At 42.5% G+C, this 72,089-nt stretch overlaps 1 long non-coding RNA gene and 1 pseudogene across 1 annotated transcript; one reads left to right on the top strand and one right to left on the bottom strand.

Moving 5' to 3' along the window:
* Window positions 1–23,546: 23,546 nt before the first annotated feature.
* Window positions 23,547–50,842, bottom strand: LOC104019230 (neuroendocrine convertase 1-like; annotated as a pseudogene).
* Window positions 47,125–50,479, top strand: LOC148055418 (uncharacterized). The gene is made up of 2 exons (XR_015705359.1): window positions 47,125–47,409; window positions 49,884–50,479. It is a non-coding gene; the product is annotated as an uncharacterized LOC148055418 (long non-coding RNA).
* Window positions 50,843–72,089: the final 21,247 nt, after the last annotated feature.

Raw genomic sequence — 72,089 nt, 5'->3', positions numbered from 1 at the left:
ATCCATCTAAATAACTAAAGCCTCAGCTGAAGAAAATACTTTGCATCACTGTGGAAAAACCCTCCAGAGAAGTATTAGATTAGCCCTAACAGGTTGTAATGATTTCTCTCCTCTATACATATTCAAGCTGTCTTCTCCTTCCACATAAGCAGAAACATTATTTGAAGACATATTATTTAATTCAAGTTTTTCTACTAGAGCACTTGTAAGAGATGAATATCAGCTGAGATTAGAAGCTACACAAGGAAACACATTCACTAACCTCTTATATCCTTCCATCGCCTTCACTCCAAGAAGATGATAGACAGGTCAAAGTATCAGTTTCAAAGTCTTCTGCCAATGTTCCACTTCATAATAATGCACTTCAGGCTCTAAAATTGCATAGAGATATGCAACCAATTTCCCTATTTCCTATTAAATCAGATTGGCCTGACATGAAAATACTAAGAAATAAAAGGGGGAAAAAAGAGCAGAAAGTTTTTCAAAAAGCTTGAAAAAAACATCAGAGCATCCTGGTTCACAGATCTTTGGGTTTATTAAACCATAGAAAATCTGCAACATATTACACAGTGTGTTAAAGCTTGATTTTTTTAGCTTTCCATACCTGTACTAGGGGCCCTTGTTCCAGGAAACCAGCCTCAACTGAGTGCTTAATAAAGTATTGTATTAAACTGAATCCACTTGTTTCATACCGAGAAGCAACCAATATTGTAAATGAATAATCAAACACTATATATTCTCCATTTGTGTACAGTATATAATTTAGCTATAATTCCAACACATTTAAGTGTATAATCAGGATCCATGTGATGACTCAGCTTATCCAGGTTATTTTTTTCTATGCATATGAATATGCACAAATGGATAGATATGACTTTCAATTACTAAAAAATCATATTAATTCCTTCTGAAGTCTTGCCACTTTATACATAAATCTACTGTTTTAACTAATCATCTCCGAGGCTTAGCACAGCTTGCTAGCACAGGAAAGGCAAAGAATTTTGATCATATAGCTCTTGGAAATCTCCTGACAGACTTTAAGGGTGTAAAATTTGGCTGTAAATAATGGCACTCTAAGTTAAAGGTGCCTGGGTTTCTAATGCAGTAAAGACAGGTAAGTGCTTGCTTAATCTTTGAGTAGAGAATTTGAATAAGGCAGCACGGACTCCTTGTGCACTTAAAGATGATATATTTTGGACCTCACTGTGCCTGTTAAAACCTTAGAAAGAAAAAGCAGAATAATAGGGTTGAGAGAATGAGCATGTTCTACCTGTGTATTGGGTTTACATGGCAAGATTTTGGTAGCGGGGGGGGTGCCTGCAGCAGTGGCTTCTGTGAGAAGATGACAGAAGCTGCCCCAGGTCAGACAGAGGCAGTTCCAGCTGGCTCCAAGACAGACCTGACGCTAGCCAAACTGAGCCAATCAGTGACCTTGGTAGCGCTTCTGTGATAACATATTTAAGAAAGGGTGAAAAGCAGCAGCCGGAAGAGAGGAGTGAGAACGCGTGAGAGAAGCAACTATGCAGACACCAAGGCCAGTGAAGAAGGAGGGGGAGGTGGTGCTCCAGGCACCAGAGCAGAAATTACCCTGCAGCCCGTGGTGAAGACCATGGTGAGGCAGGCTGTCCCTATGCAGCCCATGGAGGTCCATGGCTGCGCAGATATCCAGCCTGCGGACAACTCCACGCCCGAGCAGGCGGATGTGCCCCAAAAGAAGCTGTGACCCTGTGGAGAGCCCACGCTGGAGCAGGTTTTCTGGCAGGACCTGTGACTCCATCAGGGACCCATGCTGGAGCAGTCTGTTCCTGAAGGACTGCACTCAGTGGAAACGATCCATGCTGGAGCAGTTTGTGAAAAACTGCATCCCGTGGGAAGGACCCGCTTTGGAGAAGGTCATGAAGGACTGTCTCCCTTTGGACAGACAACACACTGGAGCGGGGAAGACTGTGAGGAGGAAGGAGCAGCAGAGACGAAGTGTTATGAACTGACCGCAACCCCCATTATCTGTGCCACTTATGGGGAGGAGGAGGTAGAGAAATCAGGAGTGAAGTTGAGCCTGGGAAGAAGGGAGGGGTGGGGCGAAGGTGTTTCAATATTTCTTCTTATTTCTCATTATCCTACTCTGATTTTGATTGGCAATAAATTAATTTCCCTGAGTCGTGTCTGTTTTGCCTGTGACGGTAATTGCTGAGTGATCGCCCTGTCCTTATCTCGACCCAGGAGTTTTTTCTTGTATTTTCTCCCCCTGTCCGGTTGAAGGATGGGGAGTGATAGTGTGGCTTGGTGGGCACCTGGTGGCTAGCTACGGTGTCCTGGTTTCGGCTGGGATAAAGTTAATTTTCTTCCTAGTAGCTGCTATAGTGCTGTTTTGGATTTAGGATGAGAATAATGTTGATAACACACTGATGTTTTAGTTGTTGCTAAGTAGGGCTTACACTAGTCAAGGACTTTTCAGCTTCCCGTGCTCTGCCAGGTGCACAAGAAGCTGGGAGGGAGCACAGCCAGGACAGCTGACCCAGACTGGCCAAAGAGCTATTTCATACCATATGATGTCATGCTCAGTATATAAACTGGAAGGGAATTGGCTGGGGGGCATCGATCACTGCTCAGGGACGTGCTGGGCATTGGTCAGCAGGTGGTGAGCAATTGTATAGTGTATCACTTGCTTTGTATATTATGATTGCATTATTATTACTACTGCTACTGCTACTGCTACTGCTACTGCTACTACTACTACTACAATTACTACTATTCCATTTAATTTTAATTCAATTATTAAACTGTTCTTATCTCAACCCATGAGTTTTCTCACTTTCACCCTTCCAATTCTCTCCCCCATCCCACCGGGGGGGGGCGGAGTGAGCGAGCGGCTGTGTGGTGCTTAGTTGCTGGATGGGGTTAAACCAAGGCAGTACTTTATGGCACCCAACAAGGGGAACGAAGGGTTTGAGATAATAACAGATTAACCAGAGTGTATTAAGGAATTTATATCTGTTAACAGTTGCCGGTCATAATGTTGATTCATCTGTTCTTGGTATTAGTCTACCTGATCTGCACCATGCTCTTGTTTTTGCAGTACGTGTTAAAGATTGGTGTTGGGTTTTGCAGTTCCCTGTGCTCTGCAGTGATTAGTGATGTTTTGCCTGAGAGATTTGTTATTAAAACACTGACCTTGAGTGTTATCTGGTATTTGGGTTCTGTAGTGAAGCCATTACTGTACTTCGGGTACCACCTCATGGAGAGAATTAGCAATTATACCTCTTCCTCTGAGAGGTATTTTATGGAGGAAATACAGAATGGTACCTTCGCTGCTTCTTCTATGATGTTTCCTCCTTCATTACAACAACTTTTCAGTATCTTGAACAGCCTTGGGTAGTTAAGATATATCTATTGGTAGTTCTTGGGAATATTGTTTCAGTTTTGTCTAAGGTTAATAAGCAGCTTAAGAATATCATCCAGAGATCTGCTCCAAGGCTGGATAGTTATGGGTGGCAGGGTGTATGGGAGAGCATGGGGGAGTACCTAGGACAGTGGGCACCTCCAATGTTTTGGAACTTCACCCCTGAACAAGTGCAGAATCCTGAAAAACTAGTAAAGTATTTGGAAAAAGTATGCTGTCGCCCTGGCAACTCCAGAGAGACACTGATCACTGCAACGTGCTGGGGCCTGGCCCATGCCTACCGAGCCCTATTCAACACTATTCAGAACCCTCAAGGGGAAGAGAAGGTCTCTGGATATGACGACAAAACGACAGGTGCTGCAGCTAAACCAGAGAACCAACCCGTGCCAGTATCAGTTGCCCCTATACACAAGAAAAAATACACAAGAAAATCAGCTCGTTTAGTAAAGGCGGATGATGAACCAGGGCCATCAAGAGAACAGGAGGAGGAAGAGGCAGAACCCACAAATGAGATGGTAACCACCCGATCCCTGTCCCTGAGTGAGCTGTGAGATATGTGAAAAGATTTCGGTCGTCGTCCAGGCGAGCACATCGTCACCTGGCTGCTCCGATGCTGGGATAATGGGGCCAGTAGCCTGGAATTAGAGGGTAGGGAAGCCAAGCAGCTGGGATCCCTTTCTAGGGAAGGGGGCATTGACAAAGCAATTGGAAAAGAGGCACAAGCCCTCAGCCTCTGGAGGCGACTCCTGTCAGGCGTGAAGGAAAGGTATCCCTTCAAGGAAGATGTTATATATGTCACCCAGGCAAGTGGACCACCATGGAGAGAGGTATCCAGTACCTGAGGGAATTAGCCATGCTGGAGGTGATTTATAATGACCTGGACAATGAGCAGTTATCCAAAGATCCAGATGAAGTCCAATGCACACGACCCATGTGGCGGAAGTTTGTATGGAGCGCACCATCATCACATGCAAACTCATTGGCAATAACGACCTGGAAAGATGAAGAGGGGCCAACGGTGGATGAAATGGATGAAACTCGAAGAGGATATGTCCTACTCCTCACCTGTATGGACCAGTACCTCAGCCATTAGGAGTAAGCGTCCCTCTGTTTAAGAGAGATGATATAGTGAATACACACTACGGGCCACCCTGGGGTTTTATCTGCGTGACTACAGAGAGGACATGAGGAAGTGGGATGGAACATCTACCTCAACCCTAGAGGCACGGGTATGTGAGTTGCAAGGAAAAATAATCACAAAAGGGGGTTCTCCCAGGAAAATTGCTGCTCCAGTTTCCAGTGAGCAGTTCCCCAGACAGAGCAGAAGGGCTGATTTTGCTTCCAGTCTTAATAAAGGGATTTTTGACTCGCATTTACAAGAAGTGAGGAACGAATGCTATGAGCAGGACTAGAGGGGCCCTGCCTCCAGCCACGTGGAGGAAAGGGACAACCAGGTGTACTGGACTGTGTGGGTTCGATGGCCTGGCACATCAGACCCAACAGGAGTATAAGGCCTCTAGTGGACACCCATGCACAGGGTACCCTAATGCCATCAAGCTATAAAGGGGCAGAACCCATCTCTGTTTCTGGAGTGACAGAGGGATCCCAAGAGCTGACTGTATTGGAGGCCGAAGTGAGCCTAACCGGGAAGGAGTGGCAGAAGCACCCCATTGTGACTGGCCCAGAGGCCCCGTGCATCCTTGGCATAGACTACCTCAGGAGAGGGCATTTCAAGGACCCAAAAGGGTACCGGTGGGATTTTGGCATAGCCGCATTGGAGACGGAGGAAATTAAACAACTGTCTACCCTGCCCGGTCTTTCGAAGGACCCTTCTGTTGTGGGGTTGCTGAGGGTCAAAGAACAACAGGTACCAATCGCTACCACAACGGTGCACTGGCAGCAATATCGCACCAACAGAGACTCCCTGATTCCCATCCATAAGTTGATTCGTCGACTGGAGAGCCAAGGAGTGATCGGCAAGACTCGCTCACCTTTTAACAGTCCCCTATGGCCAGTGCAAAAGTCTAATGGAGAGTGGAGACTAACAGTAGACTATCGGGGCCTGAACGAAGTCACGCCACCACTGAGCGCTGCCGTGCCAAACATGCTAGAACTTCAATACGAACTGGAGTCAAAGGCAGCCAAGTGGTATGCCACAACTGATATCGCTAATGCGTTTTTCTCAATCCCTTTGGCAGCAGAGTGCAGGCCACAGTTTGCTTTCACTTGGAGGGGTATCCAGTACACCTGGAATCGACTGCCCCAGGGGTGGAAACACAGCCCCACCATTTGCCATGGACTGATCCAGACTGCATTGGAACAGGGTGGGGCTATGGAACACCTGCAATACATTGATGACATCATCATATGGGGCAACACAGCAGAAGAGGTTTTTGAGAAAGGGAAGAAAATAGTCCAAATCCTTCTGGAGTCCGGCTTTGCCATAAAACAAAGTAAGGTCAAGGGACCTGCACAGGAGATCCAGTTCTTAGGAATAAAATGGCAAGATGGACGTCATCAGATCCCAATGGATGTAATCAACAAAATAACAGCCATGTCTCCACCAACCAAAAAGGAAACGCAAGCTTTCTTGGGCGTTGTGGGTTTTTGGAGAATGCATATTTCAAATTACAGTCTCATCGTAAGCCCTCTCTATCAAGTGACCCGGAAGAAGGATTTCAAAAGGGGCCCTGAGCAATGACAAGCCTTTGAACAAATTAAACGGGAGATATAGTTCATGCAGTAGCCCTTGGGCCAGTCCGGGCAGGACAAGATGTAAAAAATGTGCTCTACACCGCAGCCGGGGAGAACTGCCCTACCTGGAGCCTCTGGCAGAAAGCACCAGGGGAGACTCGAGGTCGACCCTTAGGGTTTTGGAGTCAGGGATACAGAGGATCCGAGGCTGGCTATACTCCAACTGAAAAAGAGATATTGGCAGCATATGAAGGGGTTCGAGCTGCTTCGGAAGTGGTTGGTACTGAAGCACAGCTCCTCTTGGCAGCCCGGCTGCCAGTGCTAGGCTGGATGTTCAAAGGGAGGGTCCCCTGTACACATCATGCAACTGATGCTACGTGGAGTAAGTGGGTCGCACTAATCACACAATGGTCTAAAACAGGAAACCCCAATTGCCCAGGAATCTTGGAAGTGATCATGGACTGGCCAGAAGGCAAAGATTTCGGAATATCGCCAGAGGAGGAGGTGACGCATGCTGAAGAGGCCCCACTGTATAATAAACTGCCAGAAAATGAGAAGCAATATGCCCTGTTCACTGATGGGTCCTGTCGTCTTGTGGGGAAGCATCGGAGGTGGAAGGCTGATGTATGGAGTCCTATGCGACAAGTCGCAGAAACTGCTGAAGGAGAAGGTGAATCGAGTCAGTTTGCAGAGGTAAAAGCCATCCAGCTGGCTTTAGATGTTGCTGAACGAGAAAAGTGGCCAGTGCTCTATCTCTGTACTGACTCATGGATGGTGGCAAATGCCCTGTGGGGGTGGTTACAGCAATGGAAGCAGAGCAACTACCAGCGCAGAGGCAAACCCATTTGGGCTGCCGCATTGTGGCAAGATATTGCTGCCCGGATAAGGGTGAATTATTTGTAGCTTGATGGGCCCATGACACCTCAGGCCACCAAGGAAGAGATGCAACATATAGATGGACTCATGACCGAGGAGTGGACTTGACCATTGACGTCATTGCACAGGTTTTCCATGAGTGTGAAATGTGTGCTATAATCAAACAAGCGAAAAGGCTAAAGCCTTTTTGGTGTAGAAGACGATGGTTGAAATATAAATATGGGGAGGCCTGGCAGATTGATTAGATCACACTCCCACAAACCCGCCAAGGCAAGCGCCATGTGCTCACCATGGTGGAAGCAACCACCGGATGGCTGGAAACATATCCTGTGCCTCATGCCACCGCCTGGAACACTATCCTGGGTCTTGAAAAGCAAGTCCTATGGCGACATGGCACCCCAGAAAGAACTGAGTCAGACAACGGGACTCATTTCCGAAACAACCTCATAGACACCTGAGCCAAAGAGCATGGCATTGTCTGAGTGCATCACATCCCCTATCATGCACCAGCCTCTGGGAAAATTGAATGATACAATGTTAAGACTACACTGAGAGCAATGGGTGGTAGGACATTCAAGCATTGGGATACACATTTAGCAGAAGCCACCTGGTTAGTCAACACCAGAGGATCTGCCGATCAAGCTGGCCCTGACCAATCAAAATCCCTGTGCACTTTGGAAGTAGACAAGATCCCCATAGTAGATATAAAGACCTTGTTGGGAAAAACAGTCTGGGTTATTCCTTCCGCAGGAAAGGGTAAACCCATGAGTGGGATCGTTTTTGCTCAAAGACCTGGGTGTACTTGGTGGGTAATGCAGGAGGATGGGGGAGTCCAATGTGTACCTCAAGGTGATTTAATCCTGGGTGAAAATAATGCATGATTTCAGTTGCATGTTATGGGAATTGCTATAACAGGAACCCCTTGTTGCTAGCCAGGCTAGGAGCAAGGGGAGGAGTTCATTGCAATGTTAAACCCTATAACCTGGCCCAAAGGGGCCAGGGGTGGAGATTGTAATGGAAATACCTTTAAATTGTTGTAACCCATGATCTGAGTTGCATGTTATAGGAATTACCATAGCAGGAACCACCTGAACCAATGGAGGAGAAGCCTTACAAGAAGCAGTGCAAGTGCAGCAGTGACCCGACCTGAGCTGGCTTTGGTGCCCAATAACTCCACGCTACACACCACCTCTCCTGTCCTGAGCGACCACCATCACAGATGGAGCCCAAAGTCATGGACTAAATGAACTCAATGGACATTTTGTGGACAGTTCTGGATGTTTATGGACATTTTACAGACATTTCACAGAGGTGGTCCGTAGACTAAGGGAATGATACCTGTGTATTTTATCAAAGGATGGGAAGGGGGGTGGTGGTTAAAGAGGATGTATTGGATAACGTGGGACCAGAGCATGACATAAATGGTATTGAATAAGGGGTGGAAAATGTGCTGGGTTTGGCTGGGATAGACTTAAATTTCTTCATAGTAGATAGTATGGGGCTATGTTTTGGATTTGTGCTGGAAACAGCCTTGATAACAAAGGGATGTTTTAGTTATTGCTGAGCAGTGCTTACACAGAGTCAAGGACTTTTCTGCTTTTCACAACACCCCACCAGCGAGTAGGCTTCGGGTGCACAGGAAATTGGGAGGGGACACAGCTGGGACAGCTGACCCCAACTGACCAAAGGGATATTCCAGACCATATGACGTCATGCTCAGCATATAAAGCTGGGAGAAGAAGAAGGAAGGGGGGACGTTCGGAGTGATATCATTTGTCTTCCCAAGTAACCATTACACGTGATGGAGCCCTGCTTTCCTGGGGATGGCTGCACACCTGCTTGCCGATGGGAAGTAGTGAATGAATTACTTGTTTTCCTTTGTTTGTGTACGTGGCTTTTGCTTTACTTATTAAACTGTCTTTATCTCAACCCACGAGTTTTCTCACTTTTACTCTTCTGATTCTCTCCCCCATCCCACTGGTGGGGGGGAATGAGCGAGCAGCTGTGTGGTGCTTAGTTGTCGGCTGGAGTTAAACCACAACACTAATATAAAACAATAATTTAGTTACAAATCACTAGATAATGTCAACAAACTATACATATTCATTCTTTTGCATCTGAAACTACTCCTAATCAAAATTAGAAGATTTGCTTCAAAGATCATGGCATGATTACATTTGTATACAATTGATTACAGTTGTGGATAATGTCTTTTTGCCAAATAAATTACTGATTAGTTTTCCTGCTTCTTCATCCAAGTCTTGGTTATCTTAGCAACTTCCCATTATCCAATGGAATTTAAAGCATAGCAAAGCTATAGAACTTCTGCTCAAACAAAGGCATGTTATTCTGTATAAAGTAAGTGTTTTATAATAGTTTATATATAGTTTATAATAGCAAGTGTTTTATAATAGATATTGCTGCCTGGATAGAGAACCTCGTTGTAAAAGTATGCCACGTAGATGCTCATGTACCCGAGTCGGGCCACTGAAGAACATCAAAACCACCAGCAGGTGGCTCAGGCTGCTAAGATTCAAGTGGCTCAGGTGGACCTGGACTGGCAACATAAGGGTGAATTATTTCTAGCTCAGTGGGCCCATGACACCTCAGGCCACCAAGGAAGAGATGCAACCTATAGATGGGCTCGCGATCGAGGGGTGGACTTGACCATGGACACTATTGCACAGATTATCCATGAATGCGAAACGTGCTGCAATCAAGCAAGCCAAGTGGTTCAAGCCTCTCTGGTATGGAGGACGATGGCTGAAATATAAATATGGGGAGGCCTGGCAGATTGATTAGATCACACTCCCACAAACCCGCCAAGGCAAGCGCCATGTGCTCACCATGGTGGAAGCAGCCACCGGATGGCTGGAAACATATCCCGTGCCCCATGCCACCGCCCGGAACACTATCCTGGGCCTTGAAAAGCAAGTCCTATGGCGACATGGCACCCCAGAAAGAACTGAGTCAGACAACGGGACTCATTTCCGAAACAACCTCATAGACACCTGGGCCAAAGAGCATGGCATTGTCTGAGTGCATCACATCCCCTATCATGCACCAGCCTCCGGGAAAATAGAACGATACAATGGACTGTTAAAGACTACGCTGAGAGCAATGGGTGGTGGGACATTTAGACACTGGGATACACATTTAGCAAAGGCCACCTGGTTAGTCAACACTAGGGGATCTGCCAATCGAGCTGGCCCTGCCCAATCAAGACTTTTATGCACTCTAGAGGGAGATAAAGTCCCTGTAGTGCACATAAAAAATATGATGGGGAAGACAGTCTGGGTTACTCCTGCCTAGGGCAAAGGCAAACCCATTCGTGGGATTGCTTTTGCTCAAGGACCTCAGTGCACTTGGTGGGTGATGTGAAAGGATGGGGAAGTTCAATGTGTACCTCAAGGGGATTTGATTTTGGGTGAAAATAGCCAATAAACTGAATTGTATAATGTTAGTTGCTATATAATACTGGATGTCATCACTTCTATGGTTACTATGTGCCATATCAATGGTATTGCAGTAAGAATCACACAGATTAATGAAGAATGAACTCTGAGGAAACCGAGCAAAGTGCAGCGGTGATGGAACCCGAACTGGCTTCAGCATGCAACAATCCAACACCACATACCATCTCTCCTGCCCTGAAGGACTGTTATGATGGATGAAGCCCTAAGTCATGGACTAAATGAACTCAACCAACATTTTAGAGGGATAGCCCATAGACTTAGGGAACAGATTAGGACTTCAAATTAGTCAGGTATGATTTGCCCTTGGTGAAGGCATGTTGGCTATCTCTAATCACCTCCCTGTCTTCCATATGTTTCGACGTGTCTTCCAGGAGGATCTGTTGCACGATCTTACTGGTCAGGGAGGTGAGGCTGACTGGTCGGTAGTTCCCAGGATCTTCCTTTTTGTGCTTTTTAAAAATGGGCGTGATGTTTCCCTTTTTCCAGTCACTGGGGACTTCGCCTTACTGCCATGACTCTTCAGATATGATGGAGAGTGGCTTGGCAACTACATCTGCCAGATACCTCAGGACCCTGGGATGCATTTCATCGGGTCCCATGGACTTGTGCATGTTCAGGTTCCTCAGGTGGTCTTGAACCTGATCTTCTCCTACAGTTCCCCCAGTCCCTGCCCTGAGGTTCAGGGGCTTGAGAGATGTGGGAAGAGAGATTACCACTGAAAACTGAGGCAAAAAATTGCTGAGTACCTCAGCCTTTTCCATGTCGGTTGTCACCAGCTCTCCTGTCCGACAGGCCTATAATTACCAGGGTCAGACCCTTCCTTTTCTGGCCAATGTACCTGTAAAAGCCCTTCTTATTATCCTTCGCATCCCTTGCCAAATTGAGCTCCAACTATGCCTTAGCTTTCCTGATCCCATCCATACACTCCGAGGCAGTATCCCTATATTCTTCCCAGGATGCGTGTCCCTGCTTCCACTGCCCGTGCGTTTCCTTCTTACACTTTAGTTTGACTTGGAGATCCTTATTGAGCCATGCGGGTCTCCTGCCTTCCTTGCCTGATTTCTTACACATGGGAATCGAGAGCTCTCGCGCTCTAAGGAAAATGTCCTTAAAGAGCTGCCAGCTCTGTTCAGCTCCTTTGTCTCTGAGGTCAGTTTCCCGGGGGGGGTCCCATCATGAAATGGTTGAGTTTAAAATCTTTGGTGATATGAGAAAAACTGTCAGCAGAGCTACTACCCTGGATTTTGGGAGAGCAGGCTTTAGGCTGCTAGTTTGTACGGTCCCCAGGAATCTGATTTCAAGGGTATTGGGGTCCATAAATGCTGGTCACTTTTTAAGAGCCATCTTTTAAGAGCGCAGGAGCAGGCAATTCCAATGCATCAGAAGTCAAGCGAGCGGGGCAGAAGGCCAGCTTGGCTGAACAGGGATCTCCTATTGGAACTTAGGCGGAAAAAGAAAGCGTATGGACTTTCGAAGCAAGGTCAGGCTACACAGGAGACCTACAGAGATGCTGTTCGCCACTGTAGGGAGAAAATTCGTACGATCAAAGCTCAATCAGAGTTGAAGCTGGCCAGTACTGTGGTGGATAACAAAAAAGGTTTTTTTACATATGTTAACAGCAAAAGGAGGACTGAAGAAAACATCGGTCTGTTACTTGATGAGGTTGGTCACCTCACAAATAGGGATGAAGATAAAGCAGAGACATTTAATGCCTTCTTCGCCTCTCTCTTTAACACCAATGATGGGCCCTGGGACCCCTGGAGCCCTGGGTTGGAGGACCGCAACTGAGGGAGTGATAAGCTCCCAGTTGACTTTGAACTTGTATGGGATTTGCTGCTGCAACTGACTGCACATTAGTCTATCGGGCCCGATGGGATTCATCCCAGGGTACTGAAAGAGTTGGCCGATGTTATTGTGAGACCTCTCTCAGTTATTTATCAATGGTCTTGGGAATCTGGAGAGGTCTCAGTCGACTGAAAGCTAGGAAATGTTATTCCCATTTTCAAAAAGGGCAAGAAAGAAGACCCTGGTAATTATAGGCCTGTCAGTCTCACTTCAGTGCCTGGTAAAATTATGGAGAAGATTATTCTGGGAGTTACTGATAAACACTTGAAAGACAATGTAGTCGTTGGTCAAAGCTAACATGAGTTCATGAAGGGAAAGTCATGCCTTACTAACTTAATATCCTTTTATGACAAGGTTACCCACTTAGTGGACAAAGGAAAGGCAGTGGATGTGGTGTTTGCTTTTTTTTTTATTTTGGCAAAGCTTTTGATACTGTCTCACACAGTAGCCTTCTGGACAAAAAGTCCAGCATACAGCTAGACATGTACACAATATGATGGGTGAACAATTGGCTGAAGGGTCAGGCTCAAAGAGTTTTAGTAAATGGGGTAGCATCTGGCTGGCAGCCAGTCACTGGTGGTATTCCCCAGGACTCAATTTTAGGGCCAGTTCTCTTCAATGTTTTTATCAATGACCTGACACAGGAGTTGAGTGCACACTAAGTAAGTTTGCCGACAATACTAAATTAGGAGGAGCCGTTGATCCCCTCAAGGACAGAGAGACCTTACAGAGCGATCTTGATGATAGATTAGAGCGCTGGGCAATCACCAACCGTATGAAATTTAACAAGGACAAATGCCATATTCTGCACCTGGGATGGTGTAATCCTGGATGTACATACAGATTGGGAGACAAGAGGCTGGAGTGCATCCCTGCAGAAAGGGATCTGGGGGTTTTGGTTGATGATAAGCTCAATATGAGTTAACAATGTGCCCTGGTGGCCAAAAGGGCCAACCATATCCTAGGGTGCATTAAGCACAGTATAGCTAACCGGTTGAAAGAAGTGATTGTCCCACTGTACTCGGCACTGGTGCGGCCTCACCTCGAGTACCGCGTGCAGTTTGGGGCTCCACAGTATGAGAAGGATACAAAAATATTAGAATGTGTCCAAAGGAGGGCACCAAGGATGGTGAAAGGCCTAGAGGGCACGACTTATGAAGAGCGGCTGAGGATACTAGGTTTGTTCAGTTTAGAGAAGAGGAGACCGAGGGGTGACCTCATTGCTGTCTACAACTTCCTCATGAGGGGGAGCGGAGAGGGAGGTGCTGATCTCTTCTCTCTCTGGTGCCCGGTGATAGGACGTGAGGGAATTGCTTAAAGCTGTGTCAGGGGAAGTTCAGATTGCATATTAGGAAAAAGTTCTTCACTGAGAGAGTGGTCAAGCACTAGAACAAGCTCCCCAGGGAAGTGGTGATGGCCCCAAGCCTGTCAGTGTTCAAGAAGTGTTTGGACAACACTCTTAGATATGTGGTTTAACTTTTAGGTTGCCCTGTGTGGAGTCAGGAGTTGAACTCAATGATCCTCGTGGGTCCCTTCCAACTCAGGGTATTCTATGATTCTATGATATGAGAGCATCCTTCTACCTTCACAATGGCCCTAAACATCCTTTAACTAAAGTCAGTGATAAAAATTCCATGTCCTGTATATGAAACTGGAATCAAGATTTGATTTGGTAGCTATTATATGTACTTGGTCTATTCAGAGGTTACTGAACAGAAGTTTTATTAGTACACTGGTCAGATCTTTAGGATATTAGAACATACAGGCTATTATTTTCTATGTGTGCCTGACCTGTGAGATGCAGAATATTTTGAGTTACCAGAAGGACTGGTATTCAATACCTTATTATTTATAGCAACAATGTTGTTATTTTTCTAAATGTCATGCATCCATGCTATTGTGAGAGAAGGAACAAAATTAGCTCAAACACTGTCACTTTTTCAAGGTATGTCGATTTTTTCATCTTTACTCATAGATTATGAGTAATGATAGATAAAGAGTGCTGCTAGAACGCTACAACCTAGTTGCCATCACTGAAACTTGGTGGGATGAATCCCATGACTGGAGTTCAGCTATCGAAGGCTACAGGCTGTTCAGAAGGGACAGGCGTTGCCCTCTACGTCAAGAAATGGATAGAGTGTGAAGAAGTGTCCCTGAAGAATAGCCACAAGCAGGTTGAAAATTTATGGATAAGAATTAGAGACCGAGGCAACAAAGGGAACCTTGTGGTTGGGGTCTACTACAGGCCGCCTGATCAAGGGGAGCCTATTGACGAAGCCTTTTTTCTCCAACTACAGGAAGCTTCGCACTCACAGGCTCTTGTCCTGATGGGGGATTTCAACCACCCTGACGTCTGCTGGGAAAGTAACACGGTGGGCGGTAGGCAATCTAGGAGACTCCTGGAGTGCATAGATGACAATTTCCTAAGCCAGGTAATAGACAGCCCTGCCAGAGGGGACGCAGTACTAGACCTGGTGGTCACCAATGTAAGTGAGCTCATTGGTGATGTCAGGATTGGAGGCAGCCTCGGCTGCAGTGATCACACACTGGCAGAGTTCACAATCCGGAGAGGTAAGGGTCGGGTGAAGAGTATAGTCAGGACCCTGAATTTTAGGAAAGCAAACTTCCAGCTCTTCAAGGAGTTAATTAATAGGACTCCCTGGGAAATGGCCCTCAGGGACAAGGGAGCAGAGCAGAGCTGGCAGGTCTTCAAGGACGCCTTCCATAGAGCACAAGAGCTCTCGATCCCCAGGTGCAGGAAATCAGGCAAGGAAGGGAAGAGGCCGGCATGGCTGAGCCATGACCTGTGGGTCAAACTAAAGGGCAAGAAGAGAATGCACAGGCAGTGGAAGAAGGGACTGGCATCTTGGGAAGAGTACAGGGACACTGCTCGGTTGTGTAAGGATGGGATCAGGAAGGCCAAGGCTCGGCTGGAGCTGAACCTGGCGAGGGACGCAAAGAATAATACGAAGGGCTTCTATAGGTACGTCAACCAGAAAAGGAAGGTTAAGGAAAGCGTACCCCCTCTGATGAGCAGAAGTGGCAAGCTGGTAGCAACAGATGAGGAGAAGGCTGAGATACTCAACAACTTTTTTGCCTCAGTCTTCACTGGCAACCTCTCTCCTCACACCTCCCGAGTCAATGGGCCATTTGACGGGGATCAGGGGGGCAGAGGTCCTCCCACTGTAAGAGAAGATCAGGTTCGTGATCACCTGAGGAACCTGAACATACATAAGTCTATGGGCCCCGATGAGATGTATCCCAGAGTCCTGAGGGAATGGGCTGATGAGGTTGCCAAGCCACTCTCCATGATATTTGAAAAGTCATGGCAGTCAGGTGAAGTCCCTGGGGACTGGAAAAAGGGAAATGTTGCAGCCATTTTTAAAAAGGGTAGAAAGGAGGACCCTGGGAAATACCGACCTGTCAGCCTCACCTCTGTGCCTGGGAAGATCATGGAACAGATCCTCCTAGAAGCTATGCTAAGGCACATGGAGGACAGGGAGGTGATTCGAGACAGCCAGCATGGCTTCACCAAGGGCAAGTCCTGCCTGACCAACCTAGTGGCCTTCTATGATGGAGTGACTGCATCAGTGGACGAGGGAAGAGCTACGCATGTCATCTATCTGGACTTCTGTAAGGCCTTTGACACAGTCCCCCACAATATCCTCCTCTCTAAATTGGAAGGATATGGATTTGATGGGCAGACTGTTCGGTGGATAAGGAATTGGCTGGATGGTTGCATCCAGAGGGTAGTGGTCAATGGCTCCATGTCCAGATGGAGAACAGTGACGAGTGGTGTCCCTCAGGGGTCCGTACTGGGGCCAGCACTGTTCAATATCTTCATCAATGACATAGACAGCGGGATCAAGTGCACCCTCAGCAAGTCTGCAGATGACACCAAGCTGAGTGGTGTAGTTGACACGCCTGAGGGACGGGATGCCATCCAGAGGGACCTGGACAGGCTGGAGAGGTGGGCCTGTGTGAACCTCATGAGGTTCAACAAGGCCAAGTGCAGGGTCCTGCACTTGGGTCGGGGCAATCCCCGGTATCAATACAGGCTGGGGGATGAAGGGATTGAGTGCAGCCCTGCCGAGAAGGACTTGGGGGTACTGATAGACGAAAAGCTGGACATGAGCCAGCAATGTGCTCTCGCAGCCCAGAAAGCCAACCGTATCCTGGGCTGCATCAAAAGAAGCCTGGCCAGCAGGTCGAGGGAGGTGATTCTGCCCCTCTACTCTGCTCTGGTGAGACCCCACCTGGAGTACTGCGTCGAGCTCTGGGGTCCTCAGTACAGGAAGGACATGGACCTGTTGGAGCAGGTCCAGAGGAGGGCCACAAAAATGATCAGAGGGATGGAACACCTCTCTTATGAGGAAAGGCTGAGAGAGTTGGGGTTGTTCAGCCTGGAGAAGAGAAGGCTGCGGGGAGACCTTATTGCGGCCTTTCAATACTTAAAGGGGGCTTACGTTTAAGACTCAGCTGGACATGGTGCTGGGCTGTCTCATCTAGATTGTGCTAGAAAGGTTGGACCAGATGATCCTCGAGGTCCCTTCCAACCTGGTATTCTATGATTCTATGATTGTGGCCTTTCAGTACTTAAAGGGGGCTTACAAGAAAGATGGGGATGGAGTTTTTAGCAGGGCCAATAGCAATAGGACAAGGGGTAATGGTTTTAAACTAAAAGAGGGTAGATTCAGACTGGATATAAGGAATAAATTTTTTACTGTGAGGGTAGTGAAACACTGGAACAGGTTGCCCAGAGAGGTGGTAGATGCCCCATCCCTGGAAACATTCAAGGACAGGCTGGATGGGGCTCTGAGCAACCTGATCTAGTTGTAGATGTCCCTGCCAATTGCAGGGGGGATGGACTAGATGACCTTTAAAGTTTCCTTCCATCCCAAAGCATTCTATGATTCTATGTTTCTATGATTCTGTGTTTTCTGTCATGACATAAGGACGTCTGCACCCCTGGACCAGCCAACAAGAGCTACCCTGAGTTAGCATTGGGGCACCTTATTTATGGGATTGCGCCTTCTCTGTATGATTGACAGGTTGACATAGACATGTCCTTTACATACAAAGCTGGACGTGTCTCAAAAAGGTTGGTGATCCACAAGTAGTTATATGCGGTTGATCACAGGTTTCTTTGTGTGAGTTAGTCCATGCAGCCGTGCAAGCAGTGCAAGTATGTTATGTAAACACTTTCCATTTTCCCATGCCATACCTGAGGTCAGGAGGATCTTGCCACACATATCTTGTCAGGCAAATGACTGTTTAAATTGTTTTTCCATCTTAACACACAGGAAGCCACAGCCACTGAAATGTACAGCTCAATAGGTAAAATATGCAACTGGCCTAGAAAAATAGTACATCTATTTTCAGATGCCACAAAACACATGTTCATCAAGAAGACTATTAAAATATTCATTTCCTAAGAATATCAGCATTAGATTATTTAGGAGATCAAGTAGTGGATAATGAATTGCACAGGCAGAAAAGTGTGTACTATAAAAGGTAAGCTACAAGGCAATGTCATTTCTTCAGGAAAAAGGCAAATGTTCCATCAGTTGGTGTATGATAACTGAATTCTACCCTATCTTCACAGTTTGATATGTAAAGTATGTATTTTTAAAAGGCCACATCCTTCATATATTTATAAAACAGTCCACTGCTGCTTTTGGCTACTTCTTTGGAAAGGTGCTGTAGCATAGGAGTTAATTTTAAAAAATATCCACAATCTAAAGGTGAAGTCCCACTTTTTTTCCATTCCGGATATTTTAGCCGCTGGAGCTGGTCAGCAGGAACTTTATCAGCAATTAAATAGACTCAGAATTTATGATGAAGATGATTAAGCAAGGCTTACTGAGTCATGCAGTGAGCTGAGCCAGGAGGAAGGTGAATGGAAGAAATTACACAACCTGATTAACAAATGAGTTAGCCAAGAAAGTAACCACTGAGGTGTCAGCTCAAAAAATAGAACAGAATATAGACTAGACTAGACTAGACTAGACTAGGTCTGATCAGAAACTCTGTGCTCAAAAAGTCTAAAGCTAGAAAGTTCAAACACAATATGACATGTAAATATCAAGCTGATTTGAGAGAAAATTCATTGTTTAGTGTGAAAGTCAGTTACTTGAATGTAGACTTGGATTTTTTTACACTATTTTAGAAATCTTTAGAAATGTATTTTCTACACACATTTATTAAAAGCATTTCTGCTATGGAAATGTAGCTTATTTAAAGCAGAAAAATGTTTTAACTATCAAAACAGCATTTGATAAAAGAGGTTTGTTAATTGAGCAGTAGATATTTGAGACCTAAGAAGGAAACTAAATCTAAATATATAAATGATTCGTACATCTTCAAGCTACAGAAGTTAAAACTTTGGAAAGCTCAGACTTGTTCATCTCAGCTCAGTGAACATGATATCCTCTCAGTGTAACAGTGAGAAAAGGGGGAGTTTCATGTAAAAAGTTACATCTTTCTGATCTTGTCTGGGCGTAAGTGTAAGTTAGAGCAGCCCACATAACACCCCAAATTCTACACAATTGCTGTATGGTGTCTGTGGAGTTGTATGCCAAACATTCCTCTGCCTGCTTCTGGCCTACAAACACAGGCTTTTCCTTTTCTTATGCTATAGGGTGCTGAAAGACAGCCAGAACAGGAGGCGTTCCTCAGTACAGATCAGTATATTTCCCTAAAAAGACAGTTCCCCGCTGTACTACTTTTGGCTGGGATAGAGTTAATTTTCTTCATATGGGGCTATGTTTTGGATTTGTGATGTAGCAGTGACCTGACCTGAGGTGGCTTTCGTGCCCAGTAACTCCACCTAACACACCACCTCTCCTGTCCTGAGTGACCACCATAAGAGATGGAGCCCAAAATCATGGACTAAATGAACTCAATGGACATTTCGTGGACATTTTATGGACATTTTACAGCGGTGATCCATAGGCTAAGGGAATGATATTTGTATATATATCAAAGGACAGGAAGAGGGGTGGTGGTTAATGAGGATCTATTGGATAGTGGGGGACCTGAGCATGATGTAAATGGTATAGAATAAGGGGCGGAGAATGTACTGGGTTTGGCTGGGATAGAGTTAAATTTCTTCATAGTAGCTTGTATGATGCTACGTTTTGGATTTGTGATTAAAACAGCGTTGATAATACAGGGATATTTTAGTTATTGCTTAGAAGTGCTTACACAGCGTCAAGGCCTTTTCTGCTTCTCACACTGCCCCGCCAGCGAGTAGGCTGGGGATGCACAAGAAGTTGGGAGGGGACACGGCTGGGACAGCTAACCCCAACTGACCAAAGGGATATTCCAGACCATATGACGTCATGCTCAGTATATAAGCTGGGGGAAGAAGAAGGAAGGGGGGGACGTTCGGAGTTATGGTATTTGTCTTCCCAAGTAACCATTACACGTGATGGAGCCCTGCTTTCCTGGGGATGGCTGCACACCTGCCTGCCGATGGGAAGTAGTGAATGAATTCCTTGTTTTGCTTTGCTTGCGTGCACGGCTTTTGCTTTACCTATTAAACTGTCTTTATTTCTACCCATAAGTTTTCACACTTTTACCCTTCTAATTCTCTCCCCCATCCTGCTGGGAGGGGAGTGAGCAAATGGCTGTGGTGCTTAGCTGCCTACCGGGATTAAACCACGACACCCACAACTATTTCCAGTAAGGGTATATAAGGGCTTGTTTCTTTACTGGAGAAGTTGGAAAAAAACATTTTAACTAGTACTGCTTTGACATAAGGAAATGAGGATCTGTATATTTAATTTGATCTTCTTGACTTATTCTTCTGTATTAATTCATTATAGTGCTTCTAACACATATGCCTATATGTGAAATAAGCAGAAGAGTTGTGTATTTCAGACCCACAATAACAAATACTGCTGTCACTGATGTTATCAGCTACACTTTTTACTTCAGTCATGAAAGGTAAGCACTCTAGGGTTCTTTCTCATGAAAAAATCCTCTGTGATTTGTTGTTTTCAATAAATTTTCCTTTTTGTCCACCCAACCCCTTATTACTTTCTCAGCCCATTACTTTTAATTCTAAACTATATTGCCTGGTCAGTTTAAGTCAGTGGATTGACTTGATCTTATCGTTTTCTTTACAGATGTTAAGACCACACATTCTGAGCTCTGCTAACACACTGTATTTCGCTACTAGTAGACAAATTTAGACAAATTTTAACATCACATCACATACATGTTGCAGATACTGTTGGAACATGCCTTTTAAAAAATACCTTTATTGGATGAAATTCTCTCTTTCCCAAGAAAAATCTGATTCTTTAATATAATTTATTATGCTTTTTAAAATTCAATCCGTTCAATAAAATCCTTGCTATATTATAAATTCCTGTAAAGAATATATAATTTAAAATTCTGCAAGAAAACTGTATTTTTTTTCTTCCTTTTACATTTTTTCACAAAACCCACAAAGGCACCAAGGAAAGACTAACAATAAAAATAATTTACTCCTTTACAATCTACTCTGGGTTGGAAATATTCAAAAGAGAGACTTTAAAGTTGTCCGCTGATGAAACTTTGGCTAGAACATGGGAACTGATCTTAAAACAAAGGAGGTTCCTATGTTTTCCACCTGTTTAATCCGAGTACTTCTTCAAGGGCTGATTGATTGTTGCTAGTACTTTCCTCACTTTAACATACCTAACTGAAGAGTGGCTAAAATTGCTGTTATCTGGGGGAAGCAGCCTCTAAGCTTCATTGCATAGGACTAAAGATGGTCCTAACTCACCATACAGGAATATGTATTGTAGAGATTAACTCCCAGTTCTGAAAATTAAACATTAGTGGAAATAAGTTAGTGCTCTCACTGTCCAATAGCAGCAATTAGAAATTTTAACATTTTGCTTGTTCAGTAGTTAGGAATTGCCAGAAACCTTGTGTGTTGAAGGGATAAGCATAAGAAAAATTTCTGATTTGGACCACTTATGTATTTTTCTATCACTTCTATCACGCAAATTATTTAGTAGAGAAGGAGTGTTTTATTATACGAGATAGTCAATCTAGGAGTTTTTATCTCTGAAGTATGATAACATGGAGTAGAAATATGGAAGAATTCTTGAAATCAACTAAGCTAAATTTATCTAAATGTGGCAAAAATGCAGACAAAGCCCAAGACAGACATGAAACCATTAAAGTGAATGAATAAGCAGAGATTTTTCAAATCTTAAATTTGGTAAGACATATTTCAAAGTTGTCTTTAGGCAGTCCCATTTTTCCATAAAAGAAGATTTAAGTACTGCTACATTAAATAGATTTTGCCTTAAATTAAAAAGGTTAGTGTGAAGTTTGAAAAATCTGTCCAAACTGATCAATTATCAGCAAAATGTTAAATTTCTGTTTTAGAGACACTTGCATCATTTTATGGAACAGATAGTGAAAGAGTAACAAATATTTGTAGAATGTTTGGAAAATACGTTTCAATAGATAGGAGAGAGAGAGAGAGAGAAGTGAAAACTAGTCAGCACTTATTGGAATTATTTTTAGCATGGCAATGAAATACTGTGGTTTTCCTTCCACTGAGAATCTTCATTTCCTTGCCCTAGATCCCTTCCAATTTCTGACCATCCAATACTGCACTGTTTTTTAATTATGAACAACAAAATAAAGTCAATCTTGATTTTTACTTTGAAGAGGCAAGTGTGGAAAACCATTTGTCTAATATACTAACATTCATACCATTCTGCTCCAGATATCATTTTTTTCACCCGATAGGTTGATAGACCTTTCTGACTAGCCTCCTTCTCCCTTCATTACCTTTTTTCTTATTATTATTCTAAAGGATTTTCACTGTGTTTATCACTACTCTGGTTTTTTTAAATCTATTATTTCTCTTTTTATTTTTTTTTCCTACAACTGTTCATGTTAGGGAGCAGTCTGCCCTTGCTGCTCCCTGACAGCTTCCTCTATTACCTCCTCTTTCACCTTCTCCTTCCTTCTTTTCCTCTCCTTCCTCCACATCCCATGCAGTCTTTCCCTCTATTTCTAAATCCTTTCTCTTGATATTTTTTATCTCATCCCTCCCCCCATGAATTTTCCCTTAATTTCCTAAATATTTAGGAAATGTTACAAGCTACCACAGACACTCAAAGATCCAGTCTTTAAGTGGACTTTGCTGATACAGTTTCCCTTTCTATACCATTTTGGCCATAGACAAAGGAAAGGACAAAATGACCGCAGCTTTGTTGTCCTGACTGCTGGGGATGTAGACATCTCAAGAGACATTTATATTACTTAACTTTAGAAACTTAACTGGGGCTCCAAAGGTAGGCGGTTGATCCCCCAAAACTCATATAGTCAATAAAAATACTGGTACTCCATCAGGTAATTCAGAACCAACGTAAAAACCAGTCAAGTGCTTTGAAGTGCTGCCTATAGGAGACTCTATCTTCATTAACTATATACAGCCTAGAAAGACTAGGCTCATAATTCAGGCACTTCATTTAGGTAAAGTTATGTGGTGAGAATGCCATCCCATGGTCTGGATGTCTCATTTAGGGCTTGTTTATGTTAGCGTATAACTATCTGTAGTCTAAATCATTAATAACTTCCTTAGTGTGTGCTTAGAATAAAGTCCCATGCCTCTTTTCAGGCATGGATCGTGAATGACTGGTTGGCACTTTCCTGCAATGCTCCAACCCAAGTCCAGCTTCCCAGCTGCTCCTTTCCTAGAGAACAGGAGGGTGCACTGTTGTTTGGAAAAGGAACAAAAACCTGTGACAGAAGCAGTACTGGCTGCCAGTGTTAAATGTTGAATAAATGCCACATATAAGACAGACTGCAATATTCATCCAGGGATGAGAGTATCTTCCCATAGCTTTGGCAGTTCAGTTCAAAACTGCGTGGTAATTCAGGTTTTGAATCCTGCTGCATGCTAAGGGAATAGACTGGAAGAATAAGTAATGTGAAAATTGTTTAAAATAGAGCATTAGGGTTTTTAGGGGAATACTGTTGCATTTCATGCCCAAGGGGACAAATCTACTCTGATGTTAATGAAGAAAGGCTTTGAAAAAAGCTATTACTAAAAATCATCAGTTTACTGCCTTATCCTTCCACATCCGTTTTTTCCCCCTTACTTGATATTTATGTTAAATATGAAGCAATCAAAGCAGCAATCACACAACTAGAGCATACAATAGGCTTTCAAAAAAAACCTATAGAGGTGGGATGAGGAGCATGAATATTTCCAACTCAGCAACATATACTATAGTTTAGTTTCCTTCATACATAATATCAACCAAGGCTTGCAGCAGTTTATCATCTCTATGCTTGTATGGCTTGGCATTGTAAAAAAGATCAATGTAGTCACTGTACAGACTTTCTTCTGAGTCTTTTAACTGGGATGGCTTCTTTAATTTTTCAAGGGCTTGATAGAAGTGTTCATGTGGAATATTAACTTCTCACTTGCAGTCGTCTTTGCCAGTCGCTTCTTAGCCATCTGTCTCCTAAAAGCACTTTGCAATAATTGTAGGATAGCCTCTGATGGGATTTTATCTTCTGCTTTGTCACTGCTACTACTGATATCTTCTGTGACCTTGGGTTTTTCATTCAGGTACCCCTGTGCGGTATGGTGCTAGAATATGGAATAGCATAAAAGAGGTTAGCTGTCAATGAAAAATTGACTGGAGTAAGATTTGTTCTGAATAGCGATTTACATGTGTGTGTGTATAGATGCTACTTTTTCATTTAGGAGCCACTAGCATCTAGAAAAGAACTAGATCATTATACACCAAAAATAACTATCAAAAGGACTATATTGTCTGAATACTGAATCTCTCCCCAAATTAGGAAGTTATAAATTCAGGTTCCATATTGGCAAGATACAACATGTCATTTTAGAGTATGATCTGTTGCAGTCTTGGAGAGAGAGAATCATAGAATCATAGAATGTTTTGGTTTGGGAGGGACCTTCAAAGATCATCTAGTCCAAACCCCCTGCCATGGGCAGGGACATCTTTCACTAGATCAGGTTGCTCAAAGCCCTGTCCAACCTGACCTTGAATGTTTCCAGGGATGGGGCATTCACAAGTTCTCTGGGCAACCTGTTCCAGTGTCTCACCACCTTCATCGTAAAAAAATTCTTCCTTATGTCCAATCTAAATTGACTCTCTTTCACTTTAAAACTGTTGCCCCTTGTCTTGTCACTACATGCCTGTGACCAGTACCCCCTGCTCCCAACCCCTAGTAATGTGGTTAGCATAACTAATGCCATTTTATAAGGCAAGCAGCCATTCTCTGTGACTAAGCAGGTCACGTATTCATTCCCTTCCTCGTTATCAGGCCCTGAAGGTCCTGTGAACCAAGTAGACAAACCAAACAGATTTCTTCTTCCCCTCCCTACCAGCCTCAAGATTCCTGGGCACCAGGCCAATTACTCCCTTCCTTGCCAGCCTTGAAGGTCCCAGGCACCCAGCCAACCAGGTGTTGTTGATGACCCCGTCACAGAACAGGGAAGCGTAACAGCACACAGAGCACTGTCTATAAAATCAAGCAGTTACAAGTCCTAAGTGGGGATCTTGGACTGGAACTGCTGCTGGACAGTGAGACCTGTGACCCCCCCCGGTGGCCAGGGACGCCTTCACTATCGTCTGCTTCCTCCGAGGATTGAGTGACTCATTCTTTTATATGATTTTCGAGTCTAGATTATGATTGTTATATTGATACAGCAAGCCATGTATTAAGATTTGACCCGATCTGCAGAGGGTCAAGGTGATTAGAAACCATAAGTTAAGTTAGGACCTAGGTGATTAGAAATCATAAGTTGTATTATAAATTCTGTATTATGCTACTTATAGATTGTACTATATTGATTCTGCTTGTAGAAATCCTGTCCCATTCTAATCATAAATTCTGTGCTATACTAATCATAATATCTTGTTAAGAAAATAAAGCTTTAATTGTAACTACAATTTAGTGCTGTCATCATTCTGCCAAGGAACCCTAAAAGAACCTGTCTGTCCCCTTAGTGTCAGGTGACAATGCCTTGGTAAAAAGTCTCTCTCTGTCTTTTTTATAAGCTCCCTTTAAGTACTGAAAGGTGTCCCTGGAGCCTTCTCTTCTCCAGGCTGAACAACCCCAACTCTCAGCCTGTCCTCATAGGAGAGGTGTTCCAGCCCTCTGATCATTTTCTTGGCCCTCCTCTGGACCTGCTCTAACAGGTCCATGTCTTCTGCTGGGGGCCCCAGAGCTGAACACAGTACTCCAGGTGGGGTCTCACGAGAGTGGAGTAGAGGGGCAGAATCACTTCCCTTGACCTGCTGGTCATGCTTCTTTTTATGCAGCCCAGGATATGATTGGCTTTCTGGACTGCAAGCGCACATTGCCGGATCATGTCCAATTTTTCATCTATCAGTATCCCCAAGTCCTTCTCCACAGGGCTGCTCTCAATCCATTCATTCCCCCAGTCCGTATTGATAATGGGGATTGCCCCAACCCAGGTGCAGGACCTTGCACTTGGCCTTGTTGAACTTCAGGATGCTCCCACGGGCCCACCTCTCTAGCCTGTCAAGGTCCCTCTGGATGGTGTCCCTTCCCTCAAGTGAATAAACTGCACCACTCAGCTTGGTGTCATTTGCAAACTTGCTGAGGGTGCACTCAATCCCACTATGTCGTTGATGAAGTTATTAAATAGTATTGGTCCCAGTATGGACCCTTGAGGAACACCACTCCTTACTGGTTTCCACTTGGACACTGAGCCATTGACTGTAACTCTTTGGACGCGGCCATCCAGCCAATTCCTTATACATCGACTAGTCCATCTGTCAAACCCATATCTCTCCATTTTAGCGGCAAGAATGTTGTGGGGGACCATATCAAAGGCCTTACAGCAGTCCAGGTAGGTGACATCCGTAGCTCCCTTGTCCATCAACGCAGTCACTCCATCGTAGAAGGCCACCAGATTAGTCAGGCATGATTTGCCCTTGTTGAAGCCATGTTGGCTGTCTCTAATCACCTCCCTGTGTTCCATATACTTCAACGTGTCTTCCAGGAGTACCTGTTCCATGATCTTACTGGTCAGGGAGGTGAGGCTGACTGGTTGATAATTCTCAGGATCCTCCTTTTTACCCTTTTTAAAAATGGGTGTGATGTTTCCCTTTTCTCCAGTCCCTGGGGACAACTTCCGACTGCCATGACTTTTCAAATATCATGGAGAGTGGCTTGGCAACTACATCTGCCAATTCCCTCAGGACCCTGGGATACATCTCGTCGGGTCCCATGGACTTGTGCATGTTCAGGTTCCTCAGGTGGTCTTGAACCTGATCTCCTATGATGGGAGGATCTTCGTTCCCCCAGTCCCTGCCTTGAGGTTCAGGGGCTTGAGAGATGTGGGAAGAGCATTTGCCAGTGAAAACTGAGGCAAAAAAGTTGTTGAGTACCTCAGCATTCTTCATGTAGGTTGTCACCAGTTCTCCTGTCTTATGTACCAGAGGAGGTACATTTTCTTTAGTCTTCCTTTTCTGACCAACATACCTGTAGAAGCTCTTCGTATTATTCTTCACATTCCTTGCCAAATTCAGGTCCAGCTGTGCCTTAGCTTTCCTGATCCCATTCCTACACTCCCAGGCAGCATCCCTGTATTCTTTCCAGGATGCACATCCCTGGTTCCACTGCCTTCTTACACTTTAGTTTGACCAGGAGGTCCTTACTCAGCCATATCGGTCTCCTGCCTTCCTTGCCTGATTTCTTACACATGGGAATTGCTCTAAGAAAGGTGTCTTTAAAGAGCTGCCAGCTCTGTTCTGCTCCTTTATCCCTGAGGGCAGTTTTCCAGGAGGTCCCATCCACTAATTCCTTAAACAACTGAGAGTTCGCTCACCTAAAATTCCTGGTTGGACTGCAGGAGAACAGCTCCTCAGCTGTCTAACTGGAGGAAGTATATGAAGTGGCGAAAGCACCTCTGAATGTGGTACACACACTTGCGAAAAGGACTGAACTAGTGCTTCCATATAATCTGCTCTGGAGATGCTCTTACCTGACACAAGATAGTGAAGTATGGCTAACTGGTGGTCATGACATATATCTTAGTAAACCTCAGAAGATTAATGCTAAATACAGATTTACAGAGAAGTCTGTGAGAGGCATGATCTCATCTCAACACTGTCTGTTATGCCTCCCATGTTGACACATTAGTATGTGGCCACATAGCTTCCTCATTTACACTGGGATCATCTTTCTAACTGAATACTAATTTTATCTTGAGCTGTTTTACTATGTCCACCAAGCTTCTCCTACAGTACCTCCTGAATCCAGTTTTACTTTATTTCAGTCTTATGCTCATGCACATGGTTGCCACACTTCTGGACACATACTTTTAATGTATATGAAGACCATAATCATGTCTGTCTCAATCTTCTCCTTCCTAAACTGGTTGAGGATGGGACATCCCTCTGTATTTTATGGACATCCTAATTACTTAACAGGGAGAGGAATAGATGTGATGTGATTAATAATGTTTTCTGAAGACATTCAGATAACCGAGCATTGTGAAAATGTACAATATTACTGTCATGCACATCCAGAAACCCACTGCCAATCCCAAAAGCCAAAAATGTTTGTTTTCCATAAAGCACTCTACCTCAAAGGTGAAGAAGGGGTGAAAAAGGAGCTGGAAGCAACAGATCCAATTAACCAAACCCTCTGAATCAGTGAGTCTGAGTTTTGTGTTGGCATTTGTTACAAACTTCATTCCAAACTCCCTGGAAGCACTCCAACAGGTCAGGCTCCTTTGGGATCTGACACTTGTACTCACTGGAATTGCTATCAATTTAGTGTGTCTGTCAGAAGGGTGTTCCTCCCTCCTTGTACCACTCAACTGCATTAGATGTTGAGTTAATATCTTTAGTATCAATATCCTCTTGTCATCCTAAAACCCTTAGATGTTGGCATATGAAAACAGAGACTAAAGTAATACCAGTTGTTGACGTGGACAGAATTACAATATTCACACAACTCACAAGTGGTTATGGGCTGGAGGAAATTAATACAGAATGAGTATGTGTCTTCTTACTAGGAAAAATACCATTTTCTTGTAAATTGAAAAATACACAAGGGAAAAATTAATGTGACATTACCTTTACAATGTCTGTCATCTTTTCCACTGGTCTTCTGTCATTTTGCACAGCACTGTAGGATGTGTATACATGTGGTTGCTTCATATGTTCAGGTTGGGTAGCAGTGCTGTGCAAAATCAATTTCCAGTTTATAATCCTCCCCTCATTTTGTATTCTTCTGGACTAAAGGACAAGCATGGCATTAGGATAGGTTCTCAGGATGTAACAAGAAGAAACAGAGGACACTTGATCGTAAAATACACAGAAGTTACCAAAACATATTATAAGCCTTTCAATATCTAAATTTAGACAATGATTTATAGGCACCAAGACTGATACATTAGAGACAGAATATATCAGAAGATGGGATTTAGTACAATGACTTGACTACTCCAAATATTCATATTTTAATCAACATAATTATTAAGTAATCATGTGAGCGTCAGTGTAATTTCACCATAACACACCAAAAATTACTGAACTAGTATTTTGTGTTATTAGTAGTCGTTCACCAAGCCAGTCCATGGCAATTTCCCCACAAAAGCTGCCACTGAAATAGTCATTTGGAATAATATTCTGTAGTAGTGTACAGTAATAATCTGAAACACAGCTTGTGGAAGTGAGCAACAAATGCTTTGTCCATTACTTTTGGTGACAGTATTTAAATGCTAGAAAGTGGGAGAAACATGTATGGAGAATGTTGAAATTTTATTTTACCAAAGCTTCTTTTCAGAATTTTTGCTCAGTCATTTAGTGACTGAAGATAGCTATTGATGCTCTTCTTTTCTAATAAAACCTTCCACTGAAGTTTAAGTATGCAACTTTTGACAACTAAATTATCAGTAACTCTGCATGGGGATCTGTGATTTCAGTTAGGGTCATTCATGAGAAAATTTATTTCTGGAATCACAGAACCTTACAAACTGAGGAAACAGTGCATTATCTCTTGAGGAGGAAAAGCTTGGTTTATTGCAGGTTTCAGAAAATGAAAATGGAAAATGAGAGATAACTACAAAAAATGTTTTTCTTAAATATGTTCCAAAAATGTGTTATATTAGATCTTTCTTTTATACATATATGTATTTCTTAGATATATCAGAACTTTATTCTGGTGTCTCACTGTTGTAATCCATATGCCCAGGTGGTTTTACTAAACATATTAATTTTATATCTGTAGATTTCTTGGCTTTAATCGTTAAAAGGTTGTTCAACAGTAATTACTCTGAGAAAGAAGGTAGGGAAAGATACACATCAGAATAGCTCTCTGACATCACCAGAAATTCATTAATTCAAAAGGTTCTGAGTTAATGAATATTATGCACATCTACCAAGAAGAGACTAGATCTATCATGTGCTCTTTTCTGCAGAAAAAAATTATTTTCAATTAATCATATGTAAATTCTATTACATATTCCACTCCATAAATCACAGAAAAATATATTAAGTGATTTCTTTCAGTGACATATAATGTGAGAAATACATAGAGGCTTGAAATTTTGATGCTAAGTACAGATCAGTGAAATGAGGCTGTCTTTGCATTTATGTGAAGAACAAGAAACTCTGATCCTATCATTTTTTGTGTTTCAGAGGAGTAGTCTTTAATTTTTAATCTAGATGGATGTTTAGTTTAAATAAACTCTTGTTGTAGTTTGTTTAATGAGAAAACTCACTCTTCAACATGCTTGATAGTGGTTAGCGATCATTTTATTTATGGTAGTTTCCAAAATTAGCTATTTAACATACAAATATACTTACCACATCAGTAATTCTTAAAACCCAGGTGCCTCTTGGATTCTGTCCCCATGTGTGAACAGACATGAAGTCCCAGTTCTTAAAGCCATTGGGAGACTTATCTCTCTCTCTCTCAGCCAGTAAGATAGTGCTGGTCCCTGTGTTAGTGCAATAGACCAACAGTAGTGATTGTTCATCCATGTCTGCTTTTATTTTTCAGATTACTTAACTTGCAGACTATATCTAGTGCACACATAGGTAACCTGGAATATATACTATTTAACAGTGGCTTGTGGAATGGGAAAAATGCTATTTCTGATCAGTGGCTACTTTAATTATTTTCATAGCAGTATTTAAGAGCATTTAAACTGTCATATTAGGCCACAATAAAAAGGCACATCTTGCTTTGTATTCAGTGTCTAACAGGAGCCAGTAGTGGATGCTCATAAAGAAGCATAAGAAACAGAGATCATACACAGCCAGTCTTTTCCAGCAATGAGCAGTTCTGGGAATTTCTGCGCTGGAAGTTTCTAAGGCAAACCAGCTCACACCGTATTATGAAACTGCAACCTTATAAAGAATTCATCATTGGGGTTTTTTTGGTTGGGGGTTTTTTTGTGCATGAGTAAATGTAAGTCGTTACAGCCTGGAACTCAAACAGGGTGAAAAGCATTATGATTATGATTATTACAAAAATACTGCAGTTCAGAAAATATTTCTGCAGCAGAAGAGAATCTGCTGCACAGTAAAAAACTTGTTGTGCTTGTTTGCATATAAGGAGAGAGCAAGGGAGCTATATTTACATAATATAGAGCAGAAAAGCCCCAGGGAGCCTGATCACAAGCTATAAATACATTTAAAGGTAACACCATAAATATAAAAAAGAAACAACATACATTTGGTAGGAATGTTTTAAAGAAAAGTGGATAGTGGAGGCAGTAACACTGACTATTACTACCTCAACTAAACTCACAGAAATAGATATGAAGAAGAAGAAATTACTGTCATCAGTCTTTCAAATGGGGGTGTCTTACTGAGATGAAGCCATACTTCCTAGACATTAGCAGCAGAACAGTGTCTTGGAGTGGAAATACCTCTATATAAGTGAAATGAGAGCTACTGTTCCCATTAGATGCCCCATCCCTGGAAACATTCAAGGTCAGGTTGGATGGGGCTCTGAGCAACCTGATCTAGTTGAAGATGTCCCTGCTCATTGAAGGGGGGTTGGACTAGATGACCTTTAAAGGTCCCTTCCAACCCAAACTATTCTATAATTCTATGATTATCTCCATGACATGCCTGAAGACAGTCCATGTATTTACTCCCAAGCTAAAACTTATCTAAGATTGAATTAAATTTGAAAATACACACCAATAGTCAAGGGTAAAACACATCACAGCAACACCGCAGTCATCTCACATAACAAAAAAGGTAAACTTACTTAGAAAAGAAAGAATTAAGGTTAGGCTTGAAAGGAATCCCAGACATGGTAGAGTATAGAAATATACCTTATGTACAGCACCTTAACTTTGCTCTCTAGTGAGGTCCTGCAATAATGACATGAACAAGGCTTTAGCGGTTTATTATCTGTGAATTACTAGATTAGCCTTTAATATTAGTAGATTTGATTGATGTTTAATATTTGAAATCTTGTCTGTTTTTTTCTAATAATATCAGTTGATCTGATAGAAAATCTTACTCTACAAAGTTGTTTATACTCTATCAACTCTTTCTTTTTCTTCTCTGCATGGTGTTATTTCAGGACACTGTCAACATAACTTGCCATATTCTATCACATTTAGTATAGTGATAATAAGGTCCCTAACAGACATTGTGTTTTTAAATACACCACAGTTACATGAAATCTAGGGAGCTGGATTTCTTCAGTTTTCCATTAGTTCATTAAGTCACAGTAAGGCTGATAAGCACTATTAAACTATGATTTGTTGTCTGCCAGGAATTCTCAGTTTTTGCAGTGTTCAGGTCCTGTCTCTAGAAATGATGCCCTCATTTTTGAAGTATGATTTTCAAATCTCTGCTTACATAAATAGCCCAGAACACATGAAGGCAGAGCAAGGGATTCAGAGAATCAGTTCTCTAGTTCCCTGGATGCTTTGTCCTCACACTGTTAGACATGACTAGATTTATCTAACAATATATTTACCTATTTTTCATCAAGTGAAGAGCACAGAGGTAGTTTTTAATGAAATAAATCTTACACACTAAACCAACAGAAACAAAACATTTATTTGCCTCCTGTACCTGATAGAGATAACAGAGTGACATGAAGATCACCTCTACGGGAATATTCAATTGTTGCCTCAAGTTGCACATGCTCCAGAGATGCAATGGAGTTTTCTTGACCGTTGCAGGCTTTTGTGGGAATTTCAATGATGACCTCCTCATTTGCTCTTAATAATCTGGCAAAACTACAGGAGTTCTTTGATTACTTACAGAAACTGTTTGATTCTGGATCATTATGTGAAATGCAGCTGACACATTTGATACCCATATCAGAATGATGAGAAAGGAATAAATAATGACAAATTTTGCATTTTTTATTTATTTTGAATGCCCCAGTAAAAACCCTGACAGTTCTGGGAGCACAAATAATACTGAAGTGGAGCAATTTATAGGTGCTGCATAAGCTACATTTGTGTAATGCACCCTGGAAACAAGTAAGCAAGTTTGATAACTGGGGGTTTCTGTCATCACATCCTTGTCCCACAGACTACAAAAAACAGTCTTTGCAATCAATCATCAGCTGTGTCACATGACCATATCAGATTTATACCTTAGTTGCCTCAATGAAATCACCAGAAGAGCTGTTATCATGGAGTTAAAATACTGCAGCGGGCATACCCTTTTAATCCTTGGTAGTCAATGCCAATGTAGTCAACGTAGTCAATATAGTCAAAAAAATTCACATCTTCTGTACATTCTCAGAGCACTGTGCATAGCTCTGCACAACTTCCATTAATTTTAATAAGAATTGACTATCTACACTTCCACATAAATTCACATAAATAATTCAAAACTTAGGATCCAGGAACCATTATTTTTATAATGTAACATAGAAGATGATTGCAATAATAATACATAAAAAATAAGAATTATATACATCAGTACTATACCAACACATCGTGGAAAGGAGATGGAGCATAAAAACAGACTGATAATAAAATAGCATAAATAGTAATGTTACCAAGCAGTGACACTCCATAATACTGCAATATCTTTCTACAGACAGATTTTTGGTGCATTTACACAATATAATTTGTAGCTTTGATATAGCTATTTATTCTAGAGAACAAATCCATAAGTGAACAAGTGGAGACAAAAAAGGTCTAAAGATCCTTACTGATTAACCAGGTTAATGATTAATTATAACTTACCTGTATTTTGAATACAGGATCACTATGCTGAGAGGATTTGTTAGTGTGGCTGGTAGGTCTTCTCAGTAAGCCTTTGAGACACTTGTGTTTCACAAGAGCAGTGCTATGAATATGACTAAAGCCCAATATATCACCCTGATTTCAACATGTCACAGGAAAAAAATTGCTGAGAGAAGTTACAGATGTTTTTTTAAAAAATCCGTGGGAGACACTGTGATGTGAGCAGCCATAAAGGTGGCCTGGTTAGAAAGGGGAAAATTACTCAACAGAAGAAAATGTCTGCTGGAAAATACTGACAGAGAAAGGCCTGCCAACCTGGAACTGTGAGCCTGGGAACTAGGCCTGTGAACCATAAGTATCCTTGAAAAGTGCAGCTGGCCTTTTTGAAGTACAGCTGGGTAGGTACATCCTGAGATACCATCAATAAGCACAAAAACACGAAACTGTAACAGTAACTTATCATCTGAAAAAGTTGAAACAGTCTGGGAAAATAAAAAATGCTCTGAAAGAACAGAAAATGTCATCATCTATTGGCTGTTCCAGGTGAAAAATAGAAATTAACAGTATCTATTGGCTGCTTGAAGTGATGATCTCCTCTGCCCACTTTGTCTCTATGATATAAAAAGGGACTTAATTTTAATCCAAAATGGAGCCTCTCTCTGAGAACTTCCCGTGCTGCATGTACTTTTCCTTTCCTGAACAGGTTGAATTCTCTACACGAACTTTCTACGAGATCTTGGACTCTCACCGGGAACGCCTGGCTGACTCCAGACTCTGTGACACAGATCATCTTTGAAGTGAGACTATCTATTATCTTATTGGTCCCCCTTTGGGCCCAGTTTTGGGGTCAGTTCAGTGTGTCCTCCCACCTCTGGGATGGTTGGGTCCCCCTCTGGGATTGGTTTGTCCTCCCCTTTGGGATGGTCTGGCTCCTTCTGAAATCTAATTCACTTGATGCCGGTATTATATATCCATATAAGTAATCTATTATATCTGCTGCTATATTGTTGATGAGTTGCTTCACTAATGATAAGTTTGTAGCAACCTGTAATAGTATATACCTGCTTAGTTGTTGCTGTTATTGGTTATTGCTATACGATTAATCACTGCCATACTACTGATTGATGCTATATTATTGATTGTTGATAGCAATTTGTAATAGCTTGAGATATATACATATATTTGCTTTATTAATCATAGTTATACTTGCTAGTGGTGATTTGTGTGGTATTTGTGGTAATATGTAATAGAGAAATTTAGAGGATAAAGCCTCCATGTCTTTGTGTATTACAGAATCCTACGAACCCACAATCGCAATCTCTACACACCTGCAGGCCGGGTAACTCTTTAGATCATGACACTTTGGTATCTTTTTCTTCATCTGCTGATAGCAATGTAAACTTTCATATCTTATCTGTTCAGGTTCAATCTCACAGCATCATCCATCCATACATTGGCTGCACAAGCAAACGTAATGATCTTATTCTTTGTTAAGGCTTTCATGGTAGTAATTTCCATCAGTCTTACACTAAATGGTAAAAAACAAGAAGAAAAATGCTGCTTGCCTGCCCCTGAGGAATACAGTAAAGCAAAACCCAAAGAATCAAAAAGAAATCTCTAAGTCTGTCTTGGAGCAATCTGTGCAAAATACTATCCTTCAGGCTTTACTAAGATGATTGATAGGTGCAATCTGAGATAAGCTTAGCTACTGCTGTGGTGGTGTGCTCCCCCCCACACACACTTGACCTTTTCCCGTAACCCTGCTCAAGCGGTAATCACCAGTGGTGATGCATCCAGCTCAAAGTGGATTCGGGGGAGACAGACAACAACACAACAGCCAAGGGCTAATTTATGGCAATGTGTCCACCTAACCACAGTGCTGGTCAGTGTCCAGCTCAAGCTAGATTTGAAAGAAACTAACATATGAAGTTGGTATGCAAATATGACTATGAGTCAATCATCTTACCCCCATAAATAGTGAGCAGCCCAAGAGCCCTTTGAGCTCTCCTGCACGGCAGCAGGCTATACGCCAGGATCTCCCCTTGAGTAGGGACACCTCTCAAGGTTACTCCTCGAGGTTGAGAGATTCCTTGCCGCAACAGATCCTCAGTAAGTGACTAATAGCATGATAAACTTTGAAATCTTAGCTAGGTGATATAAAGGATTAATTGCACATATATAATCCTTTAGACATAAACCGTTGACCAAGTCTGGGACTAGGATTGGATCCAGCCACACCTAGACTCCTCTCTGAGAAGGAGTTTAGAAAGCAATGGGGTTCTCTCTGAACCTCATGACTCAGCAGGAGGGTCTCCCTGATGGTCTTGTCTGACCCTGTCCTCTATGCAGTAAATAATCAAGTGTACCTTGCCATGGAATCTTGTTAAACCACTGTCGCATTCATCATTGAACTTTGTTAACTCACTGGTTTATATCAATGAAGTTTATTTTTTTTGCTTCTCTCTTACGAGTGAAGTGCACTCTCACTCCCTCCGTGACAACTGCTAATGCAAATTCTTACCTTGGTTCAAAGTTTCTATCTTTGACAATACACTCTTTCTTTTCTGGTACTCCTTTCCATGTTTTAGGATCAGCTAAATCCACCAGTGCATTGGCATTGAGTAATCCAAACCCAAATCGACTGTTTACCATCAGTCCTGCTCCATTATTTTTCCATCCTGGATTGCTAGCCAGTGGATCATATTCTGAAGTCCAGACTACCAAGTGCTGCATATCCTTCCAGGTTAGATTTGGGCTGTTGAGAAAATGTTCCTGGTTAATTGTTTCAGGACTATCTATCAATTTTCTCTCAGTTATTAGTGTGCAACAGAACACGTTTAGGAATGTATATGACCCCATTGTTTTAAAATGTAGAGCATGTCACATCCTTATCTTCATAATACTTCTGTAGGTAGACAAAACCTCTGTGTAAATGAAGAACTGATACCTAGCAAGATTAGAGCTCAATTGTTCAAAATTATTTAGGCATTTAAAGACATCCAGCAAAATTGACATCTCTTACCAGTCTTTTTGGGATACAGACTTTGAAAATTCACTGGGCATTTGATTATATCTGTGGTTAACTATACCCTTTACAATATGGCCCTAAGTATCTTGGCTTATGTAATCAAATAGTATGCGATAAAATAGGGTGCTGAACCTACATCTTTCAAGTAATATGCCTAAGCCCTAATGCCTGAAGCGTTTTCTGTGAAAAGACCATTGTCCTGTCCTCTCCTCTCCTCTTTTCCCCTCCAAGTCATATATTCTGACTACCAGCTCTACAGGATTTGCACCTGCCTGCTCTGACATTCGAGCATGGATATTTTGCATTTTATGTCCCATCACCAGCAGCAAAGGTTCTGCAAACTGAATAAAGACTTCACTTGAACTTCTGCAACTTACTGTCTTCAAATTACATTCTCCTGATACATATGCAGCCTCACTGCCTTTAAGTGCAATTGACTGGAACTCAGTAAACAATTGTTGCCAGTGCACAAAAAGGTCTAAAATTCCTTGGTCATCATCTTATTTATGTTGGCTCTGCTTCACTAGGTAGGTGTTGATGCAAGTAGCTGCTCATTTTTGTCATCAGACTGAGGAAGTTTGACTGACATAAAGTGGAGCTGCAGCATGAAATGGTGCCACTTTTAAATAGACAATGTTTGAGGGAAAATAGTGGGATGGCTGAGAGTGAGGAGTTTCAATGGTAATTTTAGGACATCTTTGCTTCCAGAGCTAGAGCAAAAATTTCTGCTGCAAGCGGTGCAGATGCAGAGGTCCCAGTGTGAATCTCTGTACATTCATTGTGAACATCAGCACTTTTCTGATATAAAAACAACAAAACCCAAATTGCATGAAAAAAACAGTTGTAAATACAGTCATATCCACACTCACAAACATAACCATGTATCCTTTAATACATTCCTCACCAGCAGACAGTGATGGATGTTTAAATCCATTCATATTTCAATCCACTCTTTTTACTTCAACTATAATTTTTGTATCAAAATGCTTTGTGTTGGAACAAAATACTGCCACATCATTGAATATCTTACTTTAAGGTTTCACAATAAGTGTTTTGGGCTTAGTGATGAATCATAAAAACAGATCACTGTGTTGGGTCTAGAACATTTAAAATTACTGCCTGCTTGAATATTACTCATAAGATTAGTATTAGTGTTCTGCTCCCTCTTCAGCAGAACTATAATTTTCAATGAAACATGTGCCTTATTTGGAAATTAAATACCAAATTCATCTGCCCAGGTATCCAAAGATATGGAAAGGGGGTACACTGAGACCTTTACATCTCAGCTATGAAGTGAATCCACTTAGGAAGGACTGATCTCTTGACTAACCAGCACTGACATTATTTTAATCCCCATCCATGTAGTTTATTGTAAAATAAGCATCAACCAGAGCAGAACAGGGATTATAGGTCCTTGAATATTATTTTATCACAGCAAATTTATTTAGGACAAATTTTTTCTTACACAGTTAATGATGTCACAGAGACTGATTTGTCTGCTTCCTGAGTACCTTTTACAAGCTTGGAAGTACCATTTTTGCTGTCATCAGTGGGAAGGGAGGGGCTGAAAATCTTACAGAAGGTAAGTGGTAGAATGGCAACATATACCAGAGGTACTGACTCATATGGGTACACGAACTCCATAAGTTCCTTTTCTTTATATTCTAAATCTCTCTTGATTTTTTATTGTTACAATCCCATTAATTCTGTATCAGATCCTAACCCAACAGACGAGATCTGCCCTTTTTGAAGAATGGGTCCATATCAAACTTCATGTAGAGACCTCTGTCATACACAAGCACCAGAACATTTCAGCATGCTGATATAACTGTCTTGATACAGTGATATTGTTTAGCCATTGCTTTACAGTAGACGATGTTCTGGAAATATAATCACTTTTCGGATTACTAATCCCTCAGTGTTTCAAGATGAAAGTATTAAGCATGTAAAACATAAGTAAAGCAGGCACTTGAAATGAGGCATTTAAAAGCCCTTGTTATTTTCATATATAATACATTTCTATGTTTTTTCTGAATCTGGTAAAAACAACCTACAATTCTTTGGTCAGTATAATCCCCACTGCTTTATGCTATGGCCAGAGTTGAAGAGCACTTCTCTGCATACCAGGGAGAAAGGCCTTGCTGAGAAGCACTGCTAATGGAGATAGTGTAGATACTATCAGTGTAACCATCACAGTCACAATTGTCACCCTAATGACCTCCATTGCCAGAAGCCCATACAAAAATGGAGCCTTTTCCATTTTGGCTCTAGAAGAAATGAGTGATTATCAAAGAGAAAATAAAGTTTTTGGTCTCTGCAATATATTCTTAACAACCCCCTTTCCACAATGATAGCACAATATCCCAAACATTTTCATATGGAAAAGACAATTTTCCATATGTACCATAGAAGTTAGAGAGAGAAGAAACCAGCTAGATGATATAACCTACTTCACACCCTATAGTACATTTTTTTAGTTTATCTACATCTTTTATTTTGTCTAGTCTAGATTTAGTGTCCCAGGTACAGCAACTTTCCTCAAAATAGATTTTAGAGTTAAAAGAAGGGTCTGTGATGAACAGGTTTTTCCATATGCTGCTGCATGGTGCTGAGCATTTCTCGGAAAAAATCCCTATTTTTTTAAAGAAATGGCAAGTTCCTCAGGAGTTATTTCACTTGCATTTCTTGTAATCAGAGAGATATGGGTAAGTGGTATGAATGATGTATGATATGAGTTTTCCACACAATTCCTTTTTGTAATGAAGCCTTTCACTGTTTGGCATTCACTTGCTGAAAAACAGTGAACCAGTAAGCACATCTGATTGGAAAGCCTTCCTTCTCTTACAAATTTGTGGGCCAGCACCATCAGTCTCTCAGGACACAACCACTTTCATTCCCTGCTCTGTTCTCCAGTGTATACTGAGGTAGCAGCAGCTAATAATATTGATGCTGACAGCTGACAGTGGATTGCTGCAGCAGCATGTAAACCACCACAGCTATCACAGAGGAAACAATCAGCTATTCTGTCTTAAACTGTGCTAGTCCTTCAGAGGAAAGAATCTATTTCATGCAAAGAGCAAAACTTTATATTTTCATATGGTATTAATACATGTCTATTCACTGCAAACAGCAGTTGGAGATACAGATTTTTATCATCCCCTCTCAGACGAGATTTGAAGTTACTCGTGTAAGGGCTAAGAGACATTTGCAGCACTTAAAACATTAAAAATAAAGAAACAGAAAAATAAGATGTACTCTTTGTAATATAATTGCTAAAATGGGAACAACAAGCTACGTCAGTCACAGTAAAAGGGATATCTTCTTCTGAGAATAAAGGCTGCAGTCCAGTAAATCACTGGTATATGTGAGCACCTGTTTTGATTTCACTTGAAGTGCTACTAATGTCTCTCAGATGCTTAAGGCTAAGCATTCAAGTGCTTTACTGGGCCAGCGACGAAGGGCTCAGGGATGAAACTGGTTGGCAACTCCATCTTTGACTGACTTTAATGGGAATGGAGAGCATCCAGATCCTTGCAAAAGGAAGCCTGGCAAATTAATAGGTAAATTTAGTTCCCCTAATAAATAAAACAAGCTGTAAAAAAGATTTATATTCTTCACCAAATAACTTGCTTTTTCAGAGTAAGACCACTGAACACTGGCTCCCTAATTCTTGTCTTCAGTTCTTCCTCTTCTCTTGCTGCCTACTTATGGGCTTAGGTCTCTGTTTATCACCAGCCCACTCATCTCAGTCCCCATTCTTTCCTCAGAGTATGCCTGTCAGTTGTAAGACTATTATTTTTTCTTCTTCTCTCCTTCTGTCTGCTAAGTTAATGTTAACTGACTTTTTTTTCCCAAAATCCTCTTTTTCTTTGTTTCTGGCCTTAAAGCACTCCTCCATTTCTCTCCTTTCTCATCTCTGATTCAGTCTCCCTCTCTGTATTACTACCTGGCCATCTTTAGATGTCTTTTCACCTCACTGGCAAGAACACTTTATGTATATATATCTCCAATAGCTCTGTCTGCACCCTACTTATCATCCAACCAGATCAAAAGAGGACAGAAAAAAGATTTGTAAAAGCACTGTTTTCTGTACTCTCCATCATGCATTTTTACTATCTTCATTTTAATTGGATCACGATATCCACCAACTTATAAACTAATGTAATTAACACAATACAAGCCCATCCACAGGGTGCTAAAACGCATCATTATTTCACAAAGTAAAATATTCACAAATCAGAATTTTTGTATAAAATTTTTATAGGCTTTCAGTGCAGAAATCCAATTACTCTTCAGAGCAAAACAAGCAGGCAGAAAAGGGTCGGGGTAGGGCAAGACAAAGGCAGCAAAAGTAAGGATGGAAAAAGAAAGCTTATCTGTGGAGAATACCAGCTTAAAACCAGCTTTAAAAGCTCTAATGGTGCTTTTTTAAAAGTTATGTTTTGGCTGGTATTTTCTCTACCTGTACTATTAAAATCACTTTCCCCCTTTTCAAATGTGTTTGAGCAAACAGAGCACAAACCATTTTCATTTCCTCCCTGATAAGAACTGTTTTAAAATTCTGTTCCCTGCCATATTTCACTGTAGCTTTCTCTTAGGTGTCATACCTGTTTTATCCCATACTCAAAAGCCTTCTGTGCCAGTCTGCCAGGTCCCTCTACAGTTTTACCATCATCATTAGGGCCCCAGCTTGCGCTGTAAATATCCACATGTTCTGGATTGAAACCAATTGAACTGGCTTCAATGGCATCAGTGACTATTCCATCCAGCATACGTATACCTTAACAGAAAAAAACAAGACTGCATTTATTTTGTTCCCTCTCTTTTGTCTTTGTTAACTGTAAAATTTTCAGCAAAATTAATACATAATTATTGCACCATGGCCTACTGCTTTTCATTTAAATAATACTCTGCACAGTTATAATGCCAGGGTAAAACAGTATACCTACCCTTTATTTACAGAGCTCAGTGCTCTTTACAAATATTAAAAACAAACTTGTAAAATCTTGGTTGCACTCCTTTCTCTTTTTGCAAAGAGCCAAAAAGATTATGTTTTATTTACTGTTCCTGCTTTTTCTCATTGCATTGAGTTCTTACTTGACTTCTCTTTCTTCCTTCCTCTCTGTTAGATCTATATCAAAGACTTCTTTTCTGAAATAGCTAGTAAGTCATTGAAATTAAATAGGTTTTATCAAAATTTCTTTTATCTTTAAGAGTTCTAAGAGTTTTAGGTCAAAGAAGTAGTTCTGAATGTTCTGACTAAAACACTTTGTCCTCACAGTCATTAAGGAAAAAAAAGGAAAAAAAGACTGTAAGCATAATTCTTTTCCCAAATGGCTGGCCTCTAAGACACTCCTAATTACTCTGAGAGAAAGCTAGGTTTTATTATTTCATGTTAATTAGTGGCACTGCTATCCCACTATCACTGGTAAAGCTGGAAAAAGAATCAAGGTATATACTGTGCTTCAGGAACTAAAAAACACCACTTATCATGGGTAGGCATAAACTTGTAAGCTATTGAAAAATCATTTTTCAGTTGGCTCAGAATCATGAGATTCTCTCATACCATTGTACTATGAGCAAAGATTTGTCTGTGTGGAAATGACTGCAAGCTCCAGATGATAGATTGTAACATATAATGAGATACTGGGAATGCAGAGACTAGTACACTTCTCAAAGTGTACTAGTACATTTCTCAAACAAGAAGACAAAGCCAACTCTGCATATAAATAACATAATAAGGAAGAAAACAAGAACACTGACAACACACTGATGAAAACTGTTCACAAAAAACTTGCTGTCTTAGCTTTATAATCTCCAAAAATACTGCTTGTTTAAGTCAACTCAGGGATTTGATGACTACAGTGATATTTCCCTAAGAAGATTCCAATTATTTGCTCTTGCATAAACTGTTTCCTGTTCTTCCACATGCTTGTTTCCTTTATCAGTCCCACAAATTCAAAAGCAGGCAAAGCCCAACATAATTTGAGATACATGTATCTGCCTGGCAGAAGGTTATTTTTATCAACATGTCACTCTGTTGGAACTCTAAGACCAGTCCTGTGTTAAATGGAGCTTCTTAATCATGTGATTTCCATGGCAGTACCAGAGAAATATCGTAGTATGGTGCTATGATTAGATGTGTGTGAATATATATACTCTGCTTTACTCCAAAGGGGATCGATACGCACACATTCCTTAGCTCTATATAAAACAACAAGTGAATGTTAAATGAAACTGAAAGGTATCACTTTTAAAACAGACATTATGAAGTATTTTGTTCACACAGTGCACAGAAAAGCCTGTGGGATTCACAGCCACAAGGTATTGAACAGAATTATCAAGTAAAAGATTTCAGAATAGGGCCAGATATTAATGTGACTAATGAGCACATCCAAGTTTATTACAGTTAGTATTTTTAAGGAAAATGAAAAATTTTTAATGTTTTGTTTTATCTCTCAAGGCAAAGTTAAACGAACCTCTAATGTTGAAGGTTAGAGAACAGGCTATTCCGAATGTCAGGGTTTCTTTCTCTAAAGCAGCTACTGCTGACTGTCAGAGAAGGCATTGCCTGTGGACCAATGGATTTTTCCAGTATGGCAGTTGCTACAAGCAAGCAACCACTTAAAGTAGTCATCCTAAACTAATGTAAAATAGAACTGCATAATGCATCCTTTAATGGATTTTAAAAAATGCCTGTGAAGAAACAGATCCTGTATAGCTTAGAACATCAAAAAAGCCTTCCAATGTTTAGCCAGTCCAAATTTATCTGAATCTTTTGAAAACTTCTCCTATCTTCCATTGTTCTTCAAATGTGTTTTTGTTACATCCCTATCTCTGTCAGGCTGGTCATATATGCCAGTTTACAGTTTCTTTCAACTTTTTCATTCCCTCTCCTCCCCCACCCAGATGTAAGCAGATTTCTTGGTAATTTGGATTGCTGGATTGCTTTTCGTCCCATTATTTTCCTTTTCTAGACAAATCACCCAGCACAGATTTGTAGTTTGCATTTGCAAATGAAGACAAGAGGAGTACATACAAATAACTGTGAAAGGATCTTCTCTGTAGATGCAAGTGCCTTAAAATATGGGCACAGCGGGAATTCAAACATCTTTGCAGCTTCATCCATTTTGCCCTGCTTTGAAAATTTAGCATCTTCATCTTATGAGTGAGATATCTTATTTAAACAGAGTATGACAGTGTCATGTATTATGGCAAAGGCAGACTGCAAAGCAGACATCCATGACAGCTCAGTAGAGTAAATGGGAACCTACAAACATAAGACTGAAATGGTGGGAACAGCAGTTATAGTTGTCAATCACCACTTATTATCTCTTTTTTTAAAAGTTAAAAAGGGAGTAATGGAAAAACTAGGATTTTGCAAGTATCTTCCTCTGAACTAAATATCCATTTGCAACTGATATTTTGATTGTCTGTTTCATGAACCTGGAATGGATTAAACTTTTAGTCATCTCTTAAAACAATGGCAATATTGACTGAAGGGTAAGCAAGACTTTACCTATTTTCAAAATTAACTTATGATTGTAGCATGAAGTAAACTGTTGAAACAAAAGCCACAGCAGTAGGAATATATTGACTGACATGACCTTTCAAATGTAATTGTGTAGATGGAAACAATATGCTGCAAACAAGGGTGGCTATAAATTAGGGTATTCTTAATTTTACTCTACTCAGTCCCTTCTCCTCCCTCATGCCACCTCCTTCCAGGAAAAGCAGTTGTAAGAAGTAGACCCATCATTCCTTTAAAGATACAGTCTTATCTCTGGGTTCAATCTACTTGTTGTTGTTATCTGTAGTCAAGATATAAACCAAATTCCAGAGAATGTTGGCACTTAAGAAATGATGTCATATAGATGTAACACTTTGCACAGATTATCCTGCCAGACAGGATTTTGTAGCCTAATATTGCAAGAGTGATGTATTTCAGACTTCATCTGTATTTCAGATTAATGGTAACTGAGAATACTCAGCACTTCCAGGATCCATCTCATTTCCGTTCACAACAGACATCTAGCTATTTTTGTTTTCTTACCTCTAACTCTGGAATTGTAGGCTACTCCAACTCCACATTTTCTATTGTTGGCTTGCATGGCAATTTCTCCTGCACACCGTGTGCCATGTCTGAATAAATATAGTAAGAAAAAACAACATCTCATAACCCATACACTTCTGTGTAAAATACACAGACTCACCAGTGATGATCTTGATTTGATGGAAGTCTTCCTTTACCTGAATGTAATGCAGCTATTGAATAGCTTTTGAATTATGTCTACTTGATACAAAAATACTTGTTTCCCTTAGGCTTCAATCAACATAACTTAGTTTGTTTAATCAACAACCCATTTAATGATCAAAGTATCATCATGATGAGATGATAAATACCTAATCCAAAACACACTGAGATCGAAAGACCTATGAGCTATCAGTATTTTAGCAGACTGCAAGAGTAAGGTAAAATTTTGGGGCTAAGAAGCTGCTAAACTCCTTCAGAAAGAAATACGAACAAGTCACTTCTAATCACACATTTAGATACTCTTTTTTAATGACTGCATTTATTTAGGATTTCAGAAAGTTAGCCTTTAAAGTATCTTCACGATTGCTAAATTTTTCTTGTAACCAAGTATTTTCTATGCATTTTTTTGCCATAGGTGATTATTACTGCTCAATACATAAAGTCTTCAAATAAATGTAATTGCAAAAGAGCTATATTATTTAATACTACAGATTGTTATTCAATGAAGTGTTTGAATGCTTCTGGGCTGAATTCCACTTACTTACTAGTAAACATTAGAGATAATAGAGGTAGATTTAAGAGATAATGTCATTGGAACCAGAGGATAATGTCCTCCCACTCTTAAATAATGCTATAACAAAGTAGAAATGTCTTTTTTTAAATGTCTCATTCATGGGATGTTTATTCTTTCATTGATTGGGTTTTTTTCTATGCACTTACTGATGTATGTTGTAGATGCTATCATATTGACTGATAGACAATAGGGAACCAGAACATCAGTTTCTTACTGTATCTTTATTGAGTAATGGCATCCTAATTGGTTTAGAAAAATGACTTGTTCTGTGCACCAGCTTTTAAAGAGGTCTACTCTCTTTTCTTTCTGATGGACAAAATCCCTCCCTGAACTACCATGGATAAGCCTAGGTGTGACAGTCCCATCACCACCAGAGAGGTGGTAGAAAGGGTACCAGAAGAAGTACCATTAATTAGTACTGGTGGTAGAAGAGGTACCAGAAAGGGCATAGGAGAAAACTCCTCATTCCTTCCAAGCCACACAGTTCCACTAAGTGAACTGGCTGTTTGTCTGTGTTCAAGCCTTCTGAAACTTCCTAATTTATTACTGTCTCCCTGGGGACATTTAGTCCAAATCTGGTCTACAGAAGACTTCCATCTGCCTTTTTCTTCAGAAGAGACAGAAAGATTATCCAGGAAGTGCATGTAACCTCTTTCAGTGTCTGACCATGAGTCACACCCATATGAGAGGAAGAAGTTAGAAGCATGACTTGACCTGTGCATGTATGCACAGAGCTAGAAGCTATTCTACCTGTCCAAAAGGTAATGCCAGTACCGGAAAACAGCATCCTTAGCTACAAGAGCTGACCTGAAGGGATGGAGGTTTTGGTAGGTTGGCAAGTTTCTCTGAGAAACAATTTCCTCCAGAGCAATTCACAGGAGATATGTATTCTCTTAACATTCTTATTGCAAGTCAGCAAACTGAAGGCAAAATCTGCTTAGGTAGATGTCATTCTACAAACAGACATGGTGAATTTCAGGACATTAAAGGAAGATTAAAATTGAAAAGCTCTTCACCTTGGAATTTAATTTCCTTAATTTCCAGTGTTTGTGCAAATGTTATAAGGATTTTTCCTTTCATATATAACTGTCATACAAGATATAGATATTTCTATATTTGCATGTCCTAAGACACAAAGTAATAGTGTACAGCTTTGTTCTCTTTACACAACTGGGAGATTACTCATTTGTTTTTGGTTTTTGTGTCATATCTAGGAAAGGGATCGTGATCGTTGTCATTGAAATCATAACTTGCCTTTGGATCCTATGTTTAAAAAAATAGAAATAATTGTGATGACTAAAAAATACTGGATAAAGAAATAATAATGGAAATAATAATACTGGATAAAGAAATAATAATGGATAAAGAAAGGGGTTCTAGTGTCTGTATTTATTTATTTGGTGTGCCTCACATTGACAGCAATCAAGTTGGTAGAATTTGATAAGCATTAACAATTCCATAAACTTTTCATGGTGCTAGAAACAGTTTAATAATTCATCATTAAATCATTGCATACAAACATGCCTGGGATCTAAAACAACTGAGAAAAAAATAAAGCTATCTTTATGAAGTAACATTTAGCTTCCTGTGACACAGACCAGGTTACAAATTATGCCTGAGGCAAATATTTCCATCATCTCTGTCATGTAGAAGCTGCCTTACAGAACAGAGAGCAAGCTGGAGAAGAATGTCTGTATATCAAATTTACAATTGATTAATTTATTCCATAACATTCTTGTAGTAAAGATAAGGGCTGGCGACCGGAAGATCACGCGCTGTACGGAAAGAGTTAAGGGTTGACCCTCCCTTGTCTCCGCCCCTTATAACATGACACGCCTACTGCTGGGAGTATAAAGGTAAACTACTGCGCAATAAACGTTGAAGCTGAACACCCACACTGTGTGTGCTGACTGTTCCTTCCCCAGCCCGGGTCGGCTGGAGATCCGTCGGTATAGCCTTGATATGTAACGAACGCTACATAGTGGTGACCCCGATGTGATCGGCTGCAGATAGCAGCGATGGAGCTCGCGGAACTCGTAAAGGTATTAAAGTTGGTAGCAATGGAGGTGGGCGAGGATAGGATGATAAGGAAAAGGCCCACGGGCGACTGCATCCAATGGATGCTACGCCGGGGAGTGCTCGGCACTCCCACAGAAGTTTTCGACACCTCAAATTGGGGAAAAATACGCAATGAGCTGACAGAAGCGATCATAAATAATGTTGGAGGAGCCAGTGACTGGCTTCGCGCCTGGGGAACAGTAGAAAGGGTGCTTAAGAAGGGGTTTGCAGCAAAGCGGTGCTGGCTTGCCGCACGTAGCGCGCTGATGGGGCATGAAGTTCCTGGGAACAAAAAGCCAACGGGTTTAGTCTCGGAGGGGACACAGGCTGGCTGGGAGGGAGCACAGCCAGGGGGGGCTGACCCAGACTGGCCAAAGGGCTATTCCATACCATATGACATCATGCTCAGCATATAAAGCTGGGGGAAGAAAAAGGAAGGGGGGGACGTTTGGAGTGATGGCGTTTGTCTTCCCAAGTAACCGTTACGCATGATGGAGCCCTGCTTTCCTGAGGATAGCTGAACACCTGCTTGCCTATGGGAAGTAGTGAATGAATTCCTTGCTTTGCTTTGCTTGCATGCACAGCTTTTGCTTTACCTATTAAACTGTTTTTATCTCAACCCATGAGTTTTCTCACTTTTACTCTTCCGATTCTCTCCCCCATCCCACCAAGGGGGAGTGAGCAAGTGGCTGTGTGGTGCTTATTTGCTAGCTGGGGTTAAACCACGACAGTTTTTTTTGGCGCCCAATATAGGGTACAAAGCGTTCGAGATAACGACAGATTTAATTGGAATGTGCTAGATCGAAGTTATAGCAGGTATTGCTGTTTAGCTATTAATCGGCAGGTTTCTGTGCTTGCCACGGGGCTTGCTTGCCTTACTGTATATTAGAGTCTACTGCTCGTTAGTGGCTGCTTTTTGCTTTCGCTGCTTGCTGTACTGCTGAACTGCTTATCATCTTACTCCGCTGTGCCTGGGAACATTTTGATAACAGCAATGGCTATGTGCCTGGGCTGGCAGATGGCCAGGGCATCTCTGCTGTTTTTCTGTACTGCTGTGCTGGACAGGCTGGAACTCCAGTGTGAACTCGAGTTGAAGGGGTGGCCTGTGGGGCACAGACAGGGCCGTCATTACTGGGGACTGAGCCAACGGAGGAAGGGGAGGTGCAGGGAGGCTATGGCACAGCGGGAACAAAGGAGTCGGGAAAGGTGTTCCCGTTACGAGTGGGAAGTCTGGAGCAGCCACCCACGGAACCTTCAGCACCTTCTGCACCAGCGGATCTGCCACCTACTCAATTCCCCGTGGGGCGAGTTGCAACAATGTGTGGAAAGGGAGCTGACTGATAGGTTGCTGGATTGGGTCCCGGGGGCCGATGTGGGATCCCAGCGGTATTGCGAACTACGTGAAGGAAGATGGCGGGAAGGAGAAAAGGAGGGCAAGACACCATCACCTTCTGAGGACGCCCCGTTGCATCCCAGTGATCGACGGGTGCTGGACACACAGAGAGCAGAGCGCAGGAAAAGATCTGAGGAACAAGGAGAACCAGCGTCACGGCTGACGACATCTAGGGGGGGTGGTAGGGCTCCCCCGGCACTGCCAGTGATACTTGAGCTACCAGAGGGACCCCTTACCCCTAGGGCAGTGGGAAAGCGAACTGGTATTACTTTGCAAGGTGCTCGCTCTGTGATTGCTGCTTATCCTGTGTGTTCCAAAGGTCCCCTCTGGGAGGCAGGGGTAAACCCTCGAGGGTTGCAGCCCAACCAAATATGGCAGTCTGATGTTACAATTTATGAACCCTTTAATCCACATAAGTATCTGCATGTCACAGTTGATACCTGCAGTGGAGTTATTTTAGCCACTATGCATGCTAAACAAAATGCTCTCGTAGTTATTTTACATCGGCAGGACTGTATGGCGCAACTTGGCATCCCACAAAAAATTAAAACAGATAATGGAGCGGCATATGTCAGCAAGAAGACAAAGGACTTTTGCGCACGCTGGGATATTCAGTTGAGTCATGGCATTCCCTACAACAGTACGGGCCAAAGCATTGTAGAACGCGCGCACCGCACATTAAAAGGGTTACTCGACCGACTTAGGGAGGGGGAAAAGATAAGCCCAGGAACAGGGGTTCCCCCTCCCCTTGACCCTCCCTTATTTCGGGCACAGCGTCTGTTAGCAACGGCACTAATTACCTTAAATCATACCATTTGAGGGAACACCTATAAAACCCAGACTGCAACCCAGGCACATTTCCGGCTCGATGAGAACGAAGGGCCTTACCCTTTGGTTCAAGTACGGGACCTGCAAACCCGTGAATGGAGGGGCCCGTATTCCCTCCGTTGCCTGGGACGTGGGTATGCGTGTGTGCAAACCGAGAAAGGGATGCTAGAATGGGTACCCAGTCGAAATATTCGACCGTATAAACGTTAATCAATTTATTGAGTCTTATCTTGACAGGTTACCATTTCCCTATGCATCCTGATGGTGTGGGGGAGCAATGAGGGAGCCGCGATGAACTACTGGCTGGACTGGGCAAAATCCATGAATGTAACGGATGCGTGTCTGTATATGCCGGCTATTGGACAAGCCTCTACCTGTCTATTGTTCACCCCCTACTTCACTAGAGATAAGGAGGACAGTTGCTGCCACAAGTCAAACCAGAGCTCCACTATCCCAGGCTTACAAAACTGGAATGTTAATAACGCCCAAACTTTTAATAACCGGGCTCATAGTCTTGTTACTTGTTCTTGACCTTGTTGTGCTATTACCCTGTCTGTTACGCTTAATTATGCGTTCTATGAGTCGTATATTAAGAAGTCTTACCACATATCGATTATTTTACATGCAGCTTCCCCAGCAAGATCCAGAACTACTGGAGCTAAGGGAGGGGGAAATGTAGTAAAGATAAGGGCTGGCGACCGGAAGATCACGCGCTGTACGGAAAGAGTTAAGGGTTGACCCTCCCTTGTCTCCGCCCCTTATAACATGACACGCCTACTGCTGGGAGTATAAAGGTAGACTACTGCGCAATAAACGTTGAAGCTGAACACCCACACTGTGTGTGCTGACTGTTCCTTCCCCAGCCCGGGTCGGCTGGAGATCCGTCGGTATAGCCTTGATATGTAACGAACGCTACACATTCTAATGCCCAAAATTACATAGTTAGCATAGATGGAAGAGTTCCACTCCAACCCATCATCTAGTACTGTAATGACAACACCTTTGCCTGTAATTCCTTTTTCCCAAATAGGAATAACATGGAGATCCAGTTTGGGAAGGGATAGTTATTCATGTATATTGCTGGAGAACAGAAAAGGATTACAAATATGTCAACATTTTTATCCATGTATATTACACAGGTCCAAAGTTATATTTTAATTACTTGAATACATTACCTGAAGCTCCTTGAGGACCATGCCTGAAAAAAAGAGAATCTTGTATTTATTAGAGGTGGGCAACAGAAACACAGAATGGTAGGGATGTACTGACGATCCTTCGAAAGTTGAGTTAATAATCAGACCTACTAATGTTTTCACCTGATGAGAAGCCAAGACAGTACAACGAGTTATGTTTTCTCTAAATGTGTTTTCTCCTTTGAAGTCCAAGTTAGCCAGAGCAAAATAATGAATGGATAAAAGAATTCAGGTAGTCGCTTGGTTATGAACAACTGTGCTGAATCACAGTTTTCTGTTTACTATTTTCATTACTACTCGGAGTACCCAGCCCCCTGAGCTGGAAGACAGGGACGGGAAGCAGAATGAAGCCCCCATAATCCAAGGGGAAATGGTCAGCGACCTGCTACACCACATAGACACACACACAAGTCTATGGGACTAGATGGGATCCACCCAAGGGGACTGAGGGAGCTGGCGGAAGTGCTCACCAAGCCACTTTCCATCATCTATCAGCAGTCCTGGCTAACCGGGGAGATCCTAGTTGACTGGAGGTTAGCAAACATGATGCCCATCTACAAGAAGGGCCAGAAGTAGGATCCGGGGAATTACAGGCCTGTCAGCCTGACCTCGGTGCTGGGGAAGGTTATGGAACAGATCATCCTGAGTACCATCACACGGCATGTACAGGACAACCAGGGGATCAGGCCCAGTCAGCATGGGTTTATGAGGGGAGACCTTATCGCTCTCTACAGCTACCTGAAAGGAGGTTGTAGTGAGGTGGGGGTCAGTCTCTTCTCCCTAGTAACAAGCGATAGGACAAGAGGAAATGGCCTCAAGTTGCGCCAGGGGAGGTTTAGGTTGGATATTAGGAAAAAGTTCTTCACCAGAAGGGTTGTCAGGCACTGGAACAGGCTGCCCAGGGAAGTGGTTGAGTCTCCATCCCTGGAGGTATTTAAAAGACTGGTAGACGTGGTGCTTAGGGACATGGTTTAGTGGTGGACTTGGCAGTGCTAGGTTAACAGATGGACTTGATGATCTTAAAGGTCTTTTCCAACCTAAACAATTCTATGATTCTATGTATATGACAAGCACCTTCACCCTCTCTGGAGTATGATTTAAACTGAAGAGGTTCTCTACTGTTCACATGTTCAAAACCTCAAGGAAAAAGAAGTTTCTTGACTTCTATAGTTTCTGTCTGAGTGACAACTCAGAAATACAGTTGATCATTTGTGGTTTATATGATTTCTTTAGAAAATGCGCATTTCCACTATGCATCTAGCTGGACCTTTAGTCTAGGCTTCATTGCTTTCACTCAGAAAAGGGATGGGATTAAAGATGGTTATAACAAATAAAGAAAAATAATCAAGCAAAAACATGGCCCAAGTGGCTTCTCCAGTTCAGCTTAGAGGAAGCAGACCAAACTCTAGGCTGTTTCTATAATGCTTTTCATTCTCTTTTTTTTGAGTTAGAAAAAAAAATATTAAAAACGTAGCATAAAATATTTCCATGAAGATTCCTGCAAACTTCCTCTTAACACAAAAATGGATATCTGTAAAAATTTTACATTTGTTTGAAGCTGAATCTGTATTGGCTTCTCTGCCTATTTCCAACAAGAAGCAGGGAATTTCCAAGATGTTTGTATTGGACAAATACACACAGAGTAAGAAAAAAAGCAGCTTTGTGAAAAAAGCAATGTACTGCTCTCTAGCAGACAAAGTTCCTCTTTCTAGCTTTGCATGGTTTTCACTTGTTTCCCCTCAAGTTTTCCCACATGAGAAACAGATAACACGATGCTTACCCTTGTTTGCAGTTGTCGTGGTTTAACCCCAGCCAGCAACTAAGCACCACACAGCCACTCGCTCACTCCCCCACAACGGGATGGGGGAGAGAATCAGAAGAGTAAAAGCGAGAAAACTCGTGGGTTGAGATAAAGACAGTTTAATAGGTAAAGCAAAAGCTGTGCATGCAAGCAAAGCAAAGCAAGGAATTCATTCACTACTTCCCATAGGCAGGCAGGTGTTCAGCCATCCTCAGGAAAGCAGGGCTCCATCACGCATAACGGTTACCTGGGAAGACAAATGCCATCACGCCCAATGTCCCCCCCTTCCTTCTTCTTCCCCCAGCTTATATACTGAGCATGATGTCATATGGTATGGAATAGCCCTTTGGCCAGTCTGGGTCAGCTGTCCTGGCTGTGCTCCCTCCCAGCTTCTTGGGCACCTGGCAGAGCACAAGAAGCTGAAAAGTCCTTGACTAGTGTAAACTCTGCTCAGCAAGAACCAAAACATCAGTGTGTTATCAACATTATTCTCATCCTAAATCCAAAACACAGTGCTCTACCAGCTAGTAAGAAGAAAACCATCTCTATCCCAGCTGAAACCAGGACAGTATCCACCCCTTATTCCATGCCATTTACTTCATGCTCAGGTCCCACATTATCCAATACATCCTCATTAACCACCACCCCACTTATTCTATGGACCACCCCTGTGAAATGTCTGTGAAATGTCTGTGAAATGTCTGTAAAATGTCCATAAACATCCACAAATGTCCACATAATGTCCATTGAGTTCATTTAGTCCGTGACTTTGGGCTCCATCTGTGATGGTGGTCACTCAGGACAGGAGAGGTGGTGTGTTGCGTGGAGTTATTGGGCACCAAAGCCAGCTCAGGTCGGGGCACTGCTGCACTTGCACTGCTTCTTGTAAGGCTTCTCCTCCATTGGTTCAGGTGGTTCCTGCTATGGTAATTCCCATAACATGCAACTCAGATCATGGGTTGCAACAATTTAAAGGTATTTCCATTACAATCTCCACCCCTGGCCCCTTTGGGCCAGGATTAACATTGCAATGAACTCCTCCCCTTGCTCCTAGCCTGGCTAGCAACAAGGGGTTCCTGCTATAGTAATTCCCATAACATGCAACTCAAATCCCGGGTTACAACAATTTAAAGGTATTTCCATTACAGTCTCCACCCCTGGCCCCTTTGGACCAGACCATTGGGTTTAACACTGCAATGGACTCCTCCCCTTGCCCCTGCTCCGGCTTGGACTTATCCACAGACTGCAGTCCCTTAGGGGTTTACCTGCTCCAAGTGGAGCCTTATCTATGAGCCACAGTGTCTCCAGGGGTATACCTGCTGCGGCATGGATTTATCCACAGCCACAGTCACTTAGAGGTGCACCTGTTCCCGCATGGCCTTCTCCATGGGCCACAATGCCTTCAGAGATATACCTGCTCCAGCATGGCCTTGCCCGCAGCCACAGTCTCTTCAGAAGTAAACTTGCTCCACCACGGCCTTACCCATGGCCACACGCTTTGAGGTGCTCCAGCATGACCTCATGCGCAGCCACTGATGCTTCAAGGTGTACCTGCTGCAGCACGGACTTATCCACAGCCACAGATGCTTCGAGGTGTACCTTCTCCAGCGTGGACTTATCCTTGGGCCACAATCCCTTCAAGAGGTATACCTGCTGCGGCACAGACATAACCATGGCCACAGACGCTTCAGACATACCTGCTCTGGCATGGGCTTATCCACATCCACAGATGCTTCGGGGTGTCCTGCTCCCACATGGACTCATCCACAGGTCACAGTCCCTTTGACTTGAGTTTACACTGGAGTTCCAGTCTGTCCAGTACAGCAGCACAGAAACAGCAGCGATGCCCTGGCCATCTGCCAGCCCAGGCGCATGGCTGTTGTTGTTATCAAAATGTTCCCAGGCACAGCAGAGTAGGATGATAAGCAGTTCAGCAAGCAGCAAAAGCAAAAAGCAGCCACTAACGAGCACTAGATTCTAATATACAGTAAGGCAAGCAAGCCCTGTGGCAAGCACAGAAGCCTGCCGATGAATACCTAAACAGCACTAACAGCTATAAATTCGATCTAGCACATTCCAAATAAATCTGTCATTATCTTGAATCCTTCGAGGCCCCACGTTGGGCGACAAAAAGGACTGTCGTGGTTTAACCCCAGCCAGCAACTAAGCACCACACAGCCGCTCGCTCACTCCCCCCCGGTGGGATGGGGGAGAGAATCGGAAGAGTAAAAGGGAGAAAACTCATGGGTTGAGATAAAGAGAGTTTAATGGGTAAAGCAAAAGCCGCGTGTGCAAGCAAAGCAAAGCAAGGAATTCATTCACTACTTCCCATCGGCAGGCAGGTGTTCAGCCATCCTCGGGAAACCAGGGCTCCATCACGCGTAACGGTTACCTGGGAAGACAAACGCCATCACTCTGAACGTCCCCCCCCTTCCTTCTTCTTCCCCCAGCTTATATACTGAGCATGATGTCATATGGTATGGAATAGCCCTTTGGCCAGTCTGGGTCAGCTCTCCTGGCTATGCTCCCTCCCAGCTTCTTATGCACCTGGCAGAGCACAAGAAGCTGAAAAGTCCTTGACTAGTGTAAACTCTGCTCAGCAAGAACCAAAACATCAGTGTGTTATCAACATTATTCTCATCCTAAATCCAAAACACAGTGCTCTACCAGCTAGTAAGAAGAAAACCATCTCTATCCCAGCTGAAACCAGGACAGTTTCTCATTTAGTGCCTTTGAATGTGCCGTTGCCAGTCATATCTTTCCCCTACATTCTTCTGCTTGTTCCATACCTTGCAGTGACTTCTCTGTGCTAAAGCAAGAAAGGAGCATACACTGCAAGCGGAAATCAGGCATGGGGGTTCTTATGTTGTTTACAGACACTTTACTTGCAGTGATGCCCAAGGGTACTGCCATGTATGTTTTCAAATTGAAATAACCAATTCTGATTTATGCAATAACTTAATGAGATCTCTCATATAATTTTATTGACTCCTTTTGTAGTTATTTTCATGTGAAGAAACTCTGTTTGGACAAGTAATACTTTTGCTTGGACTCTTGATATATTTTCATACATTTAGTTAGATAGCAAATTTCCATCCAGGTCCCATCAGAATGCAGTATATATCTCAAAAGCCTATCCTAAGGAGAATTATGAAGATTTCCCCTCTCTATATTTTTTCTTTTCCTGAATTGTTTATTGTCACTAATTTCTCAGAAAAAAAAAAAATGGAGACATGCTCTCCCCATCACCTACAAAGTCCTCTCAAACTGAGCACTTTGTCTTCTCTTCTTCTGCTGACGTATGTTACTATCAAATAAAGTAATAAAGCAATCTACATTCCTGCCAAGTATTTCCTGACAGCATTCACCTGGTCTGCTAGAAAGGTATGAAGATAATACCTCTTTCAGGTTACCTGAGTCTTTGTGCAATAAGCCCTGTGCTTCCTATTACGGAACTGAACCCAGTGCTACATGGTGCAAGAAGAGAAAATGATGCAAAAAAAACCCCAAAACCTTACTGGCCATAATAATTGTTTCTGTTCTGGCATAATTTCTTCCTTTTGCTGTCTTGTTTTTCCTTATCTTATGTAAATTATGCCTCCTCCTAATCCCTATAAAGCAAGTGACAAAGCTTTTACAGACTTTGATGAACTCAGAAATGGAGCAATTTTAAATATAGGAGCATTAACCCATTATTCAAACGAGCCAGGAATCCTTCTACAGCAGTTTGGAGTTGACTGGCACTCCTAGGTTCCACTAGGAGCATAGTTTACTGCCTCATTCCCTGAAAGCTTAGACAGAAAGTGTTGGGGCTGCAGCAGGCAGAGCTGGTGTGCCCCCAGCCCAGACACCTGAGAGCAGGTCTGGGCCCCACTCAGCCCTGTCAGCACCAGGAGCCCTGCCATGGCCACTGCTATTCCCTCTCCAGAGAGAGTCAAGAAGAAGAAAGAAGTCCCTGATAGTTTGTGTTTGCTACTGAAGCACAAAATCAAGAAAATTAGTTATTGTAAAATGATTCAGTCATTTCTATCTAGGTTTTCCAAAATGCTGCAGTTATATCTTCACAGAGCATACAGAAAATAAATCATCTTTTGTAAAAGAAAAACTTTCTTAAACTACTTTTTTATAAGCATTTTTATAAAACACTAAAAATTGTCTTTCAGTACCATGCCTCAAAGATGCGCAGAGAAAATATTACAGGAAATGCAGCAATCATTCCCGTTGGGAAAGATAAAGCAAAAAGCATGGAATTAAATCCTGGTCCTCCTAAAGACAATGGGATATTTGCTATGGATTTGAGAGAGACAATTTTACTTAAGGTTTCCAATCCAGCATTGAGAATGGATGTCCTTTTTATAGAATAAATGTAATTTTACTGAGGCTCAGTACTCTGTAGGATTGTATAGCTTTGTCTCAACAGTGCATGGAAAAGATAGAAAAGGGCACATGTTTTTTAGCTGTTTGCAGCTTGACAGAACAGAGAATAGGGTTGTACAAGCAGGCAGACATCTGACTGCTACTTTGTCAAAGATCATGGGAGACTGAAGACAGTATAAATCAAACAGGCATGGAAGGGATTAAGAAATAGGATTACTGTGCAGAAACAAATCTTAAATGCAATTGGGGCAAAAGGCATATTAACAGAACAGCAACAGAGGCTTTAGGCAGTGCTGGAAGTAATATCTCAGCGGCCTAACATATTGTCCAGGTTTCAGCTGGGATAGAGTTAATTTTCTTCCTAGTAGCTGGCATAGTGCTGTGTTTTGGATTTAGGATGAGAATAATGTTGATAACACATTGATGTTTGAGTTGTTGCTACGTAGTGCTTACACTAGGCAAGGACTTTTCAGCTTCCCATGCTCTGCCAGGTGCACAAGAAGCTGGGAGGGGGCACAGCCAGGAGAGCTGACCCAGACTGGCCAAAGGGCTATTCCATACCATATGACATCATGCTCAGTATATAAATTGGGGGGGAGTTGGCCGGAAGGGGGGGACTGCTGCACAGGGACATGCTGGGCATCAGTCGGCGGTTGGTGATCAATCACATTGTGCATCAATTGCTTTGCATATTATTATTGTATATTTTTTATTATTATTATTACTACTGCTACTATTCTATTTTATTTTATTTTAATTATTAAACTGTTATTATCTCAACCCACGAGGTTTTTTTTTCACTTTTACTCTTCCAATTCTCTTCCCCATCCCACCGGGGGTAGGGGGATGAGCGAGCGGCTGTGTGGTGCTTAGTTGCTGGCTGGGGTTAAACCATGACAGTCCTTTATGGCACCCAACGTGGGGCTCGAAGGGTTTGAGATAATAACAGATTAACCAGAGTGTATTAAGGAATTTATATCTGTTAACAGTTGCCAGTCACAATATTGATTCATCTGTTCTTGGTATTAGTCTACCTGATCTGCACCATGCTCTTGTTTTTGCAGTATGTGTTAAAGATTGGTGTTGGGTTTTGCAGTTTGCTGTGCTCTAGAGTGATTAGTGATGTTTTGTCTGGGAGATTTGTTATTAAAACACTGACCTTGAGTGTTATCTGGTATTTGGGTTCTGTAGTGAAGCCATTACTGTACTTCGGGTACCACCTCATGGAGACAATTAGCAATTATACCTCTTCCTCTGAGAGGTTTTTTATGGAGGAAATACAGAATGGCACCTTCGCTGCTTCTTCTATGATGTTTCCTCCTTCATTACAATAACTTTTCAGTATCTTGAACAGCCTTGGATAGTTAAGATATATCCATTGGTAGTTCTTGGGAATATTGTTTCAGTTTTGTCTAGATATGGTGCTTAGGGACATGGTTTAGTGGTGGAGCTGGCAGTGTTAGATTTATGCTTGGACTTGATGATCTTAAAGGTATTTTCCAACCTAAGTGATTCTATGATTCTATAAGGTTAATAAGCAGTTTAAGAATATCATCCAGAGATCTGCCCCAAGGCTAGATAGTTATGGGTGGCAGGGTGTGTGGGAGAGCATGGGCAAATGCCTAGGACGGTGGGCCCCTCCAGTGTTTTGGAGTTTCACCCCTGAACAAGTGCAGAATCCTGAAAAACTAGTACAGTATTTGGAAAAAGTATGCTGTCGCCCTGGCAACTCCAGAGAGACACAAATCACTGCAATGTGCTGGGGCCTGCCCATGCCTACCAAGCCCTATGCAACACTATTCAGAACCCGCAAGGGGAAGAGAAGGTCTCTGGATACGAGAACAAAATGACAGGCGCTGCGGCTACTCCAACCCCAGCAACAGGCACTGCAGCTGAACCAGAGAACCAACCCGTGCCAGTATCAGTTGCCCCTATACACAAGAAAAAATACACAAGAAAATCAGCTCGTTTAGTAAAGGCGGATGATGAACCAGGGCCATCAAGAGAACAGGAGGAGGAAGAGGCAGAACCCACAAATGAGATGGTAACCACCCGATCCCTGTCCCTGAGTGAGCTGCGAGATATGTGAAAAGATTTCGGTCGTCGTCCAGGCGAGCACATCGTCACCTGGCTGCTCCGATGCTGGGATAATGGGGCCAGTAGCCTGGAATTAGAGGGTAGGGAAGCCAAGCAGCTGGGATCCCTTTCTAGGGAAGGGGGCATTGACAAAGCGATTGGAAAAGAGGCACAAGCCCTCAGCCTCTGGAGGCGACTCCTGTCAGGCATGAAGGAAAGGTATCCCTTCAAGGAAGATGTTATATATGTCACCCAGGCAAGTGGACCACCATGGAGAGAGGTATCCAGTACCTGAGGGAATTAGCTGTGCTGGAGGTGATTTATAATGACCTGGACAATGAGCAGTTATCCAAAGATCCAGATGAAGTCCAATGCACACGACCCATGTGGCGGAAGTTTGTATGGAGCGCACCATCATCGCACGCAAAATCACTGGCAATAATGACATGGAAAGATGAAGAGGGACCAACGGTGGATGAAATGGCCAGCCAACTCCGACATATGAAGAAAGTCTCTTTTCCTCCCTACGGGCCTGCATCTTGGCTGTGGAGAAACTGCCTGACATGCTAGCTGAGAAACTATCCCGGGAGTTCCAGCGATTCAAAGAGGACATGTCCTACTCCTCACCTGTATGGACCAGTAACTCAGCCATTAGGAGTAAACGTCCCTCTGTTTAAGAGAGAAGATATAGTGAATACACACCACGGGCCACCTTGTGGTTTTATCTGCGTGACCACAGAGAGGACATGAGGAAGTGGGATGGAACATCTACCTCAACCCTAGAGGCACGGGTATGTGAGTTGCAAGGAAAAACAACTACAAAAGGTGGTTCTCCCAGGAAAATTGCTGTTCCAGTTTCCAGTGAGCAGGTCCCCAGACAGAGCAGAAGGGCTGATTTTGCTTCCGATCTTAATAAAGGGACTTTTGATTTGCATTTACAAGAAGTGAGGAATGAATGCTATGAGCAGGACTAGAGGGGCCCTGCCTCCAGCCAGGGGGAGGAAAGGGACAACCGGGTGTACTGGACTGTGTGGATTCGATGGCCTGGCACATCAGTCCCACAGGAGTATAAGGCTTTAGTGGACACCCATGCACAGTGTACCCTAATGCCATCAAGCTATAAAGGGGCAGAACCCATCTGTATTTCTGGAGTGACAGGGGGATCCCAAGAGCTGACTGTATTGCAGGCTGAAGTTACCTTAACCAGGAAGGAGTGGCAGAAGCACCCCATTGTGACTAGCCCAGAGGCTCCGTGCATCCTTGGCATAGACTACCTCAGGAGAGGGTATTTCAAGGACCCAAAAGGGTACTGGTGGGATTTTGGCATAGCTGCCTTGGAGATGGAGGAAATTAAACAGCTGTCTACCCTGCCCAGTCTCTCAGAGGACCCCTCTGTTGTGGGGTTGCTGAGGGTCAAAGAACAGGTGCCAATTGCTACCACAACGGTGCACTGGCAGCAATATCGCACCAACAGAGACTCTCTGACTCCCATCCACAAGTTGATTCGTCGACTGGAGAGCCAAGGAGTGATCAGCAAGACTCCCTCACCGTTTCACAGTCCCCTATGGCCAGTGCAAAAGTCTAATGGAGAGTGGAGACTAACAGTAGACTATGATGTTGCTAAACAGCAACTGATGCTACGTGGAGCAAGTGGGTCGCACTGATCACACAACGGGCTCAAACAGTCGCCCAGGAATCTTGGAAGTGATCATGGATTGGCCAGAAGGCAAAGATTTCAGAATATCGCCAGAGGAGGAGGTGACACATGCTGAAGAGGCCCCACCGTATAATAAACTGCCAGAAAATGAGAAGCAATATGCCCTGTTCACTGATGGGTCCTGTCGTCTTGCTGCGAAGCATCGGAGGTGGAAGGCTGCTGTATGGAGTCCTATGTGACAAGTTGCAGAAACTGCTGAAGGAGAAGGTGAATCGAGTCAGTTTGCAGAGGTGAAAGCCATCCAGCTGGCTTTAGATATTGCTGAACGAGAAAAGTGGCCAATGCTCTATCTCTATACTGACTCATGGATGGTGGCAAATGCCCTGTGGGGGTGGTTACAGCAATGGAAGCAGAGCAACTGGCAGCGCAGAGGCAAACCCATCTGGGCTGCCGCATTGTGGCAAGATATTGCTGCCCGGATAGAAAACCTGGTTGTAAAAGTACGTCACGTAGATGCTCACGTACCCAAGAGTCAGGCCACTGAAGAACATCAAAACCACCAGCAGGTGGATCAGGCTGCTAAGATTCAAGTGGCTCAGGTGGACCTGGACTGGCAACAGAAGGGTGAATTATTTCTAGCTCAGTGGGCCCATGACACCTCAGGCCATCAAGGAAGAGATGCAACCTATAGATGGGCTCGCGATCGAGGGGTGGACTTGACCATGGACACTGTTGCACAGGTTATCCACGAATGCGAAACATGTGCTGCAATCAAGCAAGCCAAGCGGTTCAAGCCTCTCTGGTATGGAGGACGATGGCTGAAATATAAATATGGGGAGGCCTGGCAGATTGATTAGATCACACTCCCACAAACCCGCCAAGGCAAGCGCCATGTGCTCACCATGGTGGAAGCAACCACCGGATGGATGGAAACATATCCTGTGCCCCATGCCACCGCCCGGAACACTATCCTGGGCCTTGAAAAGCAAGTCCTATGGCAACATGGCACCCCAGAAAGAACTGAGTCAGACAACGGGACTCATTTCCGAAACAGCCTCATCGACACCTGGGCCAAAGAGCATGGCATTGAGTGGGTATATCACATCCCCTATCATGCACTAGCCTTGGGGAAAATTGAATGATACATTGTTAAGACTACACTGAGAGCAATGGGTGGTGGGACATTTAGACGCTGGGATACACATTTAGCAAAGGCCACCTGGTTAGTCAACACTAGGGGATCTGCCAATCGAGCTGGCCCTGCCCAATCAAGACTTTTATGCACTCTAGAGGGAGATAAAGTCCCTGTAGTGCACATAAAGAATATGATGGGGAAGACAGTCTGGGTTACCCCTGCCTCGGGAAAAGGCAAACCCATTCGTGGAATTGCTTTTGCTCAAGGACCTCAGTGCATTTGGTGGGTGATGCAGGAGGATGGGGAAATCCAATGTGTACCTCAAGGGGATTTGATTTTGGGTGAGAATAGCCAATAAATTGAATTGTATAATGTTAATTGCTATGTAATACTGTATGTCATCACTTCTGTGGTTGCTATATGCCATATCAATGGTATTGCAGTAAGAATCACACAGATTAATGAGGAATGAACTCTGAGGAAACCAAGCAAAGTGCAGCGGTGATGGAATCCGAACTGGCTTCAGCATGGAACAATCCAACACCACACACCATCTCTCCTGCCCTGAAAGACTGTTATGATGGATGAAGCCCAAAGTCATAGACTAAATGCTCGGCAAACTTTTTAGAGGGATGTCCCATAGACTAAGGAAATGATACCTGTGTGTATATATCAAAAGACAGAAAAAGTGTTGGTGATTAATTGGAATGTATTGGAAAGTGTGGGACCTGGGCATGACGTAGATGGTATAGAATAAGGGGTGGATACTGTCCTGGTTTCAGCCAGGATAGAGTTAATTTTCTTCCTAGTAGCTGGTATAGTGCTGTGTTTTGGATTTAGGATGAGAATAATGTTGATAACACACTGATGTTTTAGTTGTTGCTAAGTAGTGCTTACACTAGGCAAGGACTTTTCAGCTTCCCATGCTCTGCCAGGTGCCCAAGAAGCTGGGAGGGGGCACAGCCAGGACAGCTGACCCAGACTGGCCAAAGGGCTATTCCATACCATATGACGTCATGTTCAGTATATAAGATGGGGGGAGTTGGCCAGGAGTGGGGAACCGCTGCTTGGGGACAGGTTGGGCATTGGTCGGCGGGTGGTGAGCAATTGTATAGTGTATCACTTGCTCTGTATATTATTATTGTATTATTATATTATTATTACTACTACTACTATTACTACTATTCTATTTCATTTTACTTCATTTATTAAACTGTTCTTATCTCAACCCATGAGTTTTCTCCCTTTTACCCTTCCAATTCTCTCCTCCATCCCACCAGGGAGGAGGGAGTGAGCGAGCAGCTGTGTGGTGCTTAGTTGCTGGCTGGGGTTAAACCACAACACATATAATGTTAAAATCCTGTCCCTGTGGACAGTTCAAAAGCAAACCTTTCGTTGGCTTCAGTCAGGTCAGGACTTCCTTTCAGAACCAGCTTTAGCTATAAGCAAACCTAACTTGGTAAATCATCTTCAACATGGAGAAACTAAATGTTACTATGTTTTTGCCAGGGCTAGATACAACTACAGTCAGTGGGACTACTTTGTGCTTATACTCACACATACACAAAAGATAGTAGGGTCAAAACTTATATAATTTTACACCGGGCTTCTCTAAATCCCTCCATGGTGTGATACCCATTGAAACTCAGTAGCACTGTATCTGCTGGTATCAAAATGAATCTGGCCTTTAGAGCTTGATCAAGACTAGGGCTATACTGATATTATAAACCATCAGTGCTGGCTGGTGAAATTCCTTTGATCTGTCTGATTTATTTTCAGATTTTTGGCTGGCAATATAATGGGAGGGAAGCAAATGCAGTTGCTTTTTTTTTAACAGAAAAGCTGTTTGCTCATCATCCTGTCTGAATTTAAGGCTGTCACAAACATTATGAAACAATTGTGTCCATTGACTTGCATAAAACAGAGAAGTTCATAGAATCATAGAATCATAGAATAGTTTGGGTTGGAAGGGACCTTTAAAGGCCATCTAATCCAACCCCCCTGCAGTAAGCAGGGACATCTTCAACTAGATCAGGTTGCTCAGAGCCCCATCTCTTTGCACACTTGCACTCACGACTGGTATTGTACAAGCTTTTGTTAGTGCCCACCTAACCTTAAACATTCCCACATTGCTGCTGAGGAACCTGTATAGAACTATTACTGGTAAACACACAACGGGTTCTGGTGGTAAGAAACACCTTGGTAGCAAACATCCTCTCACCATGGCATTCATAAACCATCATGAATTCTGGGTCTCAGTCTGGTAAATTCTGAACTTGACACAGACTATCTCAAGTGAGCACAGACTGGGGAAGGAGGTTCCTTGCACACATATTGGTAAGCATGTCCTTTTCCTGTAGGCAGCAGCCTTGCGGTGTGCAGTGCATTCACATGAGATACAATAAGCACAGGTTCAGATTCTTCCTCTGTCCAGCTGGAAGCTGGGATTTGTCCCCTGAGACTCCCATGACGCAGAAGATGGCCCTGGTTATACAATTGTAGAGCAGTCCAGGGAGGTATTCACAACTCCTCTCATTGATCTGCCTTGTTTTGTTTAAAAGGCAGAAATAGAAATGGAAATGGGGAGCAAATGACTCCATAATCTCTCCGAGGAGACTCAGGCTCCTAACACTGCTCCCATGAATGTGATGTACATTGTACAGCACACAGGACACCTCACTGGGAGAAAGGGACACAGACTCCCCCCTTGATACACATTAGTCTGCTGCTCAGGGCACTCTCCTGGGGTGTATGCATTGCTGAGTTACAGCTATTGCTTTCAGCTCTTAAAAAGAAGAGATATGAACATGCAAGTTTGCAGGCAGCTGGTGAGTGGGTGGGTTAACTCTCCCCAGTGGGGAGCCACAGCACAACATCTCAAAAATGGGCACTTCTCCTCCTCAGAGAGACAGAGGCCCTAAACTTCTCCTCTTCTTTGAGGCAGATCAGATCACGTGTTTTACTTTTTCCATACACAGCACAGAGAATGCAATTGCCTAATTCAGTGTTGTGACTCCTACCAGATAGCAAAGCACCCGCAAATTAGGCATCATGACTGTGATGCCTCCTTTGTAAGTTCCTCCTCCAGAGGGTAAGGGAGTCGATTCCACTTCAGTGAGCTACAGAACAGTCTCCAAAACTGGAACAGTTGTCAGAAGGCACATTGTACACACATCCTCCTACCAACTCCTACAAGAAAAGATTACCTTCTTTCAGCTAGAACAAAGAGCTATTAAGCGAGACAATGGGCCTAGCAGTATTGGTGAACCATCTGTCATCAAGTGTTAGACATTAGCAATAATTTTTTTAAGCCAAGCCAATAGAAGCCCACAGCCACTGTTACAATGGCATATAAGCACAGATGAAAAGTTAATCACATAACCCTCAGGACAGTTGTCCAATCTGATTAAAAACACTCATATGGTGGTTTATGGGAGAGGGTTAGGAAAGAAACTGCTGTGGCAGGTTAACAGATTGCAGAGTAGCAGCAAGCCATGAAAGCACCTACTGATTAGAAAAGAGTGGCAAGTAAACCAGATTATTCTTGCTCCTACTTTACAAAATAATAATCTTTCCAAAGATATGATAGCAAGGAGTTGGTAATAGCTTAAATCTTCCAAGATAACATCTTCTCAGACCACCAATGATCTGGAGTGTTTGTGAATATCCAGGGCAGGATAAAGAAATTTTTTTTAGGTTGACATCAATCCCACAAAATAGCAATGCATAATGAGAGATTTTAGAAGTGAATGAGAATTTGAGAAGGAAATGTAGCATAGGATCAACTGGGATTGTTCAACAAAATCTTTGGGGATGAAAGAGATGATAAAGATAATGTTAGGGAGCCATGAGGAAAGGATTTAAGAATAAAATTTATTCTGCGCTACTGTCCCCATAGCTACAAAATGTAGCTCGCTTGCAGATTTAATGGTGAAATTTCTTTACTCTCCAGTTGTGTTGCTGTTATTAGTTGTTGTTATAACTGTTAGTAGTTGAAAGCTTCTTTTGGAGTTTCTACTTTATTAGGCACCAGAGAACATGGCTTAGCTTCTGTCCTAAGTGGATTTTTTTAAGTCTAATAAGACACGAGCTCTGGTGGAAGCCTTTCCAAACGTCTCTCATGGTATCTTCATGTAGAGAACTGCTAGTGCAAAACAACGAGATGTCTCAAACAGCCTGGGTGCTAAAACCACAATGCAGAGCGACGGTCGCTAGGACCCAGGACCAGACAGTACCTGGAGTGAGGGTGAGGGAGGGAGCCCTGTGGAGACAGAGCAGCCTTGCCTCGGCCCCATCCCCCGCGGTCTGTGAAGCGTCTTATTCCACCACCACCACCTACTGCCTGGGGGACAGTCCTGGTATTACTTCCCTTGGTATGACTGGTCGCTCCTCTTAATTCGACTGGTATCTCATGTAATTTTCCAATTAGCAAAACTTCTAACCACTTGTGCCTTGGGAAAGGAATAAGGAATTTGGGAGGGAGCTAAAAGATATGAAAGTGTTAACGAACTGTGGAAAACTAACGGCTCTAACCTTGAAGAAGAGCTAACAAGCCGACAAAAAGTGAACATCTTGGTACCAAAGACTGGACCAGAGAAGCATGAAGTTTGATAAAACTGCAGAAACTGGGTGAAAGGTAAATGCAGCGAGGGGAGATCACGACCACTGACTCAATTCAGGACCAAAAAGACTTGCCCCCCACACCCCTGAAAGGAGCATGCGTGCTAATTTACATAGCAATTGAGGCTAATTTAAATACAGTAAACCAATAGTGTATGAAATATTAATCACTAACCAATAAGTGTAAATTTAGGCGGGTTTATACTAATCATGTAGCCTGATAAATGTGCTGTAGTTTGTATGACGGTGTGTGTGCTTGATTTGTGGAATTATTATCACCGAGCACCCTGTGCAGAATCAACATCTCTGTAAGAACCTTCACTTCACCTCACTCTTCTTTTTCCCACCGAATACCCCTGTTGGCAGGACCAACGCTGGATCCAGGACTGGTGATTCTTTTCCTTCTCTCTCTCTCTCTCTTTCACTTTTCCTAAGGTGATTAAGTTGTTAAAGTTGTTAAATTGTAGTCAAGTACTGCATGGCTGACCTTGACTTTCCATAAAGCCGCATAGCTGGGGTGGATATAACCGTGAGAGGGTTGGCAGGTATCGAATATTTGTACTCAATATTTGTCTCTATAGAAGCTTTCTATTAAAGCTGGTGTTTGTGTATGGACCTTGAGTGTTGGCCCACCTTAATCCACACCGAGAGGATTTGTGAATCTTAGTCACTCCTCCCCCCTCCTCCCCAGGTGGGACATGACACTTCAGCATATAGATACTTTGATATCTAACAAGGTGGGAGCTTGTGCTGCAGCTTTGTTGTAAGACCAATTAGAAGGCACAAATTTGTTCAGAAGAAAGCATCTTCTGTTCCCAGGATCATGGAACAATTTGTTTTACTCTGTTTTACTCAGGATTTTTTCTTAAATTTCAGAATTCTTTTTTTGTGTTCCTTAAGGGAATATGCAGTCTTGTTAAGATGAATAGAGCTTGTGCTTTGACCAGCATATTTCCTTCTCGTTTACTTGTGTTGCTTAAACAACTTGTTCCTGCTGAAGTACTGATACTGGGTAATCACAGATGTGCTGTGTTGTTTGACACAAAGCTGGCTGAGTGGAGGCCACATATGCCACAGAGGAGGACATTCGCCTGGCCCTGAACTCAATACTGAACAAAATCCACCTAATGTGGATTTGTAATGATCCTGACAAACAAGGAGAGAAAAGCCAAATGAAAAAACTGTACTTCTATATTGTCACAGAGTGTCACCCTTGCTCCATATGTTACTCTTCCAGGTACCATTTTTAAGGAGCTAGAAAGATGTATAACTGCTTCATAGCAGAATAGTTTTCATTTTGGAATTTGATCTTACTTATCACTGGCTAGCTTGCTTTCATTTTTTTTTTCTCCTCTCCAGGAGAATATGCAAACATTGGAAAAGAGCTCAAAAGTCCTTACATATGTATACCAACACTTCCTTGTCCTCAAAGCATCCATATAGTTGTAATAACAGTCTGTAGCATGTATTAAAGATTAGATACCATAACAGATTGCAAGAAAAGTGCATACACTGAAAATGCTGGCATGTAACCATGAACCAATACTGCTGCCATGCGTCTACTGGATTCCAGGTGTCTCACTTGCAATGACATTTGTGCTTCCAGTGCAACCGTAAAATAATCAGAATAAAAGAATCAGTTTCATCATTGCATGCAAATATAGTTTCAAAGCATTTACAAGTAGAATGAGGAGAATTGTGATGATAACCCAGAGTTACAGTCATTTTGGGGGACAATCTGTGTGATATAACTATGTGTTACTCTTAGTATCGACAATCTATATGGCTTTCCATCACTTCAGCTGTTGTCTTTTTCATTCACCAAGAAAAATACTTGAAAAATTATTTTTAACTACTCAGAAAAAAAAGCATCTTGTTTTAGTTTAGGAGATTATTCCATTTTTATAATAAGGACCAATGTTGATTGCGTAACACTGTTTCAAGATATATTCTGCTATTGGCATAGTATTTGTCACTCATTCAGCTCAAAGTTCTTTGAGGGAAAATGGCAATTTTCATTTGATTTTTGAATGCTGATTTTGAATTTGGTTCAATATATTTGCGCTGGAAAAGTGGTTGCAATTTCCTTCCCTTTTCTATTACATAATAGTGAGCAGACATCTCCTAATGGTCACTATATAGAAGAAACATCAAAAAAAGTCTAGGAGTATGAAGGGAATGAGACACGGACTCCGCATATGAGTTCAGGCGAAGACAAGCGAAGACACTTTATTTCTACAATCTATCCCTTTTATAATATGATCTAGTGTTCACGAGGAAGCAAAACCCATTTCATTGGCTACTGTCTTGCATCCACACGTCTCTTCAGCGTTACTTATTGGTTCTTCAAGCTGGTGCACGCGAATTCCTCTTTCAGGGATGTATCCAATCTCATCCTTATTTTTCTGCCTCTAAGTTTCACAAACTTGTTTGTAACAAGCCTCAAGGCCACAGCTGCATTCCTGCGAACCTGTAACAAGCCTCAAGGGCACAGCTGCATCTCGTCAAAGTAAAACACAATCTCACTTATTCCTACAAATCCCCCTTTTTTTTTTTTTTTAACACAAAAGCTTGTTTAATCATATTCTATAGCATTTTCTATACCCAAGACACTAGACAAGAAACTATCATTATTATAGCGCAAAATATTGGTAACAAGAAAAAACCCATTTTGATTAGAGACATTATCCACCCGCCAATTCCCCAACTTGTTAGTAAGTGATTCAGCCAATCAAATCCATCACTGACTTGTAATTTGCTAACTTCAAATCTTTGATTGCTTTATGGATTAATTCGCAGTTATCTGATAAGTCATTCCCCATCAGTCTTCTCGGAGTTCAGTGTCTTCTGCTGTTCGTTCTTGTTATCCGATGCAAGAGCCGGTCTTACGCACCTTGCAGGTACCTACTTAGGTCCTACATCTGTTGAGACACAAGCATACCCTCGACCCCAAGTTAGTAGCCAATATGGCCCTTAACTGGTTGCCACTGGTATAGCGGCGCCTCTTCAATTTTCACATTATTGTAAAAGGTGAACATTTTATGAAGGGGGTGATGAGTATCAATTCTTCCACTAAACCCTGCTAAGGCCATTTGAAGTTCTAGACTATTTTGTAAGCACCAATCTAAGTAGTCCTTTACGACAGGAAGGACAATGAGATGAGGCTCTTCTCCAGCCATTTCTACAATTCGTTCTCTGCCCTTTTTTATCAAGGCGGTGAACATTTCGATACGAGTAGCCAGGATTTTCGCAGGCTGATGTGGCAAAAACACCCATTCCAACATTATGAGAGGGTCTATTCCTTTGTTCTCCCATTGTCCGATGATTGCTAGAGGCTGTTGTTTTTGGTTGCAGATATATAATTGTATGGGTAAATTTTCAAGTCGTCGGTGACATTGTTGCAGTGAGAGTTTTTCATTTATGATTCTCAGTGCGTTTTTTGCTTCGGTCGTCCATTGGCGTGGTGCGTTAATATCGGTATCTCCTTTAAGTAGCTCAAATAAGGGTGTTAATGTGTAGTTATCAATACCACACTGCGCTCTAATCCAATTTATGTTTCCCAATAGTTTTTGTACATCATTCAAGGTTTTTATGTCTGCTGAAACGATCACATTTTGAGGTTGGATACTTTGTTGTAAGATTTTCCACCCAAGATATTTCCATGGTGCTTCCATTTGAATTTTTTCTGGTGCGATTTGCAGTCCTTTGCTTTGCAATGCATATTTTAAAACAGGTAGTGCTTCACGCACCATGGTGTTCGTGGGGCCTGCTAGTAAAATGTCGTCCATATAGCGATAGATGTACATTTCCGGGAATTTTAGTCGTACAGGACGTATGGCTTTAGCCACATATGTTTGACAGATCGTTGGAGAATTCTTCATTCCTTGAGGCAGGACAGTCCAGTGGTATCTATCCATTGGCTCGCCTCGGTTAATTTTTGGTACCGAAAACGCAAAACGCGGTGCATCCGTAGGATGTAGTGGGATAGTAAAGAAGCAGTCTTTTAAGTCTACTATGATTATGTCCCAATTTCGGGGTATCATTGTTGGCGAGGGCAAGCCGGGTTGGAGCGCTCCCATTTCTTCCATAGCTTCGTTTATTTGTCTCAAGTCATGTAGCAGTCGCCATTTTCCACTCTTCTTTTTTATAACAAATACAGGAGAATTCCAGGGGCTGGTTGTAGGAGTGATATGTCCTTGTTGAAGTTGTTCTTTGACCAGTTCTTGAAGGGCAGCGACCTTTTCTTTGGGGAGCAGCCATTGATCTATCCAAATGGGTGTTTCTTTTTTCCAAATAAGTTTCATTGTCGGTCGCTCATCAACGGCCGCTACTGAAAATTTTCAGGGCAATTTAAGGTGAAGCCGCATTGGGACATTACGTCTCGCCCCAACAGGCTCATGGGCAAATTTGTCACATATGGCCGTACAGTAAATGTAGACCCTTCTTGGGTATTGATATTGAGCAGGTGGGTGCTTTGAAAGGTTTGAGAAAGGCCGCCGACTCCAATCAAGCCCTCTGTGAGGGTGGCTATTAAATCTTTTGATTGAAGAGACAGAAAATGAGAGATAATAACAGGAATATTATTTTCAGACATATTCAGGTAGTTTAACACATACACGGCTTTACTTAGTCTGTCTGCTGGAGTGGCTCCTGACGTTCCCCCTTTTTGTTTTTGCAGGTTCAATTGTTTGTTGCAAGATTTTCCAGCCCAGATATTTCCAAGGCTCAGTTTTTTGCACTTTTTCAGGGGCTATTTCAAGTCCATATCTGTTTAGAGCTTGTGGTATCTCTTTTTCTTAGTTGTGGGCAATCTCTTTTAAAATGTCCAGTTTTTCCACAGAAGAAACGTGATTTCTGTACTTTCATTGCGGCGGCAAAAGCTGTAGCTAATGTTTCCATATTATGGGACATTGACCCCACCTTTTGGGTAGCTTCTATCATGTCCATTAAGGAGGGATTTTTTAGAGGCAAAAGCACCTTTTTTTACAGTCTGTATTCGCATTTTCAAAGGCTAATTTTAAGAGTAGGACCTCTCTTGCTTCTGCATTTTCAATTTGCTTTTCCAAAGCCTCTTTAAGACGATCTAAGAATGAGATATATCCCTCTCCTGTCCCTTGCTTTATTAATGTAAATTATTTTGTCGCTCTTCTGGCATCCGACACTTTTAGTAATGCCTGTAAAGCAAGGTCTCTGCCTTGTGCTAATATCTCTGGTCGTAATCGTGCCTGTAACGTTGGGTGATTTAGCGGCGGATCCCCCATAAGCTGTGGGAGTTTTGCCCCTTGTAAAGGGTCGCCTTGTTGTCGCTGCATATTGATAATTGTGGCGTTTTGGCAGGTGGTACGCCAGGTGCTTTCAAAGATCACCTTTTGCGTTGGGGTCAATATAAGATTAGTAAGCGTGTAAATATCAAATGGTAGTATTTCATTTGTAAATATTCCCCGTAGCAGGGATTGTGTAAAAGGAGAACCCAGTCCATGCGCGGCAACTGTTTGTCGTAGATCTTTTAAAACATTATAGCCAAAAGGTTCATGCTCATCGGGGACATTTGCATTGCTGCATATGATGGGACACGCTATCGCTG

Source organism: Nipponia nippon, unplaced genomic scaffold, assembly GCF_047370975.1.
Source record: "Nipponia nippon isolate SJK-2023a ecotype South Korea unplaced genomic scaffold, ASM4737097v1 scaffold_22, whole genome shotgun sequence".
NCBI lineage: Eukaryota > Metazoa > Chordata > Aves > Pelecaniformes > Threskiornithidae > Nipponia > Nipponia nippon.
The sequence above is the reverse complement of the archived record's forward strand: the minus strand, read 5'-3'. Positions and strand labels throughout refer to the sequence as shown.